At 44.1% G+C, this 72,089-nt stretch overlaps 1 protein-coding gene and 1 long non-coding RNA gene across 3 annotated transcripts; both read left to right on the plus strand.

Moving 5' to 3' along the window:
- Positions 1–10,068: 10,068 nt before the first annotated feature.
- Positions 10,069–17,721, plus strand: CAMK2N2 (calcium/calmodulin dependent protein kinase II inhibitor 2). 2 transcript variants are annotated; one of them, XM_073589240.1, is made up of 3 exons: positions 10,069–10,685; positions 11,384–11,398; positions 13,211–17,721. In XM_073589240.1, the coding sequence occupies exons 1-3, from the start codon at positions 10,517–10,519 to the stop codon at positions 13,279–13,281; spliced, it is 255 nt and encodes an 84-aa protein (XP_073445341.1). In that variant the 5' UTR covers positions 10,069–10,516; the 3' UTR covers positions 13,282–17,721. The 2 variants fall into 2 exon arrangements, with proteins under 2 accessions (XP_073445341.1, XP_073445342.1); XM_073589241.1 differs by lacking the exon at positions 11,384–11,398 and having other exon boundaries at positions 10,078–10,685.
- A 4,701-nt stretch (positions 17,722–22,422) lies between these two features.
- On the plus strand, positions 22,423–39,347 carry LOC141100635 (uncharacterized). Its single transcript, XR_012234727.1, has 2 exons — positions 22,423–24,532; positions 38,205–39,347. It is a non-coding gene; the product is annotated as an uncharacterized lncRNA (long non-coding RNA).
- The last annotated feature ends 32,742 nt before the right edge of the window (positions 39,348–72,089 follow it).

Below are 72,089 nucleotides of genomic sequence, written 5' to 3' on the forward strand. Positions count from 1 at the left end.
TGGATAAGTTGTCTCTCTCCCAGGAAAAGGCCCAGCGGTTTTCTAACCAGCATAGGACCATTGGTCCCCGGTTTAAAGTGGGTGATATGGTTTGGTTCTCATCAAAGAATATCTCTATGAAGGTGGCTTCTCCAAAGTTCAAGCCAAGATTTATTGGACCTTACAAGATTTTGGAGATTCTTAATCCGTTTTTTTTTCGATTGGCTCTTCCTGTTACGTTTAAGATCCATAACATATTTCACAAATCTCTGTTGAAGAGATATGTTGAGCCAGTAGTTCCTATGGCTGCACCTCCTGACCCTGTATTGGTTGAAGGTAATGTGGAATATGAGGTAGAGAAAATACTGGTTTCTCGTCTGGCTAGACGGAGACTCCAGTATTTGGTCAAGTGGAAGGGTTATGGCCAGGAGGACAATTTTTAGGTCTCTGCCTCTGATATTCATGCCGATAGATTGGTTGGTGCTTTTCATCGGGCCCATCCTGATCGGCCCGGTGGCGTGGATGAGGGTTCGGTGACCCCTCCTCAAGGGGGGGTACTGTTGTGAGCTCATTTTCGGGTTTGCCTCTGGCTTCTGGTGAGGGTTATGGAGCTGGCTGTGCTGACAGAGGAGTAGTGAGTTCTCTATCTGGACTCCCTCTGTTGGTGAAGGGAGGTAATGAAGCTGATCTAAATGGCAGAGACCGGCCACCTGAGGAAGAGGACTGCGATTGGACATCAGGAGTTTCTGATTGGATTTAAGGCAGCCGACTCCCTAGTTTCTTGCTGGTGATTTTTCCTGACTGTGGCTCCTGGTTTCCAATTTGGTTCCTGCCTTCATAAAGCTAAGTTTTCTCTGCTATTGTTCATATGAGTTTTTGTCTGGTTTACTTAGTTTTTGTGTTCAGCCAGCCCTGGCTGGTACTGGGCTGAATCCCCATTTTATCTCTGATCAGTTGATCTCTTTTGCTCTGTCTTCAGAATATACCTGAGTGCTGATATAGTGATTTGAAGTCTAGCAACTTCAGGGCCTTTTTCTATCAGACGAGTTGGACATTCTTTTTGGCAGCGTTTTTTGCATGATTGCAGACAGCAGCTTTTCTTTCCTGTCCTTTCTAGTTAGCGAGGGCCCCATCGTTTGCTCAGCCTATCTTTCTACCTGTGTCTGTGTTTTCATCTTGTTTCACCGACAATACATGTTGGGGGCTGTCTTTTGCTTTGGGGTCTGCTCTGGGGCAGTTTAGATTTTCCCTTTCTTTCTTTAGGCTTATTTAGTTCTCCGGCCGTGACGAGGCGTCTAGGACCACCGTAGATACGCTCCACGGCTACTGCTAGTTGTTGTGGATAGGATCAGGGGTCTGCAATCCGCTAGTTACCAACCTCTCTGGTTTTCTGGGCTTAGCTTGCTTTTTGTTTTTTTCCTCCTCGGTGACTGATTCATAACACTCACCTCTGCAAATCCCTCCACTGTCTCCCAATTCACCAACGAATCCAGTTCAAACTACTAACACTGACCTACAAAGCCATCCACAACCTGTCCCCTCCCTATATCTCTGAACTAATCTCCCAATATCTTCCCTCATGTACTCTTTAATCCTCCCAAGACCTCCTACTCTCCTCCACACTTATTCGTTCCTCACACAACTCCAAGATTTCTCCCGAATATCCCCTATCCTCTGGAATACACTCTCAGGCTCTAGTGGCCTTCCATATGACAATATAATGCTTATCTCACAACTAATTTAGTAGTCCATGCAAAGGAAGAAGGGAAGTTTATGCCATAAGTAGAAAAGACATTTTATAAAAACAAACATTTTATTTCATACACCGTAAAAATTCTCATGATTATGATAATTCAAAACAGAGATGTGTAGATGCAAAGTGGTAGCTACCAGCAGCAAGGTCACACAAAAATAGAAATATGGGATAAACATGTAATCATTGAGTGCAAAAAATATATATTCTCATTTAAATAGAGGTAGCAAAGCACTCATTATCTTTATCTTAAGCAACTATGCACAAAAGTAAATAATTATCCCATAAAAAGTAGCATGTCAATGGTAAATCAAACTTGGGGCTATCTCAAAAAAGCTGCTAGATAAAAATGTATATATCCTCCTAATAAATGTCAAAAAGTGCATAAAAATCTCATGGCTAAGAGGAATTTTCAATTAATGAAAAAAAAATTTTTTTTTATAAAGTGCAAAGTGCATAAAGATATGGGCTCTTAATATGGACAAATAAGACCTCCATACAGATAATTGGAAAGGTCAAAAATATTACCATGTGGCAACACATACATAGAGCCCTGAGAGAGATTTTTCAAAAAATCTCTAAAGATTTTCAAAAAATATATTTTCAAAAAAATATTGCCATGTGACAACAATAATTTCAAAGCCATGAATAAAGTGACTAAAGTTCGCTACTATATAGACAACTAGTGTCAGATGTGCAAATAAAGACCTATTGGTCAAAAGGAGAAAACATGAACCAAAGTGAACATAGCAGCTGATGAGAATACCTGACCTGCTGGTGGCAGAGGCTCCCCTAATTTAGTAGTCCTGTTGTTAATTGTTATACTAGTAGTACATATATGTTAACAAAAAAAATACAATTCAATCAGTAACAGTGTAGGCTGAAACCAGACTTATGGAGGCTGTTCTGCCCATTCTGTGCAGCAAGATATTTTTAAGTGCTGTCCCAGGTATCGCCAGTAGGTGTCATAAGTTGCCCTTCTCTTTTTATTCATGTGTTTGGAATCTTCTGTTCCCAAAATGGTTAACTGTTCAGAACCGCCCCTTCTTCCTGCCATGGTCAACAACATGTAATCATTTTTCATCTGTATTTTGAGTAGCTCACATCTGCTCAGCTCCCTGCAAAACCATTGCTTATAACAAGTGGATTCTGCTAAGGTTAATGCAATTATGAGTTATGCATCTGTGTTAGTAGACATAATGCAGCCTTCTATGATGTTTGCAATGCATGTTCAGCTTCTGTAATGCTATTTCACTGCATGTTTGTTATATGCATCCTCTGGATATTCATCATCTGGTCAGTGAATGCAAAGATGGCAGCCATGAGTTGTGTTAGATATCTTTCTCCTTTGCTGCTGTGTATGTTATATTGCTCAGCTTCTATATAATGCATGCTGCCGATATAACAGCATCCTATATTAACGCTACTGTTGTGTTAGTACTTGTATTGCTGTGATTACCTGTCAGTATTTGTGTATTGTATATTATCTACCAGTACTGACATGCTGCATTATCTGTCTCTTATAGTTTTTACCTGAATCATCCACATTTTGTACAACAATCTGCTGAACCATCCATAACTGTGTTCAACAATCTCTGATATTGTCTACAACTTTGTACAACCCCTGATCTCATCTACTACTGTGTTCCACTATACCATCTGTTATCTTCTCCCATTGTTGTCTATATCATCCCAATAAATACAGACTTAAGCACCCATACAGTTTTGAAACTGGGAGTGGATGAAAGGTTTAGCCGTATGCTGGAATCCACACAGCATCATATGTGGAAGAAGGCTGAACAGAGGCAATTGCTAAAAATTAACCATGTAGTCCCATGTAAATAAATAAGTATCAGCATTAGCGAGTAAAAAAAAAAGCCCACCATCCATTGCTATCATCAGTAGCCATAGTCTTGATTGGTCTCCATACCTAGTAAGATTAATAATACATGAAGAACTTGCACGATCAACTGAAACAAAAGGGAACATTACCTGCTTGCACAAATAGAGACACAACAGTCAGTAAGGACAGATTAAGCATCTCCCCTCACCCCGCTTATTATTACTGATAGCATAACATCACTGATACCGTGCTTCCATGGAATTCGGCCCAGGGGAGACATGTAGTACAATATGGGCAACCTATGCGGCAGCAGAGGGGAGTACTAGGTAAGGGGCCAACAGCTACCTAGAAGTAGATTCTTACTGTCTATAGGATTATATGCAAGGAACCTAGCTAATGAATTTCAAGGCTAACACTTACTTGTTGATTGTTAAGGAGAAATATGCAGGATTTCTGTTAAGATAAATTATTTTAGTATAAGGGGCCCATATACTGTTATTTGCCAGGGGGGATTTACTGTATGTTGCCATTCTGTTGCAGACAAAAGTCACCACCATACTCTTCACTTTATACAGCCATTCCATCTTACTCTGAGTACCTTGTGTGCCACCGCTGAAAAAGATGAATTGTCATTCGCAATAAATATGTTTTTTTTTTCTACTGAATCTGTTGTATTTCTTTTGTTCCTGTGCCTCTCGGTTCCTGGGATATGGCCCTCTCTTCCCACTACATAAATACTCTTACGCACTGGGTGAAGAGGGAAGACTTGAGGAGAGTTCAGGGCCCTCTTAGGGAGTAGGTCCCTGGTTTCACGGCACCCGCTATAGTAAAATGGCTTAGAAAAAATATTCATAATTCATGAACTTTTCCACAGTTTTTCACAATAATCCCACAAACCTAAATATGGCACGTATTTATGAAGTGTAAATAATATGATATATGGTTTTCTAATTATTTAAAAATGTAAATTGGAAAATTGTGACATGCATTAGTACTCAGCCTCCTGTAGTCTGATACCCCTGAATAAAATCCTGAGTGACCAATTGTTATAAGAAGTCACATAACTAATAAATTGAGTCCACCTGTGTGTAATTTATTCTCAGCTTAACTACAGCTGTTCTGTGAAGGACTTAGAGGTTTGTTTGAAAAAATTAGGGGTCAAACAGCATCATTGAAACCAAGGATCACACCAGATATGTCAGTGATAAAGTAGTAGAAAGGAGTATAGTAGCGTTAGGTAATAAAAAATAGCCCAAACTCTGAACATCACACCAGAGCACTGTTCAATCCATCACCCAAAAATGGAAGGAGAATGGCACGACTGCAAACCTACCAAGACATGAACGTCCATCTGAACTGACATCCTAAGAAAGCAGAGCACTAATTAGAGAAGCAGCCAAGAGACCCCTGGCCATTCTGGAGGAGCTGTAAATCCCACAGGTGAGGTGGGAGAATCTGTCCACAGGACAACTATTAGTCATATACTTGGCCTTCATGGAAGAGTGGCAAGAACAAAGCAAGCCATAAGAATTTATGTTTGCAAAAAGCAATGTAGGGGACACAGTTAGCATGTGGAAGAAGGTGCTCTTGTCAGATGAGACCAAAGTAAAACATTTTAGGCTAAATGCAAAATGCTATGTGTGGTGACAATCTAGCACTGCACATCATCATGAAAACATCATCCCCACCGTCAAACATTGTGGTGGATGCATTATGCTATGGAGAGGCTTTTCTTCAGTAGGGAGAGGGAAGCTATTCAGAATTAATGCAAAGATGGATGGAGTTAAATACCGGTCAATAGTGGAGGAAAGCCTGTTAGAGGCTGCAAAAAACTTGAGACTGGGGCATAAGTTCACCTTCTTGCAGGACAACAACCCTAAACATACTGCCAAAGCTACAATGCAATGGCCTAGGTTAAAGAATGTTTTTGAAAGAGCCAGTCAAGCTCCAGACCTAAATCCCATTTAGAATCTGTAGCAAGACTTTGAAAATTGCTGTTCACAGATGCTCTATATCCAATCTCACTGAGCTAGAGCAAAGAAGAATGGGTGACAATTTCAGCCTCTAGCTTTGCAAAGTTGGGTGAGAGATATCCTAAAAGACTTGCAGCAGTAACTGCAGCAAGAGGTGGTCCTACCAAGTATTGGCTCAGGGGGACCGACTACAAATGCACATCACCATTTTCATATTCATATTTTTATACATTATTCTTAAAATAATTAGATAACCATGAATCATTTCCTTTACACTTCACAAATACTTGCTATTTTCTGTTGATGAATCACATAAGATCCCAATGAAATAAAAGTATGTTTGTGGGTGTAATGTTTAAAAATATGGAAAAGTTCACGTGGTAGGAATATTTTTTCAGGACACTGTATTTTCCTGGACTGGCATCTACCACACACCTTAATACATAAGTGCTAAACACGTTACTTAAAACTATACTCAAAGTGCTAACCCAATATCGTCAAAATCTAGAATCTTATAAGTAGACAGTTTGTGCTTACTTTCTCAGAGGCCCCTTAACCAACAGGGGTCTGGTAATATTCTGTGGATTCATTCTAAAGTGAAAAGATTCATACGAGATATGAAGAGCAGGGACCCTCTTGGTATCTTTGCCTTCCAGGTGGGCTTTGTGCAACATGGTACACTCTTTATATCGCCAACACTACATCTCCGGCCTTTAGTAAGTGCTTAGGACAACTGGGTGGTGGATCTAGATGTATATATTACCTTGACTTTATTGTATAGTATCTGTTGGATACCCTTTAAAGAGGTCCTGTCATTTGCCATAAATATAGTACTATACGAAAGTTTTAGGCAGGTGTGGGGAAAAAATGAGCAAAATTTGAATAATTAAAGAAAATAGAAGTGTTAATAATTTATTTTTATCAATTATCAAAATGAAAGAGAAATGTAGATGAAATCAATATTTGGCGTGATCACTTTTTGCCTTTAAAATAGGATCAATTCGTCTAGGTACACTTGCACACAGATTTTGAAAGGAATTCAACAGGGAAGTTGTTCCAAACAATTTGGAAAACTATCCACAGATCTTCTGTGGATCCAGGCTTGCGCAAATGCTTCAGCCTCTTCATGTAATCCCAGACAGACTTGATGATGTTGAGATCAGGGCTCTGTGAGGGCCATATCATCACTTCCAGGAGTCCTTGTACTTCTTTACACTGAAGATACTTGTTAATGACATTGGCTGTATGTTTGGGGGTCATTGTCATTCTGCAGAATAAAATTGGATCCAGAAGCCTCCCTGATGGCACAGCATGATGGATAAGTATCTGCTTAGATTTCTCATTATTGTTGACACCATTAGTTATGACCAAATACAAAACTCCATTTGCTGAAATAATGCAGTCCCCTAAACTTGCAGGTAACCTCCACCATGCTTCACTGTTGCCTGCAGACACTCATTATTTTACTGCTCTCCATCCTTTCAGCAAACAAATAACCTTATGTAGAAGACACATTTTTCACATTCTTACCCCTCAACCTAGAGCACCTGCTGCCATTTTTTGCACACTAGTGTCTATTTTTTTGTGCATATTTGAGTCACTTGACCTTGTTACCATGTTAACAGTAAGGCGTTTTCGATGCAATTTTTCCTATGAAGTCCAGTTTTACCAAGCAGTATATTGGTGTAGCTGGCTCCAATTGATTGATGCTGGTGCTGACCTGGTGGCACTGCTGGACATCTCCTAAATTTGACGGGAAGTAAGCATGATGCACCTCATCTGCTGCACTGTTTCCTTTGCTGACCACTGCGTCTAAGATACTCAACGTTGCCCATTTTCTGGTGCTTCTTTAAAAGTAACCTGGGAACCCCAGTCTGCGTTGAAATCTTTACCAGTTAGAGACCTTTATGATGCAGCATGACTGCTTTATGTCTTGCTGCTGTGCTCAGTCTTTCCATGGTGTATGATCTGTGACTTGAAACTGTTTTCCACAACCTCACCTTTGTGGCATAGTCTGGCTGTTCCTCACCTAGGTTTCAGCCTCCTACACAGCTGTTTCTGTTTCCATTAAAGGGTTGGCTACAGTTTGCTGACGACATTTCTAAATGGGAACGCCTTGCTAGAGACTCTGCACGCACTGAGTCATTACCAAGCTGTCAACGTGACATCAGCACTGCAGCCAATGTCAGACACAAGGCGCATCAGCGGAGACTCACTGGTGGACCTGGGGAAGGTGTGTGAGGCCCCCTTTGTTTTTTTGTACTGCAAACTGCAGACGGGGCAGATTTAGTTAAAAGGAAAGCAACCCCTTTAATGAGTGTACATCAATCTACATATAAGCAGGGCCGACGTTAGGGGCAGGCAGACCAGGACCCGTAGAAGCCAGTAATCGCGAAACGGCTCTTGTCTGGCACCTCCCTCCCCTAGCATTCCTCTAACATCCTGCATGTCCACACATCCATTGATGGAATTCATGTGAAATAAAGACGCACAGTTTTTCAGCTATATTGGTGAGTGCTGCATATTTCTCCTTTTTTCGCTTCACATTGAAAGACCAGGCAGCTGCCTAGGGCCCCCACTCCCTCAGGGGCCCCCAGCTAGCGGCACGTCACGCAGCCACTATGGGGCCCCTGTGATGCAGAGGGGGCCGCCTGCCCCCAGCGCCGACTCCCCCTGCCACCGCGTTGAACTATACCGGCGTCGTAGATGCCAGTACAGTTCACAGCAATGATGGAGGAGACAGTTGACGCTCCCTCTCCCATCATTCCCCGCTCTGCCTCTGACACACAGCGGGTGCACGATGACGTCATCTCGCGCTCACTGTGTACCAGGCAGTGCAGGAGACAGGAGCCGGAAGCAGCGCGGGCACGAGGAGAGGGTGAGGAGTGTGTTTGTTTTTTTTTTAATCAGTATGAGTACTGGACTGTGGGGCAATTCTCAGGGGGTGGGGGGTTGTATACCATGATGGGCTGTATACCATGCTGGGCTGTATACCATACCATGCTGGGCTGTATACCATGCTGGGCTGTATACCATGGTGGGCTGTATACCATGGTACTGTGCTATATACCATGGTGGGCTGTGCTATATACCATTTGGTGCTGGGCTATATACTATGCGGCTGTGTTATATACCATGGGGGGGTACATTTTACATTATATTCTATGGGGGAGGCTGTGTTATATAATATGGGGGCTACATTATATTCTATGGGGGCTGCATTAATCTATATGAGGAGGGCTACACTGTATTCTATGGGGGTCTACATTATACTATATAAGGGGCTGTATTATTCTCTATAAGGGGGTTGCCATATATTCTATGGAGTGGCTGCATTATACTATATGAGGGGGCTGTTTTATTTTCTATGGGGAGTTAATTATATTTTGTGGAGTGGCTGCATTATTCTCTAAGGGGTGGCTGCATTATACTATAAGAGAAGGGCTGCTTTATATTCTATATATGTTCCATTATATTGTATGGTGTGGCTGCATTATACTCTGTTGGGTGTCTGTATTATGCTCTATGGGGTGGCTGCATTATTCTCTAAGGGGTGGCTGCATTATACTATAAGAGAAGGGCTGCTTTATATTCTATATAATATACTATGTGGGCTGCATTATACTGTATTAAGAACTATGTGGAATACATTATATGAAGAACTACGGGGTGCATTATACTATGGGAAGTGAATTGTTCTACATGGATGACTATGGCAGTGCATTATTCTATATGGAGAACTATGAGGAGTGTATTATACTATATGGAGGACTGAGCAGTGTATTTTAATATGGGGAGGACAATGAGGAGTGTATTATACTATATGGAGGACTATGAGGAGTGTATTATACTATATGGAGGACTATGGGGCACATTTATATTATATAAAGGACTATGGGGTGTAAACTGTAGATGTGCTGCTGATAACATGATACTGTATGGTGATCTGTTAGTGATCGTTCTGTCCCCATCATTCTTTCAAAGACGGTGGAAAGAGGCCGGGAAGCAAGCGTTGAACGACTTCAATGTTGTTGATCACACACGTTTAGCGGCCTGAACTCAGCGCATATAAATACAATCAAAATGCTTCCGTGGGATGTGCAATATGTTAGCATTTGGGGCCTCATTTTAAACATTGCCTAGGGCCCCACTTCGCCTAAAACCAGCCCTGCATATAAAATGATCATTGTCACCTGCTTGGTACAATCTGTGCAACCGACTATGATCCTGCACAATGGTGGGCATTGTATAAGTGGGCTGAGACGAATTTGGGGGCTAAAGGGTGGCACCAAACATTGATTTGGTTTCGATTTCTCTCTCGTTCGTTCACTTTGCTAATTAATAAACAATGAACCCTTCTACTGTGGAAACCAAGGTCACTTTGCAGCATTTCCTTACACTTTTGCTCAGTAGCAGTTTGTGGCCATTATGGAGTCAGGTATGAAACCAATCCCCAGACTAATAATTCAGCCCTGTACATGCCGGCGTGAATGCTAATCCCTCACACAGTGGGGAGGAATGACTGCGGTCAGCACATGGATGTACATGTCACAGGCGGCGGGGGTCCCCTCTCCCGAGGATACACCGGCAGCCCCCTCCTCCCAGGATTCCGCCCGCCCGCCCCTGTTCTCTAGGGTTTGCTTCTGTGAAGTTGATTCCTTGTTTTGCTGCAGTGTCATTGTTATTCCGCACTCGCCTCCTGATGTCACACACCCCCTCACATGACGTCACCGGGACACTGCTCCCCTTTATGATGTAGGAGCTCTCAGATTCTCCTCAGACGTGTACTCAGGAGCTGGGGGAGCAGTGTACACCCCCGGGTCCCCTCCAGTGCTGCTGAGCCCGCCCGTATTCCTCCGCAGTCTGCCGTAGCCACAGACAGAAGGATTGTGCGCCCGCCCGTGCCACCGCCGCCGCAGGATCCCCAGCGCCCCCGCCGCAACAATCCCCGGGTTTGGTGCCGCCACCATGTCTGAGATTCTCCCCTACAGCGAGGATAAGATGGGGCACTACGGCTCTGACACCGAGGTGGGGCAGATCTCCTTCAGCTGCCGTCTCCAGGACACCAGCGCCTTCTATGGGGGGAACCAGCAGAAGAGACCCCCGAAATTGGGGCAGATTGGCAGAGCCAAGAGAGGTAAGAAGGCTTCAATGGCCAGGGCTGTGCCAGCCATCATGTACTCATAGAGGGGATGAGCGCACAGACACCATCACAGCAGCATCCTCCATATACGAGAGCCTGTCTCCTCCATGCCATCACCCTCTTCCTCCCCACATCATGGAGTCTGTGTGAGGGTGATGCTGTGTGTGCCATGGGGTGACTGGGGAGGAGATCTTGGCATGCTGGGCACCTCTGATCTGCCCTATACCCGGCTGCCAGCCATGTATGCGGCATACCCACTGGGCACACACGATGCCATCCGTACACCATGGGCGACACCTGTGGCTGCCTGCCATGTGTGGCTTCTCATCAGACCATATACTGCGTATACATCTGCTGGGAATCTGCATGTTAGCAGGAGGTAGACGGTGGATCCCAAATAAAAGGGCGCCTCGCTGATTGTCCCCTCTCATTCCTGACCGCCTACATCTATAGGTACCGGTTCTCTAATGCATGCGTATGTGGAGGAAATGAATGGGGTGGGGGCACATTGCAGACATCCGATGCAATGATCACGCCGCTGTCATCCGGTCATACCGGGCTGGTTTCATGGGGGCTGTGCGTCTCTGTAAGGAGATGCAGACAGGTAGATGAACATGTTGAGCTGACTATGTACAATGCACCTGCTAACACCAATAATGCCTTGTTTTGTTGTGCATTCTTCTCTCTTGGAGCTGACACTGTCCAAGGTACTGATCTCAGAGCGTGCCATATACTGTGTATATCTCTATTCTCTGTGCCTACGTGTGGTCTGTATATCTGTACACAGAGACGCACACATACGCAGTGTCCATTGTCGCCCGCCTGAAGCGGGCAGTTTCTGCTACCAGTAGTGTCTGTGAGGTGCTGTTTGTTTTCCAATGAAGTGTTACGAAGTTGTGCTCTCACCTTCTACATTGGGGGGCTGACCAAACCCAAGACCATTGACCCTGCGGACGGGGATCTCTATCTGCCGCTACATAGGAGGGCATTTCTATCTGTGCAGCTGATGACTTGCAGAGTGGCATCGCTCTATAGGGGGAAGGATGGATATGGTGCCATTTTAGATGCAGCTGAAACTCCGGAGTTACCATAGATACTTACATTTCATCAAGTCGTAGAGGACGGCCGTCTTTAATGCAGAATATCCATCCTGTATGTGGGGTTGAAATCATGGAAAATTACAAGGTGCATTTCTGGGGGAACACTAGCAATGCGATAACCTAAAAGGAATTGGCGTAACCACCAAACGTAACTCTCTACAGAATATCGAGGGAAGAAAATATTTCCCAAATCTTCGCCTTCAGCGTCCTGTACGGAGCACATTGATGCATTATGCATTCAGCCCACTAGTTTGTGCACCATTTATCTCAATGTGCTTTCAGTAGGCAGACCGACCTCGTTTTAATTTCAGCCTCTCCTTTTATGTGTCCCCCCATTTATTTGTTCTAGTACTGATAAAATATTACATGAACCCAAGGATTTAGCAACCAGTAACGCAGCAGTGTGAGGGTCCATCTAGCCTTCATTATGGGATATAGGAGTAGGGCTGAATGGTTCCTTCTCCTATAGGTACCAAATTCTTTAGCGCCTATTTTAGGCATCGATGGCAAAAATGAAAAGGAAGGTTAGAATCAGAGAGCGCTGTGTAGTTAGAAGACTAATGATATCACAGTTCAGCCTAGATGACGGACATGTAATCCCTCTTATATATCTTTCAGGGGTAGATCACCTCTCATTAGTCGAGGTCGGTTGTTTCTGTAAAGTTCATCCAAAAACTTGGTTCTGCACATTATTATCCATTGTATTAATATCAAGAGTTAAAGTAACCAAATGCTTTTATCCTAATAATTGGAGCATAATCTAATTTGGTAGAAATTATCTAGACCAGTGTTGCCCAGCTCCAGTCCTCGAGAGCCACCAACAGGTCATGTTTTCAGGATTTCATTAGTATTGCCCAGGAGATGGAATTATTGCCGGTGCAGGTACTGCAATTATCACCTTGGCCATACTAAGGAAATCCTGAAAGCAAGACCTGTTGGTGGCTCATGAGGACTGGAGCTGGGCAACACTGAAGACAATGGTGGAGAATGTGGACACTACCAATTGACCATGTCCATGGAGACATGAAGTGATGCCTTTTACATAGGTTGTAGGGTTTCGATCAGGTATGAAAACAGCTTTAGTCTTGGACTCAATGCATAGGTCTTAGTCTTGAAGAGGTGAGTGCACAATTTCCTGGCTGTACATATATGCATCTTTTGTATCGAGCTATGCAATTGTTTCTGTTTCCACGTGAATGCATCATTGTGTCCATAAGTGTGTGCATTGCTAGACTCCAGCCAACGGCAGTGTAGGAGTGAATGCACATGTTGTTTTCCTTGCTTCTCAAGCCCTCACCTCCTCCTCATCTTATTTCTCTGCATTTCATGTCTCTCCATGTCATCTCTCCTTCCCACTATCACCTTTCTTGGTACACTCTGCCTGTTGATACCCAACCCCATGTTTCTCCCTTTCTTCAGTTGTTATTGAAGATGACAGAATAGACGAGGTGCTGAAGGGGGTGTCGGACAAGTCTCCCTCCGGAGTATAAGGTGTGGAAGTGGCTGCTCTCCACCCTGATTTGTAAGCACTTTTGGCTGTGCATGTTTGTGGACATGGAGAAGAAGGAAAGGCTTTGAGGCTGCTGGCAAATCTCCACCCTCCACCTTGATCCAGACCCTCTGCAGGTCTCCTGATGGTGCCATCTGGCTCCCCACTCCACTCAGACCATGCCAATGACCTCCAATGTGGAGATGTTCATTTCAGCACTTTCCTTTACCCCTTGTCACTGTCCCTCACCCTGGGCTTTGGGGGCAGCGATGAGTCTCTCAACCCATGTTAAAAGCCAACCCCAGATTGCAGAATGGGTGTTGTTGTCCATAGCATCTGCCTGTGTGCCAAGAAGGTGCTTGTAGACTGGAGCACCATGGAGTTGGTGATAATCAACTCCAAACCTTTCCGGGTGCTGCCTCCTCCTCCTGACTCACAATGTACATCCCAGGGGCAGTAGGGTATTAGAAATGCACTTTATTCTGACAAATATGTGTCTCTAGTGAAGTAATAATCTTTAGCTGTGTGCGTATTTGTGGACCCACAGGGAACTCATCTGCGCAGTCGTGTTTATATATCTATATATATATATAAATATAACTAGTCATGTGTATATATATAGGTATATACATATAGGATGAATTGTAATTAATGATGCCATGCCCCTTCCAGTCAACCAGTAAACCAGCATCAGAACAATAAGAGACTGGACAAGCACCCATCTTCCCATTCATCTTGCCCTTCACGTTCAAGAAACCAGCAGGTCGGAAGCAGAGCAGCTGGAGGGCGCAGAGCAGGCACAGGCCGTCCTTTTGCTGTCCAAACCCAAGCAAGAATAAGACTTAATTTGCTCCATCTCTTGCATGAGCTTCCGAATCCATCCTGGATCCCACCCCTTTCCCAGCACGCTCCTTTTTAACAGGAACCCTTTACATTTGTATTTTTATAAACTCTTTGTTAATATGAATTCTGATACATGCTGGTGACTGTGCAGTGTCACGTCAGAGATGCAGTCAACGTCTGGACGCAGAGCCATTGGCGTCAACTGGATGGCAACGTAGTGCAGTAACTTGAGGAGGGGGAGCTTTTATCAGGCATTTATGTAACATACTGCTGCCACCACCATGAATGTGTAAGAACTGAGCCAACCTGCCGATGGTATGTTTTGCCATTGTTTGATAGAATTTTTACATCACTATGCTGCTTGCTACTAGGACATGTTGTTCCATGTCGGATATGTGTCCCTTATACATGTATTATATAGTATATGTTTAAATAAGTATACAATGCTTTATATGGCGCTAAACTTGATATATATTATATACATGCCAGCTTTACCTAAGTGCATATGTAGAAATATGCTGCACATTTCACGTATGAAAAATGTTTACACTGGATCGTTCTCCTTCTGTACATAATCTGCGTATCGCATATGTAGCAAGTGTTTCTTTTACATTCAGTGTCATTCAGTTTTTGAGCTAGAGGTATGAAATGTTTGCACGTATTTCTACATTGCAACATGGAAAAAAAACTGATGTATGGAAACCTACATTTATTAGACGTACACACACGTTTTTAATGGCGACTATCTGAAAGAGCGCTTCCGAGTTAGGCCACGCTACTTCGAGGCAGCGTTACTTGGGTAAGGTCAGGTAGGAATCATGTTTGGTTATGTAGGACAACTTTACCCCACTTCTTCAGCAGTACAATTCCATTTGGTCTGGTTTTCACTTATACTAATTAAGGGGCCATATTATAAGAAAACAAAACTTGCTAATAATCCCAAATAAACAATATAGTCCAATAAATTTGTTAGGCTTGATAGGAAACTAAACTTAAAGGGAATCTGTCAACACTTGTGTACACATTATGTGCCTAACACAGCTAAATAGGTCCCGAGAAACCAAGTTTAATCAAAGCTATGTTCCTTATCATACCAGTAAGTTAATATTCACCCACTGTGCGCTAATGAATCACCAAGAGTCAACTGGGCGTTCCTGAACCAGGGAGGTGTCCTAGCCTTTCTACAGCAAACCTATCCAACCTCTCTGCATTTGATTAATAGATCTAGTGGTCTCCTGATTAGGACGTCATATGGAAGCTTTAGTAATGTAGGCTGAAATAAAAGCTGCGAGTATAAGCAGCCTTCACTTTTACCTGCTTAGCTGTCTTTCCTACAGTCGTATATCAGGTGATTTGAACGTCAAGAAAAAGACTTTCAAACAAGACCATGATTGCAGCTCTAGTCACTGTCTAGCTTGAGCCAGAGTTTTTAAGATAAGAGAGTTTCCTGAACCTTTCGTTCCAAGCTTCAAATCTTTGTCAACCCCTTATCCAGCAGTCTTCTGATAGTTAGGGCAAAGTATTAGACTATTAGGAGCACAGGCTGAAATGAGAGCTGGAACTATCTGTAGATGTCACTTCGAGCTGATGACCACTAGAACTGCGATTCTTGTCTTTCTTTTTAGCAAATCATTTTTATTTAAAATTTCAAATACAAATTTTCCATTTTCAATGATCATGTATAACGTAATAATTCCATATTATAAAACATAGGCAAAACATCAGATCCTTGTCTTTATTAAAGCCAAGAATACGGCTTTAAAGCAAGACCAACATCACAACTCTAGCCGCACTATAGCCTGAACTAGAGCATTTAAAAAAGGCATTCCCGAACCAGGGAAGTGTCCTGGATTCTCAACTGCACAACTCTGCAATCCCTCCTATCTGCTCTTGATTGACAGCTCTAGCGGTCTTCTACTGGTTAGGACGTAGTATGACACATGAGACCGGAATACATATTAACCAAGATTAGAGAAGGAAGGTTTTGCAGCCAAGAAGCCAGAACATTTCCGTGGTTCAGAAATGCCCATTGGACACTTGTAACTCATAGTCATATGAATAAAACTTTGTTTTCCCTGTTGTCTTGGCAGTATGATCGACAACATAGGTGTGATTCAATGTTAGCAGTTTGGTGCACTCAAAATTGCTGTCTGATTCCCTTTAATAATATTATTTTAGGCAAAATACCAAAAGAGCAAAGTGATCCGCACCGCCAAGACACTGTTGGTGACGACACAATTTCCTTGTGCTGGCAACAGTCAGACTCTACACCTGGAAATCCCTCAGGTGCTCATCCAATGAAATAACATTTGCAAAATATCGTATAAAGAGAGGTGGACGGCACTCACTGATCAGGAGAAACAACTTTATTGAAGAATCTTCAACGGTAGAATGAGAACAGGGGTGCGAAGATGACGACAACCGTTTTGCGCACAAAGGTCCCGTAGAAGATTCTTCAATAAAGTTGTTTTTTCCGATCGGTGAGTGCCGTCCACCTCTCTTTATACAATATATTATTTTAGGTGTATTATTGATAATATCAAAGACATTGTCAATGCTTCCATCAGTACCCAAGTAATGTTATACCGTTATTTTGGGTTACGTCACGAGAAGTTTCAAAATATCTTTAGGGAAATAGCACTAAATTGTTTGTCTCTCTAAAGGCTCATTCACACGTCAGTATTTGGTCAGTGTTTGTATGCCAAAGCCAGGAATGGAACTTACCGAGAAAAAAATATAATTGAAAGTCTGACTCCTGTTCCTTATTTTGGAGACATTCCTGGTTTTGGCATACAAATACTGATGAAATACTGATCAAAAATACTGATGTGTGAAAGAGGCCTTACTGAAATATTGCAAGTTATAGCTGAGGGACACAGCTTTAAAAAAATGCACTTCTACCTTTATATATATTTCTAGATATATATATTTATTCAGCTACTGTGTGATTATTCTCATCAGGTCTTTGCAATAGGCCTATAATGTCAAAGGCATCAGTACCAATTTTTCCAAAGATACAGAAAGAACTGTATCCTACAAAATGTTCACTCTTGAGATCATCAGCCTTGTCACATCTTCTGGATCTGTATATAGGAGTGGGAACCTGAGACATGTTAGTCCTGTCAGTGTGCAGCACTCGATAGCAAGGGTAGGCATATGTCACACATCCTGGTGGTGGCACTACCATCTCCGTCTACAATCACTGCTGGTGGTGACCTATGAGATAAAGGTTTCTGACTGGCTGAAATAATGTGGCTTGAAAATTTTATACTTTCTTTAACCAAGGGATGGTTTCAGGAATCCACTCAGTCTCTGAATGTGAAGTAACAGCTGTTAACCGCCTCTTTTATGAGACGTAATAGTTGTGTTTTTAATTTTCTACTTTTATTTTTTATTATTTTTTTTCCAGTTTTTTTTTCTTCATTTTTTTTTTTTTTTTTTTTAAAAAAAGCTTCTAAATCCTGTGCATGGACTTAAGATTCAAAGATTATACACCATTTTCTGATTCGAATAAGGCAATGCTGTGCCATTCTGGGAATGTCTCATTGTACATTGATACCATTTCAATTGTATTTGGTGAATAAAGAAATAAACTGATCACCACTGAGCTCTAGTGTGTTTGTTTCAATGGGAAAACTCCACTGATCGTCTGATTGAGAAAGTAAAGAACGCTTTGCAAGGTAAGCAATCCGCGCTCAGCATTGGACTACTCAATCAAGGGGTCGGAAAAAAATGGTGATAATTCTAGCATTTATGAAGCATCTATAGATTTTGTTCCTTTATCAGTCCAATGATTCAGATGAGGCATGTGGATCTCTTCTTCAGCAATGACGAATGAAGCATTTTCAACTGTATGTACCGAAAACAAATTCTGGGCATGTGTCAGAGTATACAGTAAATTAACTGAATATGTTTTTCAAATATCCCCTTATTAATGGAGAAAAGGATGGTTATCCATCAGCTTCTATATTAAAGCAAAAAAATCTAAAACTTCACATATATTTTAACATTGAAAACTGGGGAAAAATAAAATCATGGCAGTAAGAGTCCAGACGTCTGGTCTGAACGTTTAAAGCAAAACGCTCTTAATCCTTAACTTCCTTTTTAATGTTAATCCAAATAAGGCCACATGCACACATTGAGTATTTGGTGAGTTTTTTACCTCAGTATTTGTAAGACCATGTGCACATGTTCAGTATTTGGTGAGTTTTTTACCTCAGTATTTGTAAGCCAAGACCAGGAGTGGAGCCGTCAGAGGCAAAGTGTAATAGAAACATTTGAACCACTTCTGGATTTATCACCCACTCCTGCTTTTGGCTTTCAAATACTGAGGTAAAAAACTCACCAAATACTGAACATGTGCACATGGTCTTACAAATACTGAGGTAAAAAACTCACCAAATACTGAATGTGTGCATGTATAAGCCTTCCTACCCATCCCGGGAACCTACTGGATCTATCCATGCACCGAGTCCGATCCGGTAATCCTCTATTAACTGGTGAGCTGAGATTTTTTCCTTTTTCCCCCATTCCTATCTACATATTACTAAATCTGAGCTTTAAAAAGTAGCTGTCACCCTATGAAAAGTAGCCAGTTTTTGTTGTTATTTTATTCCTGCTGATCCCCTGAGTATTCCTTTATTTTTATTTTTTTTTTTTTAAATCTGCCATACAGTTCCAGAAATATGGGCCTTTTTATTTACTGCTATTTTCACGGTGTTCACGCAGGGTGATTATGCAGGTCATACTAAAGTACCGCCTCCTTGGTAAATACCATAAAAAATTACAGTTAATTAAATAAAAGGCCTATATCTCTGGAACTTTATGGCAGATAAAAAAGAAAAACTCATGGGTGCAGTGGAAATAACATGAGAGCAAAAACTGGTAAATTTTGACCTGGTGATAGGTCCTCTTTAAGGTCTATTCCAGGTGCTAACATTTCTTTTGCTTCCACCATTGTTGTGCAGGTTTGGGGCTCTGTTGAGCTTCATTACATGGACAGATGAAGAAATATTCTGGTATGGCCAAGGATTCATAGTTCCATCAAAACTGTTGTGATCCCTTGACATGAAAAGAGCCTTAAACCATGTTACACCATTGATCAAGGCTCTCTTTGGTTTCACGCAACGTAAGGCTATGTGCACACGCTGCGGTTTTTGCTGCGGTTCCGCTGTGGTTTTGGCCGCTGCGGATCTGCAGCAGTTCTGCAGACAGTGTACAGTAGCATGTTATCCTATGGGATTTACATTCTGCAGTGCACATGCTGCTGATTTTTAACTGCGGAAAAGCTGCGGTTTTGAATCGGCAGAAAGAAATGACATGTCACTTCTTTTCTGGGATTCTGCTGCGGTTTACCATCTCCTCCATTGTAGAGATGATAAACCGCAGGGAAAACCGCAGGATAATCCGCAGGTAAAACCGCAGGTCATTTTACCTGCGGTTTTACCTGCGGTTCCACAGATAAAAAATCCGCAGACCAATCCGCAGCGTGTGCACATAGCCTAATACTTTTCAATCAAGAGAATGTCCATTGGTACCAGCTGCTTTTCTCTTCTATTCCATTAGTATTGCAATCCAACATTGAGTCGGCTGCTATGAATACATTCACGAACAACTAGTGATTTTATGTAAGATTCTCAGTGTATTCATTGCACCGAATTATTGAATAATACTAGGGTCCTGAAAGGGAACTTGCCCCCTACCTCTACCATATTGATATGCATGCTGATTTTTTATTCTGATGAGGTTTTTATGTGCCTTACTAATGTTGTCTTTTACTAATACTTTTATTTCACATTTACTATACTAGTCTTGCAGGAAATCTCTTCCCCCCTGACTAGTCCTCAGATCCTATTTTATGCCTCCCTGGGTGTGGATCACATCTTCCATACAGTCATTATGGTAGTACCATGGGAACAAGAATGTACATGTGTGAGATCACTCCTCACTTGGCTAGGCCTCAATTGACAGGTTCCCTTTAAAGGGTACAATTATTATTTAATAAAAGGACCTATCACCAGGTCAAAAAATTATACATTTTTGCTATTATTTTACTCATGCTGAATATTCAGGGTTTTTTGTTGTTGTTTGATATATTTATAACCTTTACCAAGGGGGTGTTGCTTACAGTGTAATTGCATAAAGCAGTCTAAAGACACGCCCCCAGATAGTCTGAGCCACGCCCCTTTGGAAAGACCATAGAAACTACCACTAAATAATAATAATAATAATAATAATAAAATAAGACAAAAACTGCATAGCTTCAACCTTGTGACAGGTCCTTTTCGAAAGGGAATCTGTCATCATTTTTGCTCCCTAGTCTGCGTGCAGCATATCACTAGATTCTCTTTAGAGGATTACTTGGCCTGCTGCCAGGTAGTCCAACCATGACCCTACCACTGATTAGCAGCTTTCTGCCTATGCACAGTGTACACAGCTGCCAATCAGTGGTGTGGACGTGGTTATACAGAGCTCAGCATTCAGAGCACTGGTAGATCTGCAGCTGATAATACAGTGATTTTAACAAAACTGCCCCCAGCAGCCCAGTAATGGATACATCTCTGCTTTTAAGCAATACTACTCTCAGATGTGGTGGCATAAACCTGGTGACAGATTCTCTTTGTTGCTACAATTCCCACTGGACAGAGGGGTATAAGGTGAAGCCTTTCCCTATTATAAAGATAGTGTTTTGTCAGCTAACATCATGTTTGGATACATTTTTCCAAAGGGCTTTCCTTCTTACTTGTTACTTATGTTTTTTTTATTAGTTTAAAGGGTATTACCGTTTAAGCAAATAAATATTATTCTTCGAATAATGAAGATATTTATATTTTTTATATAATTTTTGTATCAGTTTATTGCTCTTTTCAAGACCTTTATTTGCAGTCATTAAATAGGAACCTTTTTTTGTTCTACCTCCAGCAGAGGAATATCTGCCCGGTGTGATTTCTCAGATCCATACCACTACCCCCGACATGTTAACCCCTGGCACACTGCGATCAAACACGATCGCAGAGTACCGGGGGTTTAGGGAAGCATCGGGAGGGAGGGGGCTCCCTCCGTGCTTCCCTGAGACCCCCGCAGCAGCGCAATGTGCAGCGCTGCTGCGAGGTCCTCCTTCCCTGCAGGTCCCCGGATCCAATATGGCGGCGGGGGCCTGCAGGGAGCCGGCTTCCTCATGCCTGCAAAGCGCCGGCATGAGGAAGCCTCCAGCAGTGCCTGTGTCAGATCGCTGATCTGTCACAGCGATCTGTGATGTGACAGATCAACGATCTGTCACATGACAGTGATGTCCCCCCTGGGACAATGTAATAAAGTAAAAAAAAAAAGTGTAAAAATAATTTATAAAAAAAATTGCTAAATAAATTTAAAAAAAATAAAATTCCCTAATAAATTCATTTTTTGAAAAGAAAAAAAACAATAAAAGTACACATATTTGGTATCGCCGCGTCCGTAACGACCCGCCCTATAAAACTGTCCTACTAGTTAACCCCTTTATTAAACCCCTTAAAAAATAAAAATGAAAAACGAAGCAAAAAATAAAGCTTTATCATCATACCGCCGAACAAAAAGTGCAATAACGAGCGATCAAAAAGACGGATATAAATAACCATGGTACCGCTGAAAACGTCATCTTGTCCCGCAGAAAATGAGCTGCCACATAGCGTCATCAGCGAAAAAATAAAAAAGTTCGCAGAATAAATAAATAAAAATAAATAAATAAATAAAAAATAAAAAAGCTCGCAGAATAAAGCGATGCAAAAATAATTATTTTTTATATAAAATTGTTTTCATTGCATAAAAGCGCCAAAACATAAAAAAAGACAAATGAGGTATTGCTGTAACCGTACTGACCCGAAGAATAAAACCGCTTTATCAATTTTACTGCATGCGGAACGGTGTAAACGCACCCCCAAAAGAAATTCATGAAACGCTGTTTTTTTGTTCATTCTGCGTCCCAAAACTTGGAATAAAAAGCGATCAAAAAAGTCACTTACCCGAAAATAGTACCAATAAAAACATCAACTCGTCCCGCAAAAAATAAGACCTCACATGACTCGGTGGGTCAAAATATGGAAAAATTATAGCTCTCAAAATGTGGTGATGCATAAACTATTTTTACAATAAAACGCGTCTTTTAGCTGCCAAACATAAAAACCCGCCATAAATAGCAAGTCAAATCCCCCTTTATCACCCCCTTAGTTAGGGAAAAATAATAAAATTAAAAAAATGTATTTAATTCCATTTTCTCATTAGGGCTGGGGTTAGGGCTAGGGTTAGGGCTATGGTTAGGGGTGTGTTGGGGTTAGGGTTGGAGTTAGAATTGGGGGGTTTCCACTGTTTTGGCACATCAGGGGCTTTCCAAACGCAACGTGGCGTCCAATCTCAATTCCAGCCAAAAAAGTCAAATGGTGCTGCTTCCCTTCCAAGCTCTGCCATGCGCCCAAATAGTGGTTTACCCCCACATATGGGGTATGAGCGTACTCAGGACAAATTGCACAATAACTTTTGGGGTCCTGTTACTCTTGGGAAAATTAAAATTGGGGGTGAAAAGATCATTTTTGGGGAAAAATACGATTTTTTTAATTGTACGGCTGTACGTTATAAACTTCTGTGAAGCCCTTGGAGGTTCAAAATGCTCACCACATATCTAGATAAGTTCCTTGGGGGGGGTCTATTTTCCAAAATGGGGTCACTTGTGGGGGGTTTCCACTGTTTAGGCACATCAAGAGCTCTCCAAACTTGACATGGCATCCGATCTGTATTCCAGCCAATTTTGCAGTGAAAAAGTCAAACGGCGCTCCTTCCCTTCCGAGCTCTGCCATGCGCCAAAACAGTGGTCCCCCCCCACATGTCAGGTATCGGCGTAATCAGGACAAATTGCACAATAACTTTTCCAGTCCAATTTCTCCTATTACCCTTGGTAAAATAAAAAAATTGAACCTAAAGTAATTTTTTTGTGAAAAAAGTTAAATGTTCATTTTTTTTTAAACATTCAAAAAATTCCTGTGAAGCACCTGAAGGGTTAATAAACTTCTTGAATCTGGTTTTGAGCACCTTGAGGGGTGCAGTTTTTAGAATGGTGTCACTTTTGGGTATTTTCTATCATATAGACCCCTCAAAGTGACTTCAAATGTGATGTGGTCGCTAAAAATAAAATGGTGTTGTAAAAATGAGAAATCGCTGGTCAACTTTTAACCCTTATAATTTCCTAACAAAAAAAAATTTTGGTTTCCAAATTGTGCTGATGTAAAGTAAACATGTGGGAAATGCTACTTATTAAGTTTTTTGAGAGCCATATCTCTGTGATTTAAGAGCATAAAAATTCAAAGTTGGAAAATTGCGAAATTTTCACCAAATTTCCGTTTTTTTCACAAATAAACGCACGTTATATGACTGAAATTTTACCACTAACATGAAGTACAATATGTCACGAGAAAACAGTGTCAGAATCACCGGGATCCATGGAAGCATTCCAGAGTTATTACCTCATAAAGGGACAGTGGTCAGAATTGTAAAAGTTGGCCTGGGCATTAACATGCAAACCACCCTTGGGAGTAAAGGGGTTAATGAGTTTCGCACTTGCCCGTTCTTCACTTTATCATGGGCTTTTTATCCAATAAGGGTTAGCAATGAAGGTTGCTATTGAATGACTGCAATCAAAGATCTTGACGCCACGAGGAACTGATAGTGAAAGTTTATTGGAAGACTGTATAACTTTTAATTTTCCAAAGAATAAAGTTAATTTTCTGGAACAGGAATATCCCTCTAAAGTTATGATCATGTACTAATAATAAAAAAAACTTTAATTTAGATATTTTGTTTAATGAAAAAATGGGACAGCCTTGCCCTGTTATTACTAATATTAGAAGGTAATTTAAGCAGACTCACAAATGGTTGCTTCTATTCTTACTGTGAAAAGAAATTAAACCCTCATCATCAATGAACTGATTAACATTGAAAAAAAAACCTGTGACAACTGGGAATTACCTGAGAGTAAATTAGTCTTATTAGTTAAAGGGGTTATCCCATCTAGTACATTTATGGGATATCCACAAGATATGCCATAAATGGAGAGTAGAAGTGCCTCCCACCAATGGGACTTTCATCTATCTTGAGAATGGGGTCCCTGACAGACACCACTGTTAAAATGCTTATTAATTTGTATGTAAATTCTGACCACCTGTAGCATGCGGAGGTAGCCAAGCACTGGACTAATCTATCTCCAGCAGTCCCATAGAAAATATATGGAGCAGTGACACGCATGTCCAGAATTAGAATAATACCTATAACCTGCTATTTTCCAAAAACAGTCCCTTATCTGTTCACAGGTCACGTGTGATATTGAAGTTCAGCACCATTCATTGCAATGGAGCAAAGCTGCTATCCTGGACACTACCCATGGATAAGTATGGTGCTCTTTCTAGAAAATGATAGCTTAGTTTATATTTTCCATGCAGATTTAGACTTTGAACTTTTCTACTACATTGCAATATTTATTCTGTAATGAATTGAAGTTACTTTTTTGGTTATTGACCACCCAATGTCTAATTATTAAATGACCTATTATTTAAATCAGATTTTTTTGAAGTTTCTACTCCCTTGGTTGCATTGAGGTAGGCACAGGAAGTGGTTTAAGTAAAACATTCAGGATGGTTTATTAAGATTCCATAAACCATACTACAAGCAACGGAAATAAACGGCTTTTCAGTGCAGGCAAAGCAAAATGAACAGTTCAAATAACGTCACTTTAATGATAGTTCAGTACACTTTGGCTGGATAGCATCCCGTATACAAACAGCCTGGAGACCACACACAGGAGGTCTTCTTACCTCCACTCACCATCCTCTATTGATACAGCTGGACTTTTATTATTATTTATTTTTAGAGCACCATTGATTCCATGAGAAAGGGTTACATACAAAACACAAGTAGAGATTACAAACTAATAGTCCTTGTGGGCTAACATTCTACAGGAGTTCCTTATATCTACCATACCATGCCCCAGGGTGGGGATATGTGAGCAGCCAGTTGTCATGGGGGTACCGCGACAGAGTGGGGTCAGATGATCACAGAGTCTGGTGACACATACAGTTCACCTTTGGCAGTAAGAACGGCTTCACCATCCTATTAACAGTTCTGGATTTCTTTGCTCTGGTGCCACAAAGATTAAACTGCTTAATTGGATGCCTGGAGTTCTCTGTCTTAGGTTGTATCAGCTGTTCTGAGTTTGTTACTCCTAGCAGGTATAAGATCCCTCCTCCTTTCTTCTGACCTTTCCAGTGATAGTTACCATGCTCTGTAGTTAAAGAGAGAGAGAGTTCAGTGTTTGGTGAAGGTGTTTGGAGAGTTTTTCAGGAGATTGCGGCATAGAGTTGGTTTGCATGATAATCCTTATCCTCTCCTATTTGGTTTCTTCCTATTCCTCCCGTTTCCCACTCTGTTGTTTTGTGAGTGGGAGAGAACAGATAAGGGTAGGATAGGAGCATAGCAAGGTACAAGACCCTGTCATCTCCATCGTTCAGGGAACATGGATAGTCGGGGGTGCCCCTAGTTCAAAGGATTGGGTAGGTGCCCACAGTCCCACCCATCTGTGACTGATCGTACGTCCGGCCCCTTGCCATGCCCTATTAAAACTCAGCATTAAACTTGATGGAGCCTGCTTCCGGGCATACATTCCTGAGGACGACCATCTCCTTGATACATATCTCCCATCAATGATGTATCTGGCTGCCATTTTACATACCCACCCTCTGCCCAAAGTTGGGTTTGGCACCATCACCTATCATAGAGTGGATCCTCAACAAAGCATCAGCATTGCCACGTTTTCTGGGCCAAAGCTCTACATGCAAGCTAAAATCATGAAGAGCCAAGAACCACCTGGTCACCCGTGCATTGTTCTCCTTCTACCGCATCCACCTCAGCTGGGCATGGTCTGACACTAACCTGAACTTCCTGCCTAATACATAGTATATTAAAGTATCTAACACCCATTTCATGGCCAAGCACTCCATCTGTACAATGGAGTAGTTTTGTTTTTGCAGGAAGACTCAGGTACACCATTGGGTGTTCTGTAGTTCACTTCCTGGGACAAGACTGCACCTAATCTGACATCTGATGCATTCGTCTGGACCATAAACTCTTTGGAGAAGTCCGCAAACACTGGCTGTTTACATAGGGCTACTAGCTTCACTACGAGGAATGCTGTGTCCGCTTCCAGAGACCACTTGGCCACAGCTGCCTTTGCACCGTTAAGGTGGTTTGTCAGAGGAGCCGGCTATCATGGCAAAATTAGGGATGAACCGACGGTAGTAGACCACAATGCCAAGAAACCTAACCTGCTTCTTTGAGAGTGGTTGTGGTCAATTCTGGATTGCCTCAATCATATTTACTTGGGGTTTGATCTCACTCTTGCCTACCACATAGCCCAAGCAACAACACTATCGCCTGGACTTTACCAAGATGGCTTCCCCAATCCTGGCTGAAGATCTTGATGTCATCCAGGTAGACTGCTGCATGATTCTCGTGGGGAGATAGCATTCGATCCATTGCTATCTGGAAAGTGGCTGGAGCTCCATGCAACCCAAATGGCATCCTGACATATAGGAAACAACCATCTGGCATTGAAAAGGACATATGCTACTTGGCATCTTTTTATAGCGGAATCTGCCAATACCCTTTTTTCTAACATAGTAATATAAAACATTTAAAAATGTATCATTTTTAATAAAAATAAAGGATGTTCAACATAAATGCTGATTTAAACAAAAGGTAATTTACAGATGAGATTCCTTTGAAGGGGGTTGACTAGTTTTATAAAAAAAATGGCCTACAGGGTATGTCTGTTTTAAAATAACAAAACAAGCTTTACTGAAGCCTCTGCTGCACCATCGTCACCGCTCCGCTGCCACAGACTGGTCTTGTCGCCAGTGGTGATGTCCCGTCTACAGCACGTGGCTTCTGCAGACATTCACTGGGCTGAGCAGTATTGTTGAGGCAGATGGCACAAAACTACGGAACCCAGTGACTGGCTGTAGTAGTCACATGCTGTAGATGGGATGTTACTCTTGCACCTCTGTCAATAATGACCAATGGGTACCAGAAGAGCAGTGGCACTGGAGTGGCAGAGGCTTCAGCAGGTAAGTAATATTTTTTTGTTTTTTTAAAGCAGACTAAGTGTGTAGGCCATTTTTCTATGAAACAAGGCAGTCCATGTGTGCTAATGGTTGACAATGTCATCAACATCAATGATAAGAAGAGGCCATGCTGCACAACAATAGCAAAACATCTATGATGCTAGTGATAGGCCGATTATGCCATATTTACATTACAGATGGGGTACAGCTGAAAATAAAACAAGGCAGATCACCCTGTATTTAATTTAATGGCTTTACTGAAAGAAACATTTAAAAAAATCTACAAAATTCTAAATGGATAACTAACAACTAGCTTTCATGTTTTGCATATCTGTAGTCTGCTTTGTCTGATATTCATTCTGGAAAGTGCGTTTATATATAGTCATATAGAAAAAAGATCCCTACTAGTGTGCAATGCAATATTATATAGTTCATTTAAAGTATACATATGTTACCCAAAACCAGGTTAGAAATATGGTCTTGCTGTCCTCATCCCCTTAAGAAATTAAAATAGCTTTAGGTGGAAACGCATGTCTAACATAACCAGGAATTCTCATGCTCAACTTGCTATCCACTTTTTCAGTGGGTGGTTCCTTTCCATCATCACTATGTCAGAACTCTGGGTGCAAGGACTTTCTTTCACACACTTCTAGCATGCACTGCTCTTGGTACTTTCTCCTATGCATAATATAGGACCTACATAAGACGACCAAAGCCACAGAACTTCCATAAGAACACAAAATTCTATTTGGTGTGGTTGTCAATGACAATTATACATCCTACAAGAAACCGCCACAACAACTATCATAATAATTCAAAACCAATTTTAGTATGCAGATTTAATAAAAACAATTAAATCAGTGATAAAAGAACACTCCAAACAAGATTGTCACAATTCTGTTGTTTGTATGTCATGGGATCAGGAGCTCATTCCCTGTCCTTAACGCTAGGGGTGCCCTAGCTTGCCCTGTTCCCCGGATTATTTCTGATGGTGAAGATGCCTGGGCTACGTTCCTTGCCTTAGCTCCTGAATCCGCCCTCAGTCTGTACCCTTCCCCCACCCAGGGAAGAGGGGAGTATTAGAGTACCATAATACATCAACTAGACTAACAAGGTAATCCAAACAGGGATAAAGGAAAATACCAGTTATTACAAATATACCAACACAAACAACAGAGGTAAACACCAGGGAGTGGAGCATGGGGTAAAACCAAAGTAGAAGAAGGAGGGGAATTAGCACACACCTGTTACGAATGGAAACTGAGGAGGAAAAAAACACAAAAACCTAAGTCTCAGAAAACCAGAGAAGTTGGTAACTATGCAGATTGCAGATCCCTGATCTTACCAGCACAACTAGCAGCAGGCGTGGAGTGTTCCTATGTTGGTCCTAGACGCCTCGTCACAACCGGAGAACTACATAAGCCTAAAGCAGGAAAAGAGGAAAACTAACTGCCCCAGAGCAGACCCCAAAGGAAAGACAGCCCCCCACATGTATTGACGGTGAAACAAGATGAAAATACAAACAGGCAGGAAAATAGGCTGAGCAAACGATGGGGCCCGGCTAACTAAAAAGGACAGAAAAGGAAAGACACTGTCTGCAATGTGCCCAAAAAAACCTACAAAAATATTGCCCAACACTTCTGATAGCAAAATTAACCCTGAAGTCACTAGACTTCAAAACCTACATCAGTACTCTGAAATATTCTGAGACAGAGCAAAAAAGAGGCCAATCTAATAAGGGACAAAAAGCAGATTGGCAAATACTGATTAATAGGAGTGGAATTTCAGCATAGCCCCAGCAGGGGCAGGCTGATTACACAAAAAACTGAATTGACCAACAAGCGCAAGTGTGAACATTAGCAAAAAACCAACTTAACTTGAGAAGACTGGAAGAGACCTGAAGGCCAGTACCTGAGACGCAGACTGAATCACCAGCACCTGGATAGGGCGTCGGCTGTCTTATATCCAGTCTGATACTCCAGAGATCCAATCGTTATCTTCCTCATCAGGTGGCAGAACACTACCACTTAAACCAACCGCACTACCTCCTGTCACCACCAGAGGGAGAACGGAAGGGGAACTCTCAACTGGTGGAGCAGAAAATGAGTTCATGACACACACCCAAACCTTAGCAACAGTCTCAAATTAATCCACCAAACGCCTAATCAAACAACAACCACAAACCATCATTTCCAACTATGCATCATAAGCTAGCTCTGGGAATGGATGCTTGCAAGAACCCAGATTATATAGGAGATGCGAGTGGCTAACAGTGAACAGCTGAGAGCCTTAATGCAGGAAAGCTTCCAGGAGCTCTCAACTGATCAGACTAACTTGCACTGCTAAAAGAAACCTGCACCTTTTAATATGAAGGTGAAGTGCTTCTAAACAGTGCAGGAGTAGGAGACAGCAGACGCTGCAGTTTTCTGGCACCTCTTTGTCGCAGTAAGCCTGTGACAAAGATCATCTTAAAGAGTATGTGGTCCATATATTCAATTTTATGTCTCGGCATGCACAAAGCATAGGAAGTAGAGGCGAATCGTATATCGGGTGCAGATAGTAGGATAGTGGTCTGGTAAATATTACCTCATCCTTAAAGAGGTTGTCCACTACTTTTTCATTGATGACCTATTCTTAGGATAGGTCATCAATGTCTGATCGGCCAGGGTCTGACAGCTGGTACCCCACCGATCAGCTGTTATCGGTGCCGGTGGTGGCTGCAGGCCGGAAGTACTCGCGGAGCTGGCCACCTTCTGATAGTGGCCGCGGCTTGATACTACACATGCGCTTCCAATTCAAATCAATAGGAGACGAATGTTTAGTACCCGGCCACTAACAGAAGACGGCTAGCTCCGCAAGTGAGTATTTCCAGTCAACATATAGGTCATAAATGAGAAAGTAGTGGACAACCTCTTTAATATGGTCTAAAATATTATACATTATAAGAACTAATCTGACAGTGTCTCAGGATATAATGAATTAAGCACTTGTGGCTTAATGGATCTTTATATTTTAATAGGGGTACATTGTACCTTATGTTTGCATCGACTATTTTTTGTATAAATGGATTTGCTATTCTCATTATAAGGTTGGAGTCACATGAGCATCGAAAAAAATGAGTCCCATTCTCATCCAGGAGAGTGGTACGAGTGAAATGCGTATGGTATTCCATGTGTATTGCGTGTGCAAGGCGAGAATGCAATTATTTTCTACCATGCTATCCATCTGGCATGTGTATGCCTTGCGATTTTGAACATGCGTTTTCAATCAAATGCACTATTGGGGCCTGATTGGTTTAAAACCTATAAAAAGCCACTTTCCTAGGCTTCACATTGGTAGCACTTCCATAATTTTGGTAGGGTATCTTCTACACTATTTTCAGTATTTCTGGCTTCCTTGCCACGATCTTTTCTGATGTCTTGACATTTGACATTGAACACAACTAAATATGTTCTATTACACTGGGTGGGTTCATCCACAAATCTCATAATGGACCACAAGAAGACTCTTCTAGTGCCTGTAAGGCTAGTTTCACACTTGCTTTTTTTTGCAGCGCGTTTTTCCCGCAAAAAAACGCATTGAAAAAACGCATACAAACGCATACAGATGCTGCGTTTTTTTCAAGCATTTTTATGAGCATGCATGAAAAAAACGCGTTTTTATGCGTTTGTATGCGTTTTTAGTGCGTTTTTACCGCGTTTGCGTTTTTTCCAACATTAGGTGGCCCCTCACACTAACCCAAACCATGACTTTACTAACCCTAACCCTGACCCTAACCCTGACCCTAACCTTGACCCTAACCCTGACCCTAACCCTGACCCTAACCCTGACCCTAACCCTTAACCAAACCATACCCTGATCCTAACCCTGACCCTAACCCTTAACCAAACCATACCCTGATCCTAACCCTGACCCTGACCCTAACCCTAACCCCCTTAACTAACCCTAAACCCCTAAATTCCATTGTCTAAACTAATGGTAAAAAAAAAACGCATGTGCAAAAAAACGCATACATAAGCATGCCAATGCGCACATATGCTCACCATAGACTTATAATGGGTGTCTTGCTGTAAAAAAACGCATTGCGCGCGCATGCGTTTTTTTGAGGCAAGTCGGACGCCCAAAAAATGCAACAGGATGCATTTTGTGCGCCCGAGCGCATACCGCAAAAAAACGCATGCGCGGAAAAACGCGTACAAACGCATGTGTATGCGCACATAAGCGCATCCCATGCAAAGTATAGGAAAAAAAAACGCATGCGCTATTTAGCGCTAAAATACCGCGAAAAAAAACGCAAATGTGAAACCAGCCTAAGTTGAGCTACACCGACATCCTAACAAATTCTTTGCATATTGTTGCATGACCATTCCCAAATTTGATCATCTGTTGGAGGAGCTACGACCTGGGCTAATGTATAAGAATACAAACATGCAAAAATGTATTTCTGCCAAAGAATGTCTTCTTGTCACCCTGAGGTATGTTTGCACTGCCTAATTGTCATAAATTTGTTTTGCATTTCTATCTCTGTGTTGTTTTTGGGAACATTTCTTCAACAATGTGTCTATCTCTGTTTTGTTTTCAATACCATAATACTTATTCATTATTTTGTTATGCTGTGTGCAAACCTTCATTGGAGCCATGCTTTAGGCCCACATCATGAATAAATATGGCATCTGTGTGTTTGCACAAGACCAAACCCCAAAGGTTACCTATGGTTACAACCAGGGCTGACACTAGGAATTTCGGGGCCCCATACTGGCAAAATTTTCAGGGCCCCCTTGAGACTCCACCCAAGCTCCACCCCAGCCCCGCCTCCTAGAACTATCCACAGTCAAAAGATTTTTTAAGCCGCCACCACGACAAGGTAGACTCTTTTGGCTGAGCTCTACTCTATACTTTATCCTACTAATCATTTGTTAAAATATCCAATACAATTTTGGTATGTTTTTATTTATTTTTCAATTTTTAAAATTACCAATAATATCACATACAAGGGACAAATACCACTGCACCATAACCAGACACCATATTACCACCACATAGTGACCTATAATATACAAGGAACAAATGCCACCACACCATGTCCAGACCACATATTACCACCACAGTGACCGAATAAAATCACATGCAAGGGACACATACCACCGCACTATGTCCAGATCACATATTGCCACCACATGGTGACCAATAATACCACATACAGTGCTGTGCAAATTAATTGGGACAAAGCATTTTTTTAAAGTAAAATCATAAGTAGGTTACCAGCCAGTGATTCAAACCAGTTTTAACTGCTTTGAACAGGCACTCACACCTGTTCAAAGCAGCTAAAACTGGTTTGAATCACTGACTGGTAACCAACTTACGATTTTACTTAAAAAAATGCTTTGTCCCAATTAATTTGCACAGCATTGTACAAGGAACAAATATGACCACACCATGACCAGATCACATATTGCCACCACATAGTGACCAAATAATAGCACATACAAGGAACAAATATTACCACTACATAGTGACTGAATAGTACAATACTGATCAGTAATAAAAAGACACAATACTAATATCACCGTAAGTGCCATTATACACAGAAGATCTGTACTTAGTATGCAGTGTCTGGGTACAGGTAATACAGTGATCATCAGTGACATTATACACAGGACCTCTGTATATAGTGTATAATGTAAAGGTAATACAGTGATCACTGGTGACATTGTATGAAGGACCTGTTGTGAATTCGCTTTCTGGCTTACCTCTGGTTACTAGTGAAGGTAGTGGAGCTGGTTATATTGGTCGCGAGTTCTCTTTCTGGGCTCCCTCTGGTGGTTACTGGAGGTAATGGAGCTGATCTAATTAACAGAGGCTTGCCACCTGATAATGAGGACGATTGGAGATCTGGGGTTGCTGACTGGATATGACAGCCGACTCCCTCTATCCCTGCTGGTGATTTTTTCCTGCCTCCTGAGGTCTTAGTTTCCAGCTCAGTCCCTGCATGCTCAGCTAAGTGTTCTTTTGCTATTGTTCACATTTGATCTGGTTTTGTCTATTTCAGTTTTGTGTGGTCAGCCACCCCCGGCTGGGGCTGTGCTGAATCTCTATCCATATGTTACTGCTTGTGCCAGTTTGTTTTTGTCCCTTATTAGATTGGCCTCTTTCAGCTCTGCTTTCAGAATATACCTGTGACAGAGTCAGCTTACGCTGAGTCGTTTTCTTTAGAGTGGACCCTCTGGGTCGTGGCACCCACCTAGGGCGAGCTAACCTTGTGAGGAACCACCCCCTATACAGGGAGTGTCAGGGTCAAGACCAAGGGAGTGAGCCACCACAATTGCTGGAACCAGACAGCCGGCTCAAGGAAGACACAAGTGTCTGACGACAAAGGACATGCAGGAAACAAGAGAAGACGTGAATTCAAGGTATCTTCATTAAGGCAAACTCAGGGATACATCAGGTGCAAAACGTGATAACAGGGAAAATACAGCAAGGTGCGTGCGAGGGCACGCCAAGGTCCATGGCATGGTAGTACTAGATGGCATGCCTAGGTACAAGCAAGGCTCGATAGCATCGGACTCTGGACAGCTGGCAACAATCGACAGGATCAGGGCATCAGTCTGCGGACATCGGCTCCGGACATCAGGCCGCAGTCGTCAGGCTTACGATCTCTGGCAGCGATCGGCAGGTTCCGGGCATCCGGCAGGCAAACCAGGGTTCAGGCAAGGAGGCACGACAGATCTCCAGACATGGTGCGTGTTAGGGAACACGCCAAGGTCCAAGGCAAGGTTCCAGGCAGGGTGCATGCTAGGGGCACACCAGGGTCCAGGGCAAGGTGCAAGGCAAGGTGCGTGTGTAGGGGACACGCCAGGTTCAAAGTACAAAGTACAAGACATGGTGCGTGTGTAGGGACACGCCAGGGTTCAAGATCCAAGGCAAGGTCCTGCACGTGCCGAGGGACACGCCAGGGTCAGGGTACAAGGCATAGTCCTGTGCGCGCAGAGGGGCCCGCCAGGGTCAGGTTCAAGTCAGGGGCCTGTGCGTGCTAGTAGACACGCCAGGGTTCAGGCTAAGGCAAGGGCCTGCGCGTGCAAGAGAGCACGACAGGGTACAGGCTAGGGCCTGTGCGTGCAAGAGGGCAAGACGGTACATGGCAAGACCTGCGCATACTTTTACAGAAGCACGGGGAGGTATGCCAATGAGCAGGCTAGGGCCTGCGCGTGCTATTAGAGAAGCACGCAATGCACAGTGCGGGGCAGCGTGGGTGCAAGGAAGCACAGAGCACGGTTGGGGCACTGGCTAGCTGTTCGGGCTGACGCTCAGACCAGCGGGCACGACCGAGGCAAGCACGGCTAAAGCACAACAGGCAGACACAGCTTAGTCACTGGCCGACGAGCACGGCTGAGGCACAGACAGGCGGGCACATATAGCGTGGCACGGCTGACGCACAAACAGGCGGGCGAGGGAAGGCCAGGCACGTGCAAAGGGCATGTGAAGAAACAAGGCAAGGCAAAGCAAGAAACAAGGTAAAGCAAGGCTAGGCAAAGTACGGAATAAGGAGCGGAACGTAGGCAGAAGCACTGAGCCAGTTCAGAGAGAGTATAGGGCTAGCAGCGGAGCGTAGGCCGAAGCCCAGAGTCGGGTCAAGGGAGAACTTTGAGACTAGCCAGGAAATGTGCTAGAGAGCACCATAAGACAGAGTCTAGCAGCGGAGCATAGGCCAAAGCCCTGAGACTAGACATGGAATGTGCTAGCGAGCACCAGAGGGCAAAGTAAGGAAAACCAGGCAGAGACAGAGAACGTGGAGTACTACCAGGCTCAGAATAGCAAAGGCCAGACGTGGCGAAACAGGCAAAGCAGAGAACAGAGGAAGGACTACAAGTCAAAGAATAGCTAAGGCGAGACATAGTAAAACAGGCTAAGGCAGAGAACAGAGGAAGGACTACAAGTCTAAGAATAACAAGGACAAACACAGCACGAGAGACAACATAAGACAAGGCATGGGACAAGAGGCAGAGTACAAGCACAGAGCGTGTGCAGAGAAGCACTACAGGGCAGAGTGCAGGGGCACAGAATACAGAGAGTGCAGACCAAGCAGCCATGCAGGGAAGCAACACGATACTCAGGCCCCGACCACAGGAAGGGGCGGTCTGATATAGGGCATTAGCACCTATACTTCTGGGTCAGGACCAGGGGAGGACTTCCAGTTCAGATCCTCCAGGATCATAGAGAGGATCACATGGTCGAGTCCTCCAGGACCATAGAGAGGATTTCTGGATCAGACTGTGCTGGAACATAGGAAAGGTCACTTGGTCAGGGTCTCCAGGATCGCAGAGAGGATAGCTGGATCAGACTGCTGGACATAGAAAGGGTCACATGATCAGGGACTCCAGAACCATAGGGAGGATTGCTGGATCAGATTCTACTGGACCATAGTGACGATCAAAGCAGGCAGCGCAGAGACGGGAGGTCACCCAGCAACGGCGTGCAGCCATGAGGTAAAGCACACATGCGCACTGGCAATGACGGGCAGCCATGAGATGAGGCGCGCGTGCACACTGCTCCAGGCATCTTGCAGTACAACAGTCACGAGGTGCATGTGCACACTGCTCCAGGGATCTTGCAGCATAAGACATAACGGGCATGATAGTTCGGTGCGTGTGCACACTGCTCCAGGAGTCATGCGGCATAACAGACATAGCGGGCATGACAATACCAGACTGCTGATATAGTGGGCGAAGTCGTGCGACTTCAGTATTTTTCTATCAGATGTGTTGGACATTTTTTGCAGGGTTTTTTGCATGATTACAGACAGTGTCTTTCCTTTCCTGTCCTGTCTAGTTAGTGTGGGCCCCATCGTTTGCTCAGTCTATTTTCCTATCTGCGTTTGTGTTTTCATCTTGTCTCACCGACAATATATGTTTGGGGGCTATCTATTCCTTTGGGGTCTGCTCTGGGGCAGTTTAGATTTCCCCTTTCTTGCTTTAGGCTTATTTAGCTCTCCGGCTGTGTTGAGGCATCTAGTATCATCGTAGGTACGCTCCACGGCTACTGCTAGTTGTGTGGATAGGATCAGGGGTCTGTAATCCGCTTAGTTACCAACCTCTCTGGTTTTCTGTGGCTTAGCTTGGTCTTGCTTTCCTCCTCGGTGACCCATTCATAACAGGACCGCTGTATATAGTATACAGTGTATAGTGTCAGTGTACAGGTAACACACTGACTCACAAGTGATGTAGCTCTAGGTGAAGTCCTTCATCTTTGCTTTTAATCTTCATCCAGCACAGACTGTCGTCACTTCTTCCAGGCGGGGCTCATCTCTGCAGGAAATAGCACAGTTATCTAGAGCACTGCTTTCAGAACACATTACTTATTTTTTCCCAAATTCTAGACTACACCAGAAGAAGAAAAAAAGGCCACAGTGTTGCTCTGCACAGTAACAGGACTTCCTCCCCCATTTAAAACAGTATCCTCAAAATAAAATAAATACATCATTGCAGTAATACTATCAATTAATTAGCCCCTATGGTAATAATATCCCCCATCCTGGCCCCCGTGTGTCTCATTCCTGGCTCCAGCTGTATGTTCTATCCTGCCCCATATGATCTCCCCATCCTGCTCCACCTGTCCCATGATCCTGCCCCATCTGTCCCATGATCCTGCCCCATCTGTCTCCATCATTACCATCCTGCCCCATGATCCTGCCCCACCTGTATCCATCCTGCCCCATGATCCTGCACCATTTGTCTCCATCCTGCCCTATATTCCTGCCCCATCTGTCTCCATCCTACCCCGTGATTCCAATCTTGCCCTGTTTCCATTCTGCCCCCTGTCTCCATTCTGCCCCTGTCTACATTCTGCCCCTTGTCTACATTCTGCCCCTTGTCTACATTCTGCCCCTTGTCTACATTCTGCCCCCATGACTCCCATCCTTCCTCCATGTCTCCATTCTGCCTACATGTCTCCATTCTGCCACATCTCCATTCTGTCCCCGTGTCTCCATTCTGCCCCTTGTCTCCATTCTGCCCCATGTCTCCCATCCTGCCCCTTGTCTACATTCTGCCCCTATGTCTCCCATCCTGCCTCCATGGCTCCCATCCTGCCCCGTGTCTCCAATCCTGCTCCTGTGTCTCCATTCTGCCCCGTGTCTCCATTCTGCCCCCTTGTCTACATTCTGCCCTCTGTCTCCATTCTGCCCCTTGTCTACATTCTCCCTCTGTGTCTCCCATCCTGCCCCCATGTCTTCCATTCTGCCCCCCATGTCTCCCATTCTGCACCGTGTCTTTCATTCTGCCCTGTGTCTTTCATTCTGTCCCCGTGTCTCCATTCTGCCCTGTGTCTCCATTCTGCCCTGTGTCTCCATTCTGCCCCCATGTCTTTCATTCTGCCCCCGTGTCTTTCATTCTGCCCCCTTGTCTCCATTCTGGTCCATGTGTCTCCAATCCTGCCAGTGAAACATAAGGCGTCTTGCCGCTATCAATAAAAATAATAAAATAAAAACCTCTCCCGGCGTTTCAAGCGCGCACTTGCCTGCAAATGACAATGAAGTCATACGCCGGCGACATGTGCACTGACGTCACTACCAGCCACACGGGCCCGCAAGGCAATAGAGTGACTGAACCTGTGTCTCGGATGCAGGTACAGTTACTACATCGGCAGAATCCTGCCGCTGGGGCCCGATCAGCAGAAGAGACGGGGCCCAATGCGGGCCCCCTCTGCTGACCGGGCCCCATATGCCAGTCAGGGCAGTAATGCCCTGATGGTGGCCCTGGTTACAACACACCACCAAATAATTTTGAAGCAAATTCCATTGTAAAACCTTACCCGTATTACTGATGTCACTGTTGCATGAAGTAGCTTACTTTTAGTGATAGAATGTGCAGTGTGATTTTTTTATGCTTTTATAAATTATTACAAAATGACAAATATACTTATCTGTGTTGTTTTTGTTGATCCTCTGTAGGTTTCTGTCTACGGGCCTGTCATATGCTGCCTTACAGCTTGACTTCCTCATGGACGAGTCCACCATTTCTTTAATTATTAGAAAAGCATGTGATGAGATCTGGACCAAGCTCCGACCCAAAGTGATGCCAGAGCCCAGGCCTCATAATTGATCATTTATTTCCTGTAGTTTTCATGAAAGTTGCCAGCTCCCAAACTGCATAGGAGCACTTGATGGGAAACACGTGAAGAAGCCGCTGAACTCAGGGTCCCAATATTTCAATTACAAAATATTTTTTTCCCTTTTGCGGTTGGCCTTGGTTAAGAGCAGATACAGGTTTGTAATTGTGAATATTGGGGCCTATGGAAGAACTGGAAATTCCTAAATCTTCAATTTTTCCATAATGGGGACAGCTGCTTCGGAACAAAGAATAGGATGTCCCACCCCCATGGGCCCTACCTGGTTCCACATTAGATCCAGCTTCTTATGCCGTGGTTGGAGACAAGGCCTTCCAATTAACATGGCATGCTATGAGGCCCTTTCCATGATGTGGTCTGAACCACCATGGACATATTTTTAAGTACCGGTTGCCATGTGCACTGAGAGTGTTTGAATGTGCCTTTGCAATATTGTGCACTAAATGGAGGATTCTTATGTCAGCCCTCTAATTAAGTGAGCAAAATGTAAACTCAGTAGTGAACGCATGCGTGATCCTCCACAACTATACCAGGATTCATGAGTGCCTGGAGGATGTGCCTCCTGATGACCAGCACAGACCCGATCCCGGACGTCCTCCACCTCTTCCAACTACACAGCAGGAGTCTTCTGCACTTAAAGTATGGGACATTTTTGCTACTTATTTCTTTTAACAAATCTTTTTCATTAATTTTCTTAGTTTTCATCACTTAAAACATTTTACAGAATGACAATTTTCAAAACATCCCTCTTTCCCGCCCCATTCAACTCAAACCCCTGGACCGAATAGCACCACCTGCTCAACGTGAGGTTACATCAATCAAGGAATTTGGACCTTCAGTTTCCCCAAAGAACCCTGTAGATGGTTCATCAGGTACCAGTCTGCTTTCAAGAACAGAGTCATGATTCACATAATCTCATCCTGGGAGCACTTAACGGCTCAATAAACCTTCTCCATTTATTAAATAATTTCTCAGTTGTTTTTTTGTCTCGTCTCTTTCAGCTTCCAGCCTTTATGCAGCAGTTGTTTCATATTATTTAGCAGCTCGCTCAAAGTCGGGATCTCCGCTGTGATCTAGTGTCTTAAAATACACTTCTTAGCTAGACTTGCTATATCGTTTGAGAGTGATATCTTACCTCCCCCTTTATCTCCCTCCCCAACATAGTGAAATATCCACGGCATCAAATCTAGCTCCCAGTCTTTTCCCCGTATCCCTCGACTAAAGTTATGGACGCTACATATTTCTTAACACCAGAGTGAATTATTCCCTGGCAACACTACTATGTAGTTTGACATTATAGATTTTGTTGTGTGTATGCCTCCTAAACATTTTTTTTGTCCAAAAGAATGTACCTTTACAGCATATAATGTGTACAGAAAATATAGAATAAATCATAATTCAGTTTAACTTTCATTTATTTATACAAAAATAGCAACCAAAAGGCACCATATTTTTGACATATGGAGGTGCTTCTTTTAAAAAAAAAATAAAAATATATAGGTCATCCCCCCCACAAAAAACACATATTACAGGTTGTTATAGGTGAATGGTGTGGGGGGTGAGAGACAGGATTGGTTAAAGTATGATGTTGGGGTGGTGGTTCAGGTGGAGGGAGAAAGGAAGAGATAGAGGGAACATGCTGCATTGAGGGGTTACTAGGCTGGGGGGCCGATAGACTTGGCTACTTGTGCCACAGTATGTTGCCTCTGCCTGGCTGTAGCTGGGCAGGGGTGCTGCTTTTGGCCCACACTGTAGTGAAGGGTAGCGGGGCCAGGACCAGTTGCAGTGACTTTGCCCACTCAGGTGCCCATAATGTGTGGCTTCAGAATGCTGCTAGTTTTGCACTTCTGGTGGTGGTGGTTGTGCTAGTGGTTGTTGGGGATAATTTGGTGGTGCTAAGGCAGGTGCCTGTGGTTCTTTGTGCTCAGGAATATGGAGCCAATTGGCCCCAGACTGCTGAGGTAGTTAAATACCTCATGGGGGTTAATTGGAGAAGGGCAGGCTTTCAACATAATTTGGACCATGGACATTGCTTGCAGCCTGACAGGCCGGGGAATTGCCCGTAAATAGCAACAGTGCAAGCCAGATAGTTAAGTACCCCACTATCTTCCTCGTGTCTGATACATGGTGGGGAGGTCCCTCCTGCGCCTGCCTTCTTTGGGGGTTGTATAGCTTGCAGGGATGTGTCTAGCGGCAGTGTTGGACTCCTGCCGGGCACATCTTGGTTCATCAGTTGCTGCTGCTTCTGCATGTGGTGGTAGTGGGGCAGGTTCGGACTCCTACTCCAAATCCCCAACTGGATTGACCAGCACATCAGATTCCAAGGCCGTCTTCCTGTCTAAGTTGGATTCGCTTATGCAGTGGAAAACAAAATTTAGTGGATGGCACCGATCGTGGGCGTTGTTGGGGTGTCAGCTCTCACACATAGCTGACACCCGCACCCGATCACCGTGACGCTCAGCGCTGAGATCTCATCTCCCGAGATCTTGGTGCCGAGAGCTCCATCTGCGCACGCGCCGCCCCCTGGCGGCCATTTTCTCGGAGTCCACCACGCAGGAAACCATGGAACTGCCGGGGATTCTGGCCTTTCACAAAATGTCGGCAGAGCCCCCTGCACCACCACCACCGGACACAGGGCAGCGGCAGCACCGGACACAGGGCAGCAGCAGCACCGGACACAGGGCAGCAGCAGCATCGGACACCCGTAGCAATGCGCCGATAAGGTATATCCGCATTATAAGATGCACCCCCATTTTCGCCCCAAATTTCCGAAAAATGCGGTATATATAAAAACTAAAGGCGATTTGAAGAAGGGCAAAATATTAGCAAACGGACCTTTAAACTAACATTGCACATTAGTACAAGTAAACGTAATCATGTTTAAACTATTTAAATGAGAAACACAACTCAAAATATGTTTAGGAAAATATTACAGCTTTGCATAGAGTACCCAAGTGCCAATGACTGACATAATTTCCATATTATGCCATGAATAGCGTACTTCTGTATAAATTACAAAATATAACAATGTGCAAATTGTCTCTTCAGAGAGGAAGAACTCCAGCACCACCTATTGGAAGCAGTGATCCTAAAAGTCAATAAAGACTCTTTAACAAGCCTTGCAATATGACTTAGGATAAAAGCCAAACCAGAACCTCAGTTTGCAGACATTGTGTTTCGGGATGCTGCCCCTCACCAGTGCAAAGTATGGGATCTGATTGTCTGGGTGAGAGGCAAGGAGAAGTGCCACCTATTGGAAGCACTGCAGCTACAGTTCTAGTCTTCTTCCTCTTGGAAAAGACAATTTGCATATTTATTTTCTCAGAGGCGCCTACATGGAGTGCAAGTCTCCTCACTCTGACATGTCAGGCTTGGTTTGTCACTCTCCACAAGGAGAACATTATCCCTTAGACCCAAATCTAATAATAAAATTGTGAAACAGCTCCTGGTACCCAATCTGTACAATCATATGGTTCTTGGTATAGCTCTTAACCCCTTCAACCCCAAGGGTGGTTTGCACGTTCATGACCGGGCCAATTTTTACAATTCTGACCACTGTCCCTTTATGAGGTCATAACTCTGGAACGCTTCCATGGATCCCGGTGATTCTGACATTGTTTTCTTGTGACATATTGTACTTCATGTTAGTAGTAAAATTTCATTCAAATAACTTGCGTTTATTTGTGAGAAAAACGGAAATTTGGCGAAAATTTTGAAAATTTCGCAATTTTCCAACTTTGAATTTTTATGCCCTTAAATCACAGAGATACGGCACACAAAAAAAAGTTGATAACTAACATTTCCCACATGTTTACTTTACATCAGCACAATTTTGGAACCAAAATTTTTTTTTGTTGGGAAGTTATAAGGGTTAAAAGTTGACCAGCGATTTCTCATTTTTACAACACCATTTTATTTTTAGGACCACATCACATTTGAAGCCACTATGAGGGGTCTGTATGATAGAAAATACCCAAAAGTGACACCATTCTAAAAACTGCACCCCTTAAGGTGCTCAAAACCACATTCAAGAAGTTTATTAACCCTTCAGGTGCATCACAGGAATTTTTTTGAATATTTAAAAAAAAATGAACATCTAACTTTTTTTCACAAAAAAAATACTTCAGGTTCAATTTTTTTTATTTTACCAAGGGTAACAGGAGAAATTGGACTGCAAAAGTTATTGTGCAATTTGTCATGAGTACGCTGATACCTGATATGTGGGGGGAACGACTCTTTCGGCGCATGGCAGAGCTCAGAATGGAAGGAGCGCCGTTTGACTTTTTCAATGCAAAATTGGCTTGAATTCAGATCGGACGCCATGTCACGTTTGGAGAGTCCCTGATGTACCTAAACAGTGGAAACCCCCTACAAGTGACCCCATTTTGGAAACTAGACCCCCCAAGGAACTTATCTAGATATGTGGTGAGAACTTTGAACCCACAAGGGCTTTTCAGAAGTTTATAACGTACAGCGGTACAATTAAAAAATCATATTTTTTCCACAAAAATGATCTTTTCACCCTCAATTCTTATTTTTCCAAGGGTAACAGGACCCTAAAAGTTATTGTGCAATTTGTCTTGAGTACGCTGATACCCCACATGTCGGGGTAAACCACTATTTGGGCGCATGGCAGGGCTCGGAAGGGAAGCAGCGCCATTTGACGTTTTTGGCTGGAATTGAGATCGGACACCATGTCGCGATTGGAAAACCCCTGATATACCTAAACAGTGGAAACCCCCCACAAATGACACCATTTTGTAAACTAGACCCCCCAAGGAACTTATCTAGATGTGTGGTGAGCACTTTGAACCCCCCAGTGCTTCACAGAAGTTTATAACGCCCGGGCGTGAAAATAAAAAATTCGTATTTTTTCCACAAACATGATCTTTTAGTCACCATTTTTTTATTTTCCCAAGGGTACCAGGAAAAATTGGACCCCAAAAGTTGTTGTCCAATTTGTCCTGAGTATGCTGATACCCCATATGTGGGAGAAAACTACTGTATGGGCACAAGTCGGGGCTCGGAAGGGAAGTAGTGACGTTTTGGAATGCAGACTTTGATGGAATGGTCTGCGGGTGTCATGTTGCCTTTGGAGAGCCCCTAATGTACCTAAACAGTGGAAACCCCCCACAAATGACCCCATTTTGAAAACTAGACCCCCTAAGGAACTTATCTAGATGTGAGGTGAGCACTTTGAACCCCCAAAGGCTTCACAGAAGTTTATAATGCCAGGGCATGAAAATAAAAAAATCGTATTTTTTCCACAAACATGATCAATTAGTCCCCAATTTTTTTATTTTTCCAAGGGTAACAGGAGAAATTGAACCCCAAAAGTTGTTGTCCAATTTGTCCTGAGTACGCTGACACCCCATATGTGGGAGAAAACTACTGTATGGACACACGTCGGGGCTCGGAAGGGAAGTAGTGACGTTTTGGAATGCAGACTTTGAGGGAATGTTCTGCGGGTGTCATGTTGCCTTTGGAGAGCCCCTAATGTACCTAAACAGTGGAAACCCCCCACAAATGACCCCATTTTGGAAATGAGACCCCCTAAGGAACTTATCTAGATGTGTGGTGAGCACTTTGAACCCCCAAGGGCTTCACAGAAGATTATAATGCCCGAGCATGAAAATAAAAAAATCGTATTTTTTCCACAAACATGATCAATTAGTCCCCAATTTTTTCATTTTCCCAAGGGTAACAGGAGAAATTGGACCCCAAAAGTTGTTGTCCAATTTGTCATGAGTACGCTGACACCCCATATGTGGGAGAAAACTACTGTATGGACACACGTCGGGGCTCGGAAGGGAAGCAGTGACGTTTTGGAATGCAGACTTTGATGGAATGGTCTGCGGGTGTCATGTGCGTTTGGAGAGCCCCTGATGTGCCTAAACTATTGAAACGCTCCACAAGTAACCCCATTTTGGACACTAGACCCCCCACGGAACTTATCTAGATGTGTGGTGAGCACTTTGAACCCCCAAGTGCTTCACAGAAGTTTATAATACTCGGACGTGAAAATAAATCATTTTTTTCCACAAAAATGATATTTTTGCCCCCAATTTTTTATTTTCAGGTAACAGGGTAACAGGAGAAATTGGACCCCAAAAATTGTTTTGCAATTTGACCTGAGTAGGCTGATACCCTACATGTGGGGGTAAAACACTGTTTGGGCGCATGGCAGAGCTTGGAAGGGAAGGAGCACCATTTGACTTTTTCAACTCAGAATTGGCTGGAATTGAGATCAGACGCCATGTTGCATTTGGAGAGCCCCTGATGTGCCCAAACAGTGGAAACCCCCAATTCTAACTCCAACCCGAACCCCAACACACCTCTAACCCTAATCTCAGCCCTAACCCTAACCCTAGCCCTAACCCTAGCCCTAATGGAAAAATGTAAATAAATACATTTTTTTATTTTATTATTTTTCCCTAACTAAGGGGGTGATAACGGGGGGTTTGATTTACTATTTATGGCGGTTTTTATATTTGGCAGCTGTCGCACGCTAAAAGACGCTTTTTATTGTAAAAATAGTTTTTGCATCACCACATATTGAGAGCTATAATTTTTCCGTATTTTGACCCACCGAGTCATGTGAGGTCTTATTTTTTGCGGGACGAGTTGACGTTTTTATTGGTACCATTTTCGGGCATGTGACATTTTTTGATCGCTTTTTATTCCGATTTTTGGGACGCAGAATGAACAAAAACCAGCGTTTCATGAATTTCTTTTGGGGGGGTGCGTTTACACCGTTCCGCGTGCGATAAAATTGATAAAGCGGTTTTATTCTTCGGGTCAGTACGGTTACAGCGATACCTCATTTAGGTCTTTTTTTATGTTTTGTCGGTTTTATGCAATGAAAACTATTTTATATAAAAAATAATTATTTTTGCATCGCTTTATTCTGCGAGCTATAACTTTTTTATTTTTTCGCTGATGATGCTGTGTGGTGGCTCGTTTTTTGCGGGACAAGATGACGTTTTCAGCGGTACCATGGATATTTATATGCGTCTTTTTGATCGGGCGTTATTACACTTTTTGTTTGGCGGTATGATAATAAATCATTATTTTTTGCTTCGTTTTTTATTTTTACTTTTTAAGGGGTTCGCTAAAGGGGTTAACTAATGGGACAGTTTTATAAGGCGGGTTGTTACGGACGCGGCGATACCTAATATGTGTACTTTTATTGTTTTGTTTTTTTTATTTCCAAAAAATGGATTTATTTGGGGGAATATTTTTTTTTTTTCTAATTTATTTGGCGATTTTTTAAAATTTATTTTAACACATTTTTTTAAATTTTTTTTTAACTTTATTAAATAGTCCCAGGTGGGACATTACTGTCCTGTGACAGATCGCTGATCTGTCACAGGCAGTGCAGAAGGCTTCCTCATGCCTGCGCTTTGCAGGCACTGAGGAAGCCAGCTTCCTGCAGGCCCCCGAAGGCCCCCGTCGCCATCTTGGATTCGGGGGCCTGCAGGAAAGGAGCCCCCCGCAGCAGCGCTGCACATTGCGCTGCCGTGGGGGGCTCAGGGAAGCACGGAGGGAGCCCCCTCCCTGCCGATGCTTCCCTTTAACCCCCGGTACACCGCAATCATGTTTGATCTCGGTGTGCAAGGGGTTAACGTGTCGGGGGCGGTCCGTGACCGCCCCTGACACATTGTGCCGGGTGTCAGCTGTGATAATCAGCTGACACCCGGCCGCGATCAGCGGCGCTCACCACGTGGGTGCCGCTGATCGCGGTAGACGCACTATCCCTTCCATGGGCATAGGGGCCCGGGTCCCATGGACGGGATAGTACGTCGGATGTCAGGAAGGGGTTAAACATCCCACTTGTCGGACATATAGGGACTAGAGATGAGCGAATATTTCAATATTTGGTTCGAATTACGATCGCTGTATTTGTAAAATTCGCCGAACAAATCCGAATGTCATAGGAGTCAATGGGAGTACAGATGAGCAAATATGTTCGGAAACGATCGTCAAACATAAATTCGGCACGAATATAGTATGAATATGGCAAATTCGGATTCGGCGATAGTTTTACAAGCATATTTGTTCATCTCTAATAGGGACCCACAAGACAACATAGAAAATGTTTCTATTGTATAATTCCTGAGATATAAAAAATCTTATTTAAACTAATTGATAGTTTCTTCTGATCAGCTATATGTCAGGAAGTTAAGAAATGTTGTAAACCCTCCCACATAATTACCCCTTTTTTCATATGTTTGCAAACCTTTGGTTCTGCTCGAATTGCTAAGGTACGAAAGGCTATGAATATAGCGTGTTCCAAACAGAGGTTGGTTGGCAAATTTTTCCCTGGGGGACTATTAATTCAGTCATTGTTAACAGATTCTGCTGAGCTTATTGTACATACAATATTGTTTTAATTTTGGACTTGCATGCATATAATGCCAGACACATGGCCAAGTTTAGTAACAGACCAGGAACAGGAATTATTATAATTATTGTTTTGTATTAGATGTAGGGGATACATTGTAGTTCAGTGCTCTTAATTAGACATAATAACCTTATAACATAAATGTCTGACTCAGACTCAAAACAATATTCTAAATACAATCTTAGTAGTAACAAAATTTACACAATAATTCTAACATATACTCTTACCCATAAGTTCAAGAAAGCCAGGATTGTTACCAGAGGAATGCTTATCATTTGCTTCCTCAAGGTACTAACCATGCAGGGTGCCCAAACTTTTGCATCGACCCATTTAACTTTTTTACGTTTTTAAAATGTGTAATATGAAAAAAATATATATTTTGTTTTTCCTAAAATATAAAGGAAATGTGTCATCTTTAACTTTAAGCCTTTTAGAGATCCTTGCTTCTTCACCTTGCTAAACTATTCACACTAATAGTAATTTTGACCAGGGGTGCCCAAACTTTTACATGCCACTGTACATAAACCTCGAGTCTTGACCAAATAGCTTACACTGCATAGTTACAGTATCAAAACAAAGTTTATTGCATAGATACAGTACCACAATCAAGGTTACTGCATACCGTATATACGGTAACTGAACCAAGTTTACTGTACGTTAAGAGAACTAAGTTTACTAATTAGATCATAGTACCAGAACCAGGTTTACAGCATACATATGGTAACAGAACCAAGCTTACTGTATAAATACAGTACCAGAATTAAAGTTACTACATAGGTACAGTACAATAAACAGGTTAACTGCTCAGATATTTTAAAAGAACTAAGCTTACTAATTAGATCACAGTACCAGAACCAAGCTGCCTTAATTGATATGGGATCAGAATCAAAGTGCTAAGATATTTACGAAGTTTTGCTGGGGCCCATTTGCTCTAGCACAGGCCACTTCTGTGGATTTTGGCAGGACAGGAAGTGTCGGTGTCCTGTTATTCAGTAACTTGACTGCTGAGAAATAGGATTCCTGAAATGGAATATCATCAAGGGCACATCCAATGATGTGTCATAACAGTCACCTTATTGCTACAACTAATCAAAGTTCTTAGCCGACAGGTTAACAAAGATAAGGACAACATCGCACCATGTCTTGCTGGAGACCACAAAAGTGGCCTGAGGTGAAGCACTGGGGGTTAACTATTACACACACACACATATATATATTATATATATATAAAAATATACACTTTTATACTTATTGTCACGCTGCTGACTCGCACTGGTAAGTGCTACCCTACACACTGTGGTTACCACTCTGCTCTCTCCCGTCTCAGGCTGTCTCGCTAAGCTGCCTCTTGCAACATTTCCAACACTGCTGCATCCTCCTGCTGCTGGTGAATCTCCATATGGCTATAGTGAGGCACAGCCAGATTCTGCAGAAACTTAGCTCCACTATGTCCATCAGAGATTAGCTTTCCTGACCTATCCCCAAGCAGTAGAGGGTTTATTAGGTAGCTCTTCCCATCACTGTTCACCTGATCTAAGGTTTTAGTTCAGTTCCTTTCTACTTTCCTGTAAGGTGCTCTCTTGTATTGTTTCTCCTGTTTAGCCTACTAATTTATTCTTATTTTTTCGCTCCTGCCTTTGGCTACATAAATTGAACCTGTGATGCTTGCCATGACCTCAGATTGTCTGACCACGTCTTTGCCTTCGTCCGCCTGTACTTCGTCCGCGTGTCTCTAACCCTTCCAGTCAGCTATTGCAGACCTGGAAACTGCCCTGGAGTGGGACCTGGTGGCTACCTGCGGCCAATCCTATCCTCTCAATCAGAGGCAAAAGGGATTACCTGGTAGTAAATTAGCTATGCCTCTCCATGGTAAGCCTGGCCCTTGGAGCAGTGGGTCCACATCCACCAGCATTAGTTAGATTAGGCCAAGGACTCTGTTGAAAAGTCAGGACCCATAGATCTCAAGTCAAACGTACAAGTACTGTACGAGGATGTGTGCTCTCAATAGGAGTGTCAGGAACAGATTGTTAGGACGGCGGAAAACGCTTAAAAAAAATATAAATAAAGCGTGTTCACCGCCCGGGGTCCACCGTGCGGCAGGTGTGGAAACCGCTGCTAGAGAGGCAGAACACTTAAAGGATAGTGTGCACAGGGTTCAGAATCACCCAAGTGCAACCAAGCAGTCTCTGTTTTAGGCTCACAGAGCTGCACAGGAAAACAATAGAAAAGGTACGCTGAGCCTGTTAAGTGCACAGGATCACAGCGGCACACATTCGGTAGTCAGGGACCGGAGTAGTTTGGTAACGTCACTACAACTGCACAGACTTACCGTAAATGGAGGTGTGCACGGCGTCGCAACTGCGAACGCCAAAACGGACTGCAAGCGCAATATAGCAGGCGCAAAGCAGGACGCTGGCTGCTGCAACAGATGGAGCTTGAGCACGCTGCTACTGGCTGACCCAATCACTCACACACTCGAAATAACCAAGGAAGGGGATATTTAATGAGTCAGTCACCAGTTCAAGCATCCATCATCAAACACACAGCAGCAAGTATAGAAAATACTAGCGCATGGCAGAACAGCCATGCACACTTTTTATAGCGTACGGGACCTTCCGGAAATCTCCAGAGTCCAGAGCAGAACCAATGAAATCAGGAGCAGGACCTGAGCACCTGACTCCTGAACTCCAATGAGAGCTTGTCCCGTGAGCATGCTCAGAAGCAGGAAAAAAGGACAGCCTCTGGAGACAAATGTGACAATCTGGGTCTCGGCATAGACATAGAAGGACCCAGATTCCTAACACAGATGATGCAGGCTATCAGTGTGGTGACCACCCAGCTGCAAGGTCTGGCCGCCACAATGTTTTCCCTGTCATCTGCCTCTACCATGTCTGGTAATCTCCCCCCAGCTCCCGGAGAGAACCACCCAAGGCCCCAATTTCTGGTGGAACTGCAAAGCCCCAGCTTATACTTCCATCCCGCTACGATAGAGACCCCAAGGAGAGCTGCAGCTTCATTAATAAGTGTCAGATCCACTTCTCATTCCACGCTCATCTTTTACTGTTGGGCCAGAACAGACCAAGATAGTGTTTATGGTCTCTCTGCTATCTGGACAAGCCCTGGGCAAATCCTATTTGGGAGTGTTGTGGTCCGAAGACCTGCAATGCTGGGAAATTCCTGGAGATGTTCCGAGCGGTATTTGAGATACCAGGCCGTACATCCTCAGCTGCTTCATCCCTTTTATCTGTAAGGCAGAGCATGGACACCATAATCCAGTATACTTTATGCTGCTGTATCTTGACGGCGGAGTTGGCTTGGAATGAAAAAGCCCTGGTGGCAACTTTCTGGCAGGGCCTGTCCGGTCATATAACGCATGAGTTGACAGGCAGAGATCTACCATCCTTGCTGGATGCCCTTATACACCTGGCCACTAGGATAGATCTCCACTTATATGAGTGAGTCCTGGAACAAGTTTTGGTGTCTCCTTGTGCCAGAACACAACACTATCTTAAAACATACCACCCACAGCAGATTCCAGGGATACATATAGTATACTGCACAGCTAACAGTCATCCATGAAGTATAATGCACCATGTAATTAATGGTGCTATATAAATGAATAATAATAATGCACAGATCATAGTCCAACATGTAGTATAATGTACAGCCCATAGTAATCCATATAGTATAATGCACAGCCCATCCTGGTATATTTATCCCATGGGCAGCACTGTGGCTCAGTGGTTAGCACTGCAGCCTTGCAGCGCTGGAGTCCTGGGTTTGAATCCCACCAAGAACAACATCTGCAAGGAGTTTGTATGTTCTCCCCGTGTTTGCGTGGGTTTCCTTGGGGTACTCCGGTTTTCTCCCACATTCCAAAGACATACAGATAGGGAATTTAGATTGTGAGCCCCATCAGGGACAGTGATGATAATGTGTGCAAATTGTAAAGCGCTGTGGAATATGTTAGCGCTATATAAAGATTATTATTATTATTATCCTGGTACACTGTATGTTCCCCATCCAGGTATATGTCGTCCCATCCTGGTATATGGCTCCCATCTTGGTAAATACTCCAGGATGATCCTATCCTGCTATATGGATCTCATACTGGCATATAGCCCCCATCATGGTATATGTCACCCATCCTCGGCTTCATCCTGGTATAGTACCCCCATCCTGGTATGTGGCCCCATTGTTGTTCAATACACAGAAAAAAAATAAACACTCCTACAGTATTCATCATCAATTACGTATAAGAGCCAGAGGTGAGCAATTCAAGATTCCAAATACCCCCAGGAACAATACTGAGTAAGAATCAATACTGGTAAAGCCCCAGTCACACATTGCGATCTCGTCTCAAGTTTTGTGACGCAACAGCGATCTCACCAGCGAGATCGCTGTGTGTGACAGCTATCAGCGACCCGCCCCCCCTGCCGGGTATCGCTGATCGCTGTGGAAACCTCTGGACATTTTTGGGGTCTCTGGTCTCCCGCTGGCCAGCACGCATTGCTGCGTGTGACAGGTGGGAGATCAGTGACCAGCGAGCAGGAGCTGGTAACTAGGGTATACGCAGAGTTTCTAAGGGGCGCGCAGCGCCTAAAACCCGATGTGTACCTTAGTTACCAGCGCGCTGATGCAGGGAGCTGGTAACCAAGGTACACATCGGGTTTCTAAGTGACGCACGCCCCTTAGAAACCCTATGTGTACCTTAGTTACCAGCTCCCTGCATCAGCGCGCTGGTAACTGAAGTACACAGCGACGCCGCGTGCTCGGCGTCGCTGGTGCTGATCGCTGGTGAAGCTGTCTATTTGACAGCTCACCAGTGATCATGTAGAGATTCACCAGCAATCCTGACACGTTGATATCGTTGTCGGGATCGCTGGTGAGTTGCTATGTGTGACGGGGCCCTAAGACTGATCCCTGTTGCAAAAAAAGCACACAAAATGCGCGTCTGGGGACCACCTGGGGACACTGCACTTGCATCGCACTATGGGTAAGCGATGCTGATTTGACTATTAGGATGTGATTCTTTTGCACTATGCACTTTACCTATTACATCTTGCACACAGCTGGTTATTGTGAATAGGGTGTACATTATTGTCCATACTGTAACAACTCTGCTGGCATCGCTGCATGGCCTCCCATTCCCCACTCACCATCTTGTTCACTGCTCCAGGCCATGCTGTGAATTCTGTTTACTGCCAGCTCCTTGCCTTGTCTCCTGACTGCTGTGTTCATGTTTCCTGCCCGTGTATAGGCGGGTGGCGCCTGAACTCTCTGCTTCTTATGGAGTCAGGGTGCACCTGGCTAATGTGTCCCTGACCAATTACCTATAGCCCTCTACTATTTAGGGCTGCCCCACCCACTGAATCTTGCCTGAGCAATGTCTAAACTCAGTTAGTATCTTGCTACTGGACTGCCAGGTCCTCTCCTGTGTATCTCCTTCTTTGGAGGTTTTTCCCCTTGCCTTGATTGGTACTTTCTGTCTGCCCTCCAGGAGGCAGAATATCCTGGTCTCTGTGCCTTGTCCTAGCCTTGTCTCTGTACTTAGCCTAGTACTTCTCTCACCGCCCTCCAGAAGGCAGAATATCCTGGTCCCGGTTCCATTACTCCTTGTCTTGTCTTCATCCAGCCTTGCTTTGTATCTGTCTCCTTGGTCCTATAACTTGTCTCATACCTATGCCTTGTCTGAACTCTGTCCTACCTCTGTCAGTTTCCTTGCCTGTGGTTCCTTTCCCTGCTGTGTCTTTCCTGGTGTCCTCCCTGTCTGATTGTGCTCCGTACTCTAGCGGTTCTGCTCTGCTCTGCCTGTGCTCCGCTTCTGCTGCTGCAGAACCTCTTGCTGCAGCTTCTCTCCACAGACCTTATGGTTCATCTTTGCTACGCTCCTGCTGCTGCAGATCCTCTTGCTGCAGCTCCTACTCCGCACTCCTGCGGCTCTGCCTACTCTGCACTCCTGCAGCTCCACCTACTCCGCACTCCTGCAGCTCCTCCTACTCTGCACTCCTGCCTGTATCCGTACCTGCACCCGCTGTGTGAACAGGTCCAAACTGTTCCTTCATATTCCACTCCTTCCTGCCTGTATCAGTACCAGCACCTGCTGTGTGAACAGGTCTCTACCTGTTCCTTCATATATCACTCCTGCATGTGTCTCTCCTGTGCCAGCCTGCCCTGTGTCTCTCCCGTGCCAGCTTGCCCCATGTCTCTTCTGAGCCAGCCTGCCCTGTGTCTCTCCCGTGCCAGCCTGCCTGTGTCTCGAAGCCGTGCCAACTTGCCAGTGTCTCGAAGCCGTGCCCGCTTGCCAGTGTCTCGAAGCCGTGCCCGTTTGCCAGTGTCTCAAGCTGTGCCAGCCTGCCCTTTGTCTCAGCCATGCCTGCCTGGGTACCAGCCGTGCTTGCCGTGCTTGCCATGCCTACCTGCCTGCCTGTCAGTTGCACCTGTTCATGTGCCTTGTGCCCGAGTGGGATCAGCAGCCACAGCCAGACACCACCCTGGAGTGGCACCTGGCAGCTACCTGCCACACAAGCCTGACCTCACCATCAGAGGCTCCAGTGAAGACCAAGTGTGACGACTCCTGGAGTGGACCCTCTGGGTCGTGACACCAACCCTCCCAGGGCGAGCTGACCTAGTGAAGACCACCCCCTATACAGGGAGTGTCAGGGGCAAGCCCCAGGGGGTGAGGCACCACGACTGCTGGCACCAGGCGGCCGGCTCACAGGAGACACGAGTGGGTGAGAGTGTCTGCAGGAACGTGTAAAGTGTGGACACGGGAACACGTGGTATACAGAGACTTCGTTCGTCCGGGTGTGAGTGAAGCAGGAAGCGTGCAAGGAGCACGTCAGAGCACTGAGTCAGGCAGCAGGTGTGCCAGGAGGTGTAACAGAGTAAGAGACTGAGTACAGGATCAGAGTGTGTGCCCGGAGGCACAACTGAGTATAAGACAGAGCACGGAATCAGAGTGTGTGCCAGGAGGCACGACTGAGTATAAGACAGAGTACAGGGTAAGAGCGTGTGCCAGGAGGCACAACCGAGTATGAGACAGAGTACAGTGTCAGAGCATGTGCCAGGAGGCACAACCGAGTACGAGACAGAACACAGGGTCAGAGCGTGTGCCAGGAGGCACAACCAAGTACAAAGCAGAGTGCAGATTCAGAGCGTGTGCCAAGAGGCACAACAGAGTGCAAGGCAGAGGACCTGAGTACAGCGCACAGCCAGGCAGGGACACGGCAGACCAAGCCAGGAAACACAACAATAATCAGGCACCTCCCCTAGGGGGAGGTCGTCTGATATAGCACATGACTACTACTGGTTCCGGGTCAGGACCTAGCCAGAAAGCACATGACCACTACAGGTTCCGGGTCAGGTCCTCCATTACCATAGAGAGGACCGAGCCATATACAGCACTGACAGGAGCGCGCAAGCGCAAACGTGACATGTAGGAGGAGGCCCGGGGACGAGAGCTGCGCGTGCGCACCCTACGGGACCCCCGGAGTGACCGCAGCTCCGGAAGAGATGACGTCGGGACCGAGGTCCCGCCCCCAGGTGAGCACGGCGTGACAGTACCCCCCCTTTACGCCCCCTCTTTCTAAAACTGGAGAGGAACTTAGACAAAATCTGGGGTGCGTGGATATTCTCCCTGGGTTCCCATGACCTCTTCTCGGGGCCAAAACCCTTCCAATCGACCAGGAACATGGTTCTCCCTCTTACCTTCTTCATGGCCAAAATGTCATTCACCTCAAACTCATCCCCCAAGCCAACAGGCTGGGGTGTGTGGCCTGGAGAAGGATGAAATCGGTTAAGAACCACAGGTTTTAGGAGAGACACATGGAAGGAATTGGGAATACGGAGTGAAGGAGGCAGCTTCAGTTTGTAAGCAACATCATTAATCCGCCTGAGGACCTCAAAAGGACCAATGTAACGGGGACCCAGTTTGTAAGATGGTACCTTAAGGCGGACGTATTTGGTGGAGAGCCACACCTTGTCACCAGGGAGAAATGGAGGAACGTCCAGGCGCCTCTTGTCAGCGTGTAATTTCATTCTGTCCCGTGCTTTCTCGAGAGCGGTTTTGGTCTCCTGCCATACCCTGGAGAACTCCACAGACTGAGAATCGGCAGCAGGTACCCCCGAGACAGGAAGTACCGGTAGAGGCACATTGAGATGCTGTCCAAAGACGATGAAGAAAGGAGACTTGGTAGACGATTCACTGGAGTGATTATTGTAGGCGAACTCAGCCCAAGGAAGTAGACCGACCCAGTCATTCTGATGAGCATTAGAAAAATGCCGGAGATAGGATGTAAGGATCTGGTTGGTACGTTCCACCTGCCCATTGGTTTGGGGGTGATAGGCGGAAGAGAAATCCAATGACACTTTCATGAGTCCGCATAGAGCTCTCCAGAACCGGGAGGTGAATTGGACCCCTCTATCCGACACGATGTGCTGGGGGAAGCCGTGAATCCTGAAGATATGGGAAATGAAGATCTTCGCCAAGTCAGGAGCAGAGGGTAGTCCGGGAAGAGGAATGAAGTGAGCCATCTTTGAAAATCGGTCTACAACCACCAAGACCACAGTACAACCGGAAGAACAAGGCAGATCAGTAATGAAATCCATGGCTATGTGCTGCCATGGAGCCGACGGAATGGGAAGCGGGAACAGAAGACCGGAGGGTGGTTGTCTGGGTATCTTGTTCTGGGCACAGGACGGGCAAGATGCTACAAAGTCTTTAACATCCTGGGAGAGTGAAGGCCACCAATAATGGCGAGAGATTAAGTCCAAAGTCTTTTTGACACCAACGTGGCCGGCAATCTTGGACAAATGTCCCCAATTTAGCACTCGTTTTCGGTTATTCTCAGCCACAAAGGTTCTTCCCGGAGGTAACGTGGTTAACTTGACAGGAGCCACAGTAATTTCTTTGGATAAATCAATGATATGAGAGGGTTCTTCCTCTGCATCAGACGACAGGAATGATCTTGACAACGCATCCGCTCTAACGTTCTTATCGCCGGGCCGAAAATGTAGCTCAAAGTCAAAGCGGGCGAAGAATAGGGACCACCTGGCTTGCCGAGGATTGAGCCTCTGTGCGGACTGGATGTACGCCAGGTTCTTATGGTCTGTGAAGATCTTGAATGGATGTATGGCACCCTCCAGTAAGTACCTCCACTCCTCCAAGGCCAACTTAATGGCCAATAGCTCTTTGTCGCCAATGGAGAAGTTCTGCTCAGTGGAGGAAAATACTTTAGAAAAGAAGCCACAGGTGACAAAACGTCCAGAAGAGGATTTCTGCAGAAGGACTGCTCCAGCCCCAGTAGAGGATGCGTCTACCTCGAGAGTGAAAGGTCTACTAACCTCAGGTCGATGAAGCGCCGGAGCAGCGGCGAAGGCTTGTTTCAACGACTGGAAGGCCTCTTCAGCCTCAGAGGGCCAAGCCTTTGGGTTAGCTCCCTTGCAGATAAGGGACGAGATGGGGCGAACCAACGAGGAAAAATGAGGAACGAACTGTCGGTAGTAGTTCGCAAAACTAAGGAAGCGTTGGATTGCCTTCACCCCATGGGGTTGTGGCCAATCGAGGACGGCGGACACTTTTGCCGGATCCATGCATAGACCTGATTCTGAGATAATGTACCCCAAGAATGGCAGGGACGTTTGCTCGAAGGCACATTTCTCGAGCTTGGCATAAAGGCGGTTCTCCCTCAGGCGCTGGAGGACTTGACGCACGTTCTTTCTGTGGGCGGAGAGGTCTGGAGAAAAAACGAGGATGTCATCCAGATAGACTACCACGCAGGAGTACAGCATATCCCGGAAGACGTAATTCATGAACTCCTGGAAAACCGCTGGGGCATTGCAGAGGCCGAAGGGCATGACCAAATACTCGTAGTGACCGTCTCTGGTGTTAAAGGCGGTCTTCCACTCATCCCCGGAACGAATGCGGATCAAGTTGTAGGCCCCACGAAGATTCAGTTTGGTGAAAATTCGAGCTCCTCTAAGTCGGTCAAAGAGCTCCGGGATCAATGGCAATGGGTACTTGTTCTTGACCGTGATATTGTTCAGGCCTCGGTAGTCTATGCAAGGACGGAGGGAGCCGTCCTTCTTTTTTACAAAGAAAAATCCCGCTCCCGCGGGCGAGGAGGACTTACGGATGAAACCTCTAGCAAGGTTCTCCTGGATATAGTCAGACATAGCTTGGGTCTCAGCAGGGGATAGCGGGTATATCCTACCCCTGGGTGGCGTAGAACCAGGAATGAGGTCAATCGGACAGTCATATGGCCGATGGGGGGGCAGAGTCTCGGCCTCCTTCTTGTCGAAAACATCTGCAAAGGACCATTAAGCCGACGGCAGACCTGTAGGTGCCGGGGATGGACCGGCAGAGTTCATCAGACGGACGGGCAACAGGCACTTCTCCTGACAGAACGGTCCCCACCGGAGTATCTCGCCTGACCGCCAGTCCAGGGTTGGCTCATGAGTCCGTAGCCAAGGGAGGCCTAGAAGAAGTGCGTGAGACATGGTGGACAAGACGAGGAAGGAGATCTTCTCCAGGTGCAGGGCTCCGATCTGCAGCTCGATCTCTTCGGTGGCCTGGGTAACGGACTCCAGCACGGACGTACCATTGACCGAAACAATCGACCGAGGAGTCTCCAGGGATCTGACAGGAATCCGGTATTTTTTAACCGCCTCGAGTGTGATAAAATTCCCCTCCGCGCCAGAATCCAGGAAAGCCTCCTCAGAATAACGCTTGGCACCGAGATTCAATAATACGGACACGAGCAGGGGAGGAGAGGAATCACGTACACCTAGGGAGGCCTCTCCTATCAACCCTAGGCGGAGAAGTTTCCCGGCTTCTTGGAGCAGGAACGGAGGAGGTGAGAGGAGCTCCTCTCTCTGGCTAATTCACGGGCACGTTCCTGAAACCGCAGGTCGATGCGTGTCGCCAGTGAGATCAGATCCTCTAAAGAGGTGGGAGTATCCCGACCTGCCAGTACGTCTTTGATCCGACTGGACAGGCCACGCCAAAAGATCCCTACGAGAGCCTCATTGTTCCAACCGAGTTCGGAGGCCAAGGTACGAAAACGGATGGCATACTGTCCTACCGGTAGCGTACCCTGATGGAGGTTAAAGAGGGACTCGGTGATAGAGGCCAGCCGACCCGGCTCGTCGAACACCTTGCGGAAGGTGTCCAAAAAGGTGGAAAGCCGAGAGACGAGTGGGTCATTGCGCTCCCAGAGGGGGTTCACCCATGCTAATGCCTCCCCCTCTAAGTGTGAAACAATAAAGGCAATTTGGGCGCGCTCAGTGGGATAGTGCTGCGGCAAAAGCTCAAAATGTAATCGGCATTGGTTCAGAAATCCTCGACAAAACTTAGGGTCCCCGCTATATCGGGGTGGCTTGCCGAGGCGCGGCATCGGGTGCGGGGCCGAGGACTGGGCAGAAACGGATTGTATGGCCGACAAACAAGACTCCATGGATTTCAAAAAGACCATAATCCTGGTCTGACTCTCCCGTAGGAACACCAGTTCCTTTTGGATGGAGGTGGTGGCACCAGCGGGTTCCATGGCCTGATTATACTGTGACGACTCCTGGAGTGGACCCTCTGGGTCGTGACACCAACCCTCCCAGGGCGAGCTGACCTAGTGAAGACCACCCCCTATACAGGGAGTGTCAGGGGCAAGCCCCAGGGGGTGAGGCACCACGACTGCTGGCACCAGGCGGCCGGCTCACAGGAGACACGAGTGGGTGAGAGTGTCTGCAGGAACGTGTAAAGTGTGGACACGGGAACACGTGGTATACAGAGACTTCGTTCGTCCGGGTGTGAGTGAAGCAGGAAGCGTGCAAGGAGCACGTCAGAGCACTGAGTCAGGCAGCAGGTGTGCCAGGAGGTGTAACAGAGTAAGAGACTGAGTACAGGATCAGAGTGTGTGCCCGGAGGCACAACTGAGTATAAGACAGAGCACGGAATCAGAGTGTGTGCCAGGAGGCACGACTGAGTATAAGACAGAGTACAGGGTAAGAGCGTGTGCCAGGAGGCACAACCGAGTATGAGACAGAGTACAGTGTCAGAGCATGTGCCAGGAGGCACAACCGAGTACGAGACAGAACACAGGGTCAGAGCGTGTGCCAGGAGGCACAACCAAGTACAAAGCAGAGTGCAGATTCAGAGCGTGTGCCAAGAGGCACAACAGAGTGCAAGGCAGAGGACCTGAGTACAGCGCACAGCCAGGCAGGGACACGGCAGACCAAGCCAGGAAGCACAACAATAATCAGGCACCTCCCCTAGGGGGAGGTCGTCTGATATAGCACATGACTACTACTGGTTCCGGGTCAGGACCTAGCCAGAAAGCACATGACCACTACAGGTTCCGGGTCAGGTCCTCCATTACCATAGAGAGGACCGAGCCATACACAGCACTGACAGGAGCGTGCAAGCGCAAACGTGACATGTAGGAGGAGGCCCGGGGACGAGAGCTGCGCGTGCGCACCCTACGGGACCCCCGGAGTGACCGCAGCTCCGGAAGAGATGACGTCGGGACCGAGGTCCCGCCCCCAGGTGAGCACGGCGTGACACCAAGGTAGCTGTCATAGTCACGCCCCTTCCAGGGTAGTCTGGTTTGTGGCACAGTGGGGCCACAACCCCCCGGCTCGCGCCAACCTACCAAGGAGCGAGCGTGACACATACTCTGCTCTCCTATAATCTTACTAGTGTTGATTCTTACTCAATATTGTTCCTGGGGTATATGGAATCTTGAATTGCTCATCTCTTTGGTTCTTATACATACATTAATTGTTTGTATATTTTCTGTGTATTGTTTTAATAAATTTATTTTTGCATATTACATTTGGAAGTCAGCACTCCTTTTTCCTCTTTTTTTCTAAATTACTGCATAGAGTTTCTTCTTGGTTCACTTGGTGAAATTTAACTTCCTTTGATACTAGCTATGCGATTGGCAGTATTGACTATTTCAGCTATAATTTTGGTTCCTGTGATTTATTTGCTATATAAGTGGGCTGTCTCACCATTATTTTTCACATCCATTGCACAGCATATATGCAATATTTGCAATATACAAGCATGATAGCTAGACAACTTAATGAAAAGTTGGGACCTTTTCTTACATGATATGGCTGTCAATATGTATTGCATTGTGCAGATCCATCTAAGGAGCTGAGTGATGATGGTCATATACAGTATACTCCATCACTCTCCATACAGACAGTTTTCCGTCCTGGTGATTCACTGTTCACTATGGAGCAGTTTGCTGTGCAGAGAGCTATTTCTATTAGCAGCCTCTACAATACACAGAAAATCACTGAAGAGAACTGGAGTGGAGAGTGACTGAGCACGTGACCATCAACACTCAGCTCATTTGATGGACCTGCACATTGCTGCATACTGTGAACACAAGGTGGCGCCATGTTTTGTAAATAAATATAATTTCACTGAATACTTTTTTATCATCATGTAAATGACATTTTTTATGTATGCAGCAGATGAGATCTGTAATGGTGGTGACGCACCCGAGGGGCTGTGGGATACTCGGTACCGAGCCCGTTAACTTCAATGGGAGATGTCACAGTGGCGGTGACCTGGTCCGTGGCCCCAGGCGGTCATGTAAAAGGGGTAGAATTGGATGGGGATAAAGTTTATGTAGTGATTCGTGACGCCAGTTGGAGTGTTCGACTGTAGTATAGCCGGCACTGCAGATAATCCCTGGGGGAGTAGATGGTGATGGCAGTGCAGATGTTAAACCCTCTCCAACCAGGGCAGACCCCCTGAGATTGTGATGCAAGTAGAAGGCACGGAGTAATAAGGTAGGAGACAAGGAAAGTCACTTTATCATTTACTGTAGTTCAGGTGCAGTTCAGAGGAGATATTACAACTCTCACCAGGTTACAGTCTGCTCGAGAGAATGGGAATTATCTTTCCCTGCTGTGACTCAGTGTAACTTCCTGCTATTCTAATCCCTTCTGGGACCAAGGCTTCCCGGAGTCTAGAACTTCCCAGAATAGCCTTTATTCACTGTGTATTTCGCCTTCAGCAACTTGCAGCGTGAATCCTGTGTGAAGCAGCTCAAGTTCCCACTTGCACTATCCTTCACTGATCCTAGATTATTGCACTATTTATGAGGGAAAACACTTTTCTGCTGGTCGTATAATCCCACGCAGTCTCTCAGCTTACCACCTTGCTCTGAAAGCATGGATGGTCTAGGGGCTGGTCCCTGATGCTTCTTAGCTCTCACTCCTGGATCGAGCACGTCTAAACATGGCCTCCAAGACGTTCTTCCTCCTTTACACTGAGAACAACTAGGCCCTCCCCCTCCCAGTTAGGGTATGTCTGCAAAGCTCTCAGCTTCAGACAAGTAAGGGAGTGGTGTAAATTGTGTGTGTTTGTGTTGTGGTCCCTAGCAGAGAAAGCATAACTCCCATTGCTCACAAAACACATACAAAACAGTACATATTTAACCTTTTTGTGGCGATAAAGACGCAGGGAGCCACAGTGAGACAACACTCTTAGTTTACACTAGAGTACCATTTTTAAAAACAGACAAACTTAATAATAGTAAAAACAGATCATTTGCAGAGGGACCTTATTGATTAACATGTGGTCTGTCAGGGTTCCATGTAGGTGCCTACTGGTCTGTGTGGAAGTACAGGGTGGGCCATTTATATGGATACACCTAAATAAAATGGGAATGGTTGGTGATATCAACTTCCTGTTTGTGGCACATTAGTATATGGGAGGTGGGAAACTTTTCAAGATGGGTGGTGACCATGGTGGCCATTTTGAAGTCGACCATTTTGGATCCAACTTTATTTTTTCCAGTGGGAAGAGGGTCATGTGACACATCAAACTTATTGAGAATTTCACAAAAAAACAATGGTGTGCTTGGTTTTAACGCAACTTTATCCTTTCATGAGTTATTTACAATTTTATGACCACTTATAAAATGTGTTCAAAGTGCTGCCCATTGTGTTGGATTGTCAGTGCAACCCTCTTCTCCCACTCTTGACACACTGATGGATAAGGTTACACCTCTTTACCTATATTCTACAAAGTGAAGTTGAGAGAAACAGAAGGAAACAGACTTTTTCATTCTCAGATTTTAGAAGAAGATCAGGCATACGGGAAAAAGCTTAAAAATTTGGATATTTTCTCTATCCACAAAAGTCAAACTTATGGGGAATGTGTCTTCAGAAAATGACCTACTGTGTAGGATGTTTTAAGTTTAAATATATTTGCACAAAAATGAGTGGAGATATTTATCTAATCCTGTGTCTGTATTTTTAAGAAATCCTGAAATCATACAGTTTTTACTCTGGCCATTGAGCCTATCAATTTTATCACATCATGAATACTATAAAAACAAAATCTAAAAAAAAATAATATCAGAATTGCTTTCTATTCACAACTCTGACAAAGCCCCCGTACTCATGAAAATGTAATAATAAATTTACATTCAGAATATATAAACAGATTAAAGAAAAAAATAGTATTGCTCATTTACTCGTTTTAATTAGAAAACAAAATATAGGTGATACCATTTCATCAAATGTAAAAATGATGGCAACTTTTTTATTAATAGCAATTTTCAATCAGTCCATGGGCAATTTTCTATGCATCTAAAAATTATTAATGAAGTTGGCGCTTTCTATTTCAGCAAGGTTGGTGTAGCGCTTTGCCAGTCTTGATGAAACTGCCCCTAAATGTGTAACCTCAGCCCTTCCTGGTGTGCAGTTTGCCTTGGTGTATTTTACACACACATCACCATTTTGTGCTCAGCCCTACCACAATATCCTTCATATTCTCCACTCAGCAATATTCTTGCTTATTTTAAGGGTTCAGCACATGTATGGTGAATTACTTACTGTTTTCAGTTGCCTTTGTACAACTGGTAAATTCTCATTATAGATTAGTGGACTTGGCTTCAGCCAAGGTTGTCTCTTGATTATGTCTTGTCACATTTTCTTCTTACAACATGTCATGAATGTAGTGGCAAATTACTAGAATTTTAATTAAGATGTGATCATAGTAAATTCAAAGTGCACAAAATAAGCGATGTCATTGATGCCCACGTTAGCCTAGATGATACTCTCGGGATTCTGACGGTCTGAGATAATTCAAGGTCCCTCAATATCTTCATAAGTTGTTCAAAGTATCCATGGCAAAAATCTTTTCTTGACTAATATATTAGTTATTTAGGTGGAAAACAAAATTGTTTTGACCCTTAGGAGCCTCATCTTTCTTATGTATAGTGAGTCTAAGGCTGGAGTCACACACAACGAATAAAAAAATCGGTCCCAATTTAACGGTCCGAAATTGCACAAAAGTATCTTAACCAGTGATGCGTTTTTGATGCGATTTTTCTTCATTGATGCGATTTTAATCGCATGTAAGGATCCGTTTGACATCCGTCTGGCGAGATTTTCTCGCAGGATAGCTAAATGGACATATAATGGAGCCCAATGACAGTTTTACGCACACAAACGAATTAATAGATCTAGACACATTAAATAAATATATATATATTTATATATTTTATACATGTCATAGAGACACATTTATATATATATATTTCTAATTCATACAGTTCTTAATTGCAGAATAGCCACTGAAACATTAGCCGGCTTTTGTATAACATTCTCCTGCCCGACATGAAATGACACATGGTTTACATATAGTTAACCATTTCATTTCATGGTTTTTTTTCAATGTCTATCACTATTAATTATATGAGGGCTTGTGGGTAAAATTTTTGAGTTGTAGGGGTTCATTTAAGGGGCTAATTCATTGTATTAAATTGCGGGGACTCCCGCTGACGTCACTGAGGCTGCAGGGAGTCCCCGCAATTTAATACAACGAATTAACCCCTTAAATGAACCCCTACAACTCAAAAATTTTACCCACAAGCCCTGATATAATTAATAGTGATAGACATAAAAAAAAAAACATGAAATGAAATGGTTAACTATATGTAAACCATGTGTCATTTCATGTCGGGCAGGAGAATGTTATACAAAAGCCGGCTAATGTTTCAGCGGCTATTCTGCAATTAAGAACTGTATGAATTAGAAATATATATATAAATGTGTCTCTATGACATGTATAAAATATATATATATATATATATATATTTAGTTAATGTGTCAAGATCTATTAATTTGTTTCTTTATTTAACCGGACACTGTGATGTTACTGTATTTTGGAAAAAAAAATGCCAGCTTTTGGTGCGATTTTATCGCAACTCACATATCTGGTCCGTTTTCAATCCAATTTTTTCACGCTCCCATAGACTTGCATTGTCGAATCTGATCCGAAAATCGGTGACAATCGCAGCATGCTGCGATTGTCTCGGTCCGAATCCGATCAAAAATCGCATGATGTGAGCTGCCCCATAGAATAACATTGGGACGAATTCAATGCGATTTTTTATCGCATTGCATTTGTCCGTTTTAATCGCCAGTGAGACCCCGGCCTAAGAAGTAAAATTGGTTTGACTGGGTGAGAGGCATCTGACAGAGGGTGATGTTTCTCCTTATGGAGAACACCAAGTTGGCCTAGGGAATCTTTTAGGCCATGAAATGCTCTTCTAGGATTTACATATACAAAAACTTCTCCAGACGTGATGAGGACAGCAATGAAAGTGCCACAGGTATAGAAATTTACTGTCACGTGTGACTGGATACCCTGCCTCCAGCAGGGCGAATTTCTAAGACACTCGTGACCCTGGATACACCGCCTCCAGCAGGGCGAATTTAAGCAATGTCACGTTCAGCCAGATACACCGCCTCCAGCAGGGCGAGTTTCAATAATTACACGTGTAGCTGGATACACCGCCTCCAGCAGGGTGAATTTACAGAGTAAAGGGGAACACCGGGGAAAACAGTTACAACGGTGAGCCCTGCTCTAGGGAACGGGGATGTGGAGACCTCCTGCACTCCCTTGAACCAGTGTCCCTGCACTCCTCACGTTCCCTATACAGGCTCCTCACCTGTCACCAAGCAGGATACCTTTAAACCCTAGCTCACCCTGCACCTATCCCTTACTAGTGAGTTGGATGGTGCAGAAACTAATCCCACCGCTACACTAATACACACACAAGGAAAAATACACAAACAGGGAAAACACCACTTAGCTTTGCTCTGTTGCTATCGCTCCCAGCAACAGAGTCCAGCACCTGAGTACAGCTTTCCTCCTGAATAGCTGCTACTTCTCCAAGGCTTTGTCAGAGCTGCAAGGAACTCCATTCTCTAGCTCCTTCCACACCAGGACTCTGAGTAAGCTGCAAGGAACTCCTCTCAAGCTCCTTCCTTCACCAAGGATGGTTGGAAATTACCAATATCACCAACAATGAGTGAGACCACCTGACTCTCATTTATAGGCAAGAGCCAGAGCCATAACACCTGCTAGTGATTCCCGTGTAATAATACTAACCACCACCGGGGGCAAAACTAGAACTAAAGACACCACTGTGTAATGACCCTAATGGCCACCGGGGGCAAAACTAACTTTAAGCAAACAGCTTAAAGGGAAAAAAAAAAAAAGGTTACCAGTGCTTTTATCTGTCACAATCCAGCATTGATCGTGACATTTACTAGACAATTCAAAAGCAGACAGTCAGATTACAGATTTTGTTGACAACAGGAAGACCTCAGAGCCAAGAACCATACTAGTGTTCAGGTGCAAAATAATCTTGTTGGAATGGAAAATGGTACAGCTCATTAAGTGTTTTCATGTCCAGTGTTTTATTTCAGCATTCTTAATGGTTAGCAGCCTAACTCCAACTTCCTCAATGTGTTTCTGACATGCTAGGCATCCTTAATCATAGTGTGCCGTACGCCATGAGTAAGGATGCATTAGCACTTCAGAAACGCGTTAGTGAAGTTGGCGTTAGGCTGATTGCCGTACCTTTTTTAATTCTGAACTAAAGCACTTGGTTTTAAAACCCTTCAGGATTTGGACCATTTTTCCTCTCGACATAAAAAGGTACTGATCAGCGCCTTCCTAGTCAGAGTCCGTTCTTAAAGAAGTAATGCAGTCTTCAGATCACACAAGAGGCGTCACAGTTCTCAATTTTCCGGACTCTAACAAGTGTGACTTGAAGAAGATTGAGAAATCAGGTTTATTAGTAGACAAACCAAATTTTTAGATTTTTTAAATAGACTTCATGTATGTGTATTATAGGTATATAAAGTAAAAACCCTTAACGTATACTCTGCAGATCATTTGCTAATGTATTTGGATAGACATTTTAAATTGTTATGCATGATGTTAAAATGTTAATGCATTAGCAATTATTAATAGTGTTACTAATTCTTTTCTTACTGTGTTCTGGAACCAGCTACTAAAGTGAATAACTCATCCTAGATGTACACCCACACAACACATGATGAGCCGTTATGTAATAATTCAGCTGTAAGATATAAATAGTAGCAGGGCACTATAGCTTACATTTGCAGTATGCTGCTGTCTGCTGGGTTCAGGGTTGGAAGATGTGACCTCCGCAATAGAGCATGTGATGCAGGTGCGAAAGAAGGCAATGGGACACATACTGTAAGACTCCTGTACAAGCGAGTCATGTTAGTCTTTGGGTGAATAGCTGAAGATTTGGTAGCAGAAATATAATCTCGTTGCTATGGCTCATCATTTTTATGGAAATTTAAAAATAATGAAAGTATAAAGAGTAATAATTTCTGTTGGCCTCCTACGAGAATAATACGCAGAATAATGATCAATATATACATTATAAAGGAAGTTTATAATATGATACAAGTACACCGCAAAATAATTAGGAAGAATTCTCTTTGGAATTTACTTTTTCCAAAACTTACAAATTAGTAGACGGTAGAAAAAGCAAGCAATTGACTGTTGAAGAAGAGTAACAGAAAAGCCTTGACCAAGAATCTAATTGTGAACTACCCATGTAATTGTGAAGGAAGGCAGAACAAGAGTGTCCATATATGCTGTCTATGGGTATGAGCTGCATGTCAAAGATGTCCCCGTAAGTCCAGATAAGGTGAAGTTATGGATCCTATACCCATTAGACAAATCAGAACTTACACAAACAACAGAGCATCAAGCCCAAAAAGATGTAAAACTGTAAATTATAATAAAATACCAATGTATTAAAGATTTTATAAACACAACAAGAAAAACAGTAATCATAGATGAGTGCAAAATGAAGGAGACAAAAAAACACCTGGTACACACAAAAATATGCACATATCACGCACATTAATCCTTAAATAAGACTGCCTTGAAGGAGAATGTAAAAAAACAAGGTTTAAGTTTATGGGAGGAAAAAGATCTCCACAAAATACCCCAAAAGGAACAGCAATAGAGATGGCAAGAGGTTAAACATTTGTATCAACCATATTGGTTCCTCTTATAAAGTGCAAGCAGAGTGCAAGATAAAGTGCCATTAGTGCTTACCCATCTGGGCAGTGTGCAAAACCAGGAGCGTGCCCCGACGTACGTTTCGCTTGTCAGGCTTCTTCGGGGGGCAGTGTGGATTAGCATGCCACTAGCTTATAAATAGTGCAACGCTCAGGTGTGTCAAATTAGCCGCGGTATGACGGCGCATGTGAGGGCAGGCATTTCCGCAGAAATCGCGTCACATCCGGCCATCCAATGATAGTGCAGGTCAAGGAAAAGTTTCCTGTGATGTCAGTGACCTGCACCGCCATCTTTAGGAGGCCTTCAGCAATGCATACTGCAGAAGCCCGCGCATGCGCATCCCCTGCGGCAGCCATGATTATGAATGGCAAGGTTAAGGGCACAATCGCTCCCTATCTTGGTTTATGAGGGGAAGGCTCTCAATCTAATGTAAGTAAAGGGGGAAACCTATCTGGATGGCAATGGGCAAAACAGAAAAAAAAAAGAAAAAAGGGGAAAAAAAGAAAAAGAAGAAAAAATGGTATTTGAACATGAAACAGGACAAAGGAAATAAAAGAAAACAAGGGGGTGAAAGAATGGGAAAACCACGAAAGGGAGGAAAAACAAAAAGGACAAATAGCAGAAAAAGACAAAACCAAAGAGAACATTCAAACATATAAGAGGAAGAAGGACCTGGTACACCGCATAAAGTGACAATACATAACTTTTATTGCAGACCAACACAAGCAAAAAATAATAACAGTCATCAGAATCTCGCTGCTCCAGAATCCTCCAGTCCAATGGGTCCTTCTCACAAGGGATTGTAGAGTCCATGATTTATAAAGGTAACTCCCCACACCGGCAACCCAGTCCCGAGCGTGCAGACATGTCAAAAATACATCTGGAACCACTAGACAAATGTTGGCTGAACCATCTGATATCAATAGGTTTGGACAACAGGCTAATGAGTATGAGGGCCCCTGACAGATGATGTTGGGAGAGATAAGAATCTGGCAAGTCTTATTTTGGACTGCTGTTCCTTTTGTTCTTGCGGAGATAAGCTCCTGCCACAGGAGTCTGGTAGCAGATTTCTCATCAAGAATAAAGGAGCATTTGGTAGAGTGAGAGCTCCTGTGTACTGGAGACTTCGGGGAGATAGCTGCCGACCAAACAATTTAGGAGTAGAGTTCTCCAATGTTGAGTGGCACCAGGTAACTTCAGTGAACAGCAATGAGACATCTTGCTCCATATACTGTATCTAGGAGCAGTTGGGGGAACCTTACACAAGGGCTGGGGAAAAGATTGAGAAGGTATATAAGTGGGTCAGATGTAACACCTGATACAGGAGGAGACTAGAAAAGGTTTTCAAAGTTCAAGTGAGTCATTTTATGAATCTTGCCCATATTAGGAAAATGTTATGGTATTTCTCCTCCACACTTTTCAGGCTGATGTAGGAGTAGGAGACCAGGAATTTAGTCCATCTGACAGCTGGAAATGGAAATGGTCCAAAAGATTAACGCCTTTTTTAATAAATCAAGATCATAGGTTATTAGCAAGGATTATAAGAGAAACAGTTAAAATCTAAACCTGTACATCATGCCGAACATAGCAAGCAGTGACTGCACCACCTGTATCAAATCTCCTTATGTTCACAAAGTCTGTTTCTTGGTACATTTTTTTCCTCCCACAAACTATACGATGCCAAATGGAATTATTCATAAGGTATAAGTAGCTGCAGTGAACATGGCTCATATGCTATGCTGGCTAACAAGTCTCTGTAAATCACTGCAGTCTTGATTTGGAGACCCTCAAACCAATATTTTTGATGTGTCTCTTAGCCTCCACATATTTTACAATGACATTGAATGAAAAAGGTTTGATAAGAGCCAAAAATAAACATGTGAAAAAGATTCTACATGGCAGGTTTACATATTAAAAAAAAGGAGTAAAACTTAAATTTTAAGCACGTTAACAATATTTTCATTCCCATAATTCAATGAGAAATTAAAATATAAAATTACTGCAGTCTAAAAATCTCCGAATTGATGAACTGCATTGGGATAATACTAAAGGTTGACAAGCATCTAAGACTAGCTTATCATCATAATGGAAGTAAATGAGAAGAGACACGTAAACTTGTCTATTTATATAACTTCTCAGCTACGGCGGCTTTTACTTCATCGACAGATACAGATTGAGTTTTAAATGTTAAAGTTATTTTTAAAATGTGGGCATTCGCTAGAAGTAAAAAGTTGGTTTAAAGCTGCATGTGTAACATTTGTCTTTCTTTTTATCTAGCAAGAACATGACTAATACCAGTGATCTCTTCAACACCTACACTATATATAAAAAAATGACAAAAAGTGACATTAAGGATGATGCTTGACAAAAAAAAGAAGAAAAACAAGATTTCATTTTCTATTACTTTTTACGTGCTGCCTTAAAGATTGACATCTAAAATGTGTAATGGATGGAATGTATATAGATCTCCTGCAAGGGCGGTAAAATAGGGTGCAGAGGTAACAAAGATCACTCTGCCACATATGAAAGACTATTAATGCTATATGGTGGAGGGAAGGATTTTATAGTAAAATCATAAAAATCTTTTACTGTGCACTGTCCACAATGCAGATGTACAAGTGCTGAGCATTTGAATTAGTGACTGACAGCTAAAGTGACTGACAGCTACAGTGACTGACAGGTAAAGTGACTGACAGCTACAGTGACTGACAGCTACAGTGACTGACAACTACAGAGACTGACAGCTACAGTGACTGACAACTAAAGAGACTGACAGCTACAGTGACTGACAGCTACAGTGACTGACAGCTACAGTGACTGACAGCTACAGTGACTGACAGTTCTGCAAGCACAAGTCCGATTATGCTGAAGTGATTCTGAAAGGATGAAGCTTTTTTTTATTAATGCTAATTAATATGTTAGAGAAAGTAAATATAATGATTTTTGGTTTTCCAAAACTCTACTACTACACGGACATGTGAATTCCCCTATATGTTATCTCCACATTCGCTTCTATTCATAGTTGCATATGATTACAGCCAACAATGAAGTCCAGCAATGGTGGCTAAATCTGTCCGCTGTTTCTGGATACTGTCACTGCTAGTATGGATGGTCTTTCAGGAGTGAGCATTCTGTAGCATGCACAGTAGCTCCCTGCTTGTCCTATACAAGTGTACAGTGATGGCTCCCAGACGTGTGCAGTAACCCCGGAGCCTCTTCTTTCATTCTTTAATTCTCCAAATGGGATAAAAGTGCATGTTGAAGTGAGTGGCATCAAAAAAAGTCATCCACAAACCCAGTGGATATTGGGAGTTGCTTTCAAGAACCACGTGATAAAGAGCAGACCACATAACCGCTCAACATAGGAAACAAAAGTGTTTTATTTACATTGATATCTTCCAAATAGGATATTTATAGGAACTAGATATCCATTTTAGTTAGGCATTATCTTTTCCAGGAATGATGGTATTTTTGGGGTCGGGACATCTTTTTCCAGCATACATGCATTAGGAACATAATCCAACCTATACACATAAAGATGGTATGTAACTTATTATAATTTAAAGTTATATATTAATAAGTGATATTCCATTTTTCACTTTCAACATATCTATATATATATATATATATAAACGCCTTATCATGTCTGTCTGTAACCGAAATTGCAGGCCAATGTTCGGTCGCGGCCGCCAGGCCGCAACCAATCAGTGACAGGCGCAGCTGTTTGTAACGGTAAGCGGCAGGCGCAGTCGGGCGCAGCGCTCAGTCGGGCACAGGCCTTAATCTGTAAAAAAGTGGATTAAAATTAAAAAAAAGGTTATTCTCACCTTCCGACAGCCTCCTGTCTTCTTTCCACGCGTGCGGCCTCGCGTTACCAGTAATGCTTTGCGGCTTAGACCGCTGATGACGTCACTCTCACGAGAGCGAAAAAGAAGACCGACGTCACTCTCACGAGAGCGAGAAAGAAGACCGGCTTCATCAGTGGTCTAAGCTGCAAAGCATTACTGGGAACACGAGGCTGGGCATGTGGAAAGAAGACATGAGGCCGTCGGAAGATGAGAATAACTTTTTTTTATTTTTTAATATTATTTTTTTACATGCTAGAGGGCCGCGGCAATGATTGGTCGCGACTGCAGGGCCGCGTCTCTGATTGGTCGCGGACAGAGGGCCGCAACGCTGATTGGTCGCGGCTACACGGAAAGGGGGGTGAGGGGACCATGCATACCAGGAAAGGGGGGTGAGGGGACCATGCATACCAGGAAAGGGGGGTGAGTGGACCATGCATACCACGATTGAGGGGTGAGGGGACCATGCATACCCGGATTGGGGGGTGAGGGGATCATGCATACCAGGAAAGGGGGGTGAGGGGACCATGCATACAAGGATTGGGGGGTGAGGGGACCATGCATACCAGGATTGGGGGGTGAGGGGACCATGCATACCAGGATTGGGGGGTGAGGGGACCATGCATACCAGGAAAGGGGGGTGAGGGGACCATGCATACCAGGATTGGGGGGTGAGGGGACAATGCATACCAGGAAAGGGGGGTGAGGGGACCATGCATACCAGGATTGAGGGGTGAGAGGACCATGCATACCAGGAAAGGGGGTGATGGTGAGTATACATACCAGGATTGGGGTGTGAGAGGACCATGCATACCAGCAAAGGGGGGTGAGGGGACCATGCATACCAAGAAAGGGGGGTTAGGGGACCATGCATACCAGGATAGGAGGGTGAGGGGACCATGCATACCAGGATTGGGGGGTGAGAGGACCATGCATACCAGGACTGGGGGTGAGGGGACCATGCATACCCCGAAAGGGGGGTAAGAGGACCATGCATACCAGGATTGGGGGGTGAGGGGACCATGCATATCAGGAAAGGGGGGTGAGGGGACCATGCATACCAGGAAAGGGGGGGTG

Source organism: Dendrobates tinctorius, unplaced genomic scaffold, assembly GCF_039654945.1.
Source record: "Dendrobates tinctorius isolate UK_male_01 unplaced genomic scaffold, ASM3965494v1 ptg000107l, whole genome shotgun sequence".
Lineage (NCBI taxonomy): Eukaryota > Metazoa > Chordata > Amphibia > Anura > Dendrobatidae > Dendrobates > Dendrobates tinctorius.

Bases quoted from the DNA above. Each gene is read 5' to 3' on its own strand.
- CAMK2N2 (XM_073589240.1), top strand. From the start codon at position 10,517: ATGTCTGAGATTCTCCCCTACAGCGAGGATAAGATGGGGCACTACGGC.